Below are 72,089 nucleotides of genomic sequence, written 5' to 3' on the forward strand. Positions count from 1 at the left end.
TGAAAGACTCTGGGTTCCATCATCATCCATCTTCCACACTATTCACTAACTCACTCCTAAAACTAGCCTTGTGTGTGCGTGCTGTGTCCGGGGCATCCTACAAAAAATACAGACCTGGCTAAATAACAATAATTTGAAAATATTTTACATCTGAGCCCTATTTAGACATGATTAATCTATCCTTAGTAATGGATATGCACCACAGGCTTTTAAAGTAGCTGTTATTAAACCTTTAGTAGAACCTCTCTTGATCAAGATGAGTTAGTAAATTACAGACTTATATCTATCTTCTTTTCTTATCTAAATTCTTGAGAAAGTAGTTGCTAATCACTATGTGAACATTTACAAAGTAATGACCTACTGAGTTTCAGTCAGGCTTCAGAGCTCATCATAGCACTGAAACGGCTCTGGTGAAGGTCACTAATGATCTTCCCATGGCCTCAGATAATGGACTTGTGTCTGTACTTTTCCTGTTAGATCTCAGTGCTGCATTTGATACAGTTGATCAATATTCTCCTACCCTTAACCATACTGTAGGGATTGAAGGGCAAAGCATTTAGGCTGTTTATAAGCTTACTCGGTCCGGGACAGATTCCAGTTTGTTCATGTTAATAATAAATCTTCCTCAAACTCCTAGGGTCACTTGTGGCGTCCACAGGTTCAGTCCTTGGACCAATTCTCTTTATTATATATATTGCTTCCGATTGGCAAAATTATCACACAGCATGGGATCAATTTCCCACTGTTATGCTGATGACACTCAGCAATATTTATCCATAAATCCTGATGAATCCAATCAGTTACTTCAACTGCAGGCATGTCTTGATGACATCAAAAGCTGGATGACTTTAAGTTCCTCCATTTAAATTCGACAAGACAGAAGTTGTAATCTTTGGACCAGAGTCCTTGAAAAAATAAACTTCTTTATCAATCACTTAATCTGGATGGCATTAACTTGGCCTCTGGTAATAAAGTAAAAATCTGGTGTATTTTTTGACCAAGACATGTCATTTAAATCCCCATATTAAACAGGTTTCCAGAGTTTCCTTTTTTCACCTCCGGAATATCGCCAAAATTAGAAACATTCTGTCCAGGGGTGATGCTGAAAAACTAGTCCATGCATTTGTTACTTCCCATGCATTTCATTAACTAGTAGTTAAATCTGTAAACTGATCTGTTCTACACAAAATAAACTCTTACAATGTCTTATCATATGAGGATTTAGGTTAGATATTGGAGCACCTAACTCCTCTTTGGCCTGGAAGTTAATTTTGAAAACGCATAACTGTGGACAGAACAAAGAAAACAAATTTCACATTACTATATTTGGTTGAAGTCTTTTTAGTTGCTTTCCTGCAGGAAAATGTTATCTGCCTTGGGTTTCTTCTCCTGTGGCTCCTCAACATTTTCTGCTTATGTTGCACATCTGACCTTGTTGTGCAACACCTTTTGTTGCTTCCCATTTTTTTAGGGCTAAAACGCTGCTCTGGCTTGCAGTAGGGTAGTAAGCTTTAACTCCATGATCTAATGCAACAGTTCGATTTAACAGACGTTTTAAGGCTTCAATGGAGGAGATTACATCAGCTGCAATAGCTGAAGCTGAACTTGCGTCTTTTGTCAGCTGCTAATATGGGTCTAGAATAGTGAGCATGTTTTCAATTAAAGTCTATTGATATAGGGTGTGATGAGCTTGCTTTTTGCATGTTAAAATCTGGATCCAACCACTGAGCCATTAAGCCTAACATGCTGACGGGACTAACATCTGACGTCAATATGTTTATATCGTGCGTCAGTTCAGGCTGCAATCAAAATATTTACTTATGTGCATAATGTGTTTCCATGTTTCCTGCAGATGTTCAGCAGAAGCTGATTGTTAAAGAAGAAGCTTCTTTAGACCAAAGACCTCGTGCCGACCTGCATGACCCAAAGCCCCCCCACATCAAGGAGGAACAGGAGGGAGTCTACGTCAATCTGCCAGGAGAGCAGCTCAATGGGAAGGAGGTGATTAATGCCATCAGGTTTCCAGTCTCTGCTCCTCCCATAAAGAGTCTGGATGATGAACAGTCTCTGCTGCTCTCACAGCTTTATCCAGACCAAATTAAAGGCAGAGAGCTTCCAGAAAAAAATGATGGAGAAGAATCCACCAGGATACAAGATCATGGAGATGCTTCAATTTCTTTAGAAACTGAAGACACTGAAAAGGATGAAGAGGACAGTAATGTAGAACACCCTCTCTCTGAGCTGAAACACTTGTCAGACTCTGGATATAAGAAATGTTCTACAAAGAAGAAAAATGGGGACTCAGGAAGGAAAGTCCAGACTGGAGGGAAGTTTAGCTGTGAAGCCTGTGGCAAAATATTTATTGGAAAATTTGCTTTAAAACACACACATGAGAATCCACACAGGAGAGAAGCCTTTTTGTTGTGATCTATGTGGAAAAAGATTTGCCCAAAAAGAACATTTAAACAAACACATGAGAATCCACACAGGAGAGAAGCCTTTCTGTTGTGATCTCTGTGGAAAAAGATTTAGCCAAAAAGGAAATTTAAACAATCACATGAGAATCCATACAGGACAGACGCCTTTCTGTTGTGATCTATGTGGAAAAAGATTTTGTGAAAAAGGACAATTAAACAAACACATAAGAATCCATGCAGGAGAGAAGCTTTTCCGTTGTAATCTATGTGGAAAAAGATTTAGTGAAAGAGGAACATTAAACAAACACATAAGAATCCATACAGGACAGAAGCCTTTCTGTTGTGATTTATGTGGAAAAAGATTTAGTGGAAAAGGACAATTAAACAGACACATGAGAATCCATACAGGAGAGAAGCCTTTCTGTTGTGATCTATGTGGAAAAAGATTTAGTGGAAAAGGACAATTAAACAGACACATAAGAATCCATACAGGACAGAAGCCCTTCTGTTGTGCACTATGTGGAAAACGATTTAGCCAAAAAGGAAATTTAAACAATCACATGAGAATCCATACAGGACAGACGCCTTTCTGTTGTGATCAATGTGGAAAAAGATTTTGTGTAAAAAGTACTTTAAACGACCACATGAAAATTCATACAGGACAGAAGCCATTTGTTTGTGATCTATGTGAAAAAAGATTTAGGTTTAAAAGCACTTTAAAGACACACATGAGAATCCATACAGGAGAGAAACCTTTCTGTTGTGATCTCTGTGGAAAAAGCTTTACTCATAAGATAAGTTTAAACATACACATGAGAAACCATACAAAGCAAGACAAGGCAAGTTTTTTTGTATAGCACATTTCAGTACAAAGACAACGCAAGGGTCCTTCCATGATTAAAACAAAGTAAAATAAAAACAGCAACACATTGCGAATAAATGTAGGAAAGTGAAAGAAGATAAAACAGGAAAATGGAAATTAAGAGCAAATATTGGTTTTATAAACAATTGCTCTAAAATTTTTAACTAATGATATTTCAGTTAACTGTTTAAAACAGTCAAAAGCAATCCTAAACAAATGTGTTCAGGAAGTCTTTTTGCAGATAGGTAGAATATAGGAAGTCAACTTGCAAGTCTTGAAGCGCTTTGGGGTCGTCGGACTAGTTAAACTGCTATACAAGTACAAGCCACTTACCAGATTCGGTTTTAATCAGTGGTCTGGAGGGTTGATACGTGCTAAGCCATTCAGGGTTTTATAGACTAACAGAAGGATTTTAAAGTCTATTCTCTGAGATCCAGGGAGCCATGTTCTCTACGTTCTTAGTCTTAGTGGAAGGACTTCAGAACCGGGTCCATGTTCTCTACGTTCTTAGTCTTAGTGGAAGGATTTCAGAACCGGGTCCATGTTCTCTACGTTCTTAGTCTTAGTGGAAGGTCTTCAGAACCGGGTCCATGTTCTCTACGTTCTTAGTCTTAGTGGAAGGACTTCAGAACCGGGTCCATGTTCTCTACGTTGTTAGTCTTAGTTAGGACTTTAGAATCGGGTCCATGTTCTCTACGTTCTTAGTCTTAGTGAGGACTTCAGAACCGGGTCCATGTTCTCTACGTTCTTAGTCTTAGTGAGGACTTCAGAACCGGGTCCATGTTCTCTACGTTCTTAGTCTTAGTGAGGACTTCAGAACCGGGTCCATGTTCTCTACGTTCTTAGTCTTAGTGAGGACTTCAGAACCGGGTCCATGTTCTCTACGTTCTTAGTCTTAGTGAGGACGCAGGCAGCAGAGTTCTGGATCAGCTGCAGCTGTCTGATCCACTTTTTAGGCAGACCTGTGAAAACACCGTTTCAGGTTTTGATTTGACTAAAATTAAATGCATGGATTAGTTTTTCCAGATCCTGCTGAGACATCAGTCCTTTAATCCTGAAATTGTTCTATAGGTGATGGAAGGCAGACTTTGTAATTTGATTCAGACGTCTTTGGAAAGTTTTCTATACAGCTGGACGAATCTATAGACATTTGCAATGCTGCTCAACTGATAGCTCTGGTGCTCTATCCCTGGGAGGGAAACATTTTGGAGGATTTTTGTTTCTATAACCTGCTGAGACATCAGTCCTTTAATCCTGAAAATGTTCTTCAGGTGATGGAAGGCAGAAGAACTGCTGAGGAAATATTTAAGCTAGTTGATGCTTTTCTGACTGAAGTGAGACTGAGCTGGGAAAAATGTCTCTGTTTGTACGGATGGCTCAGCAGTGATGATCGGCCCAAAGAGTGGAGTTGAAGTGAGAATAAAATCCATCAATCCATGCGTTATTGCTACCCACTGTGTCCAGCATCAGCAGGCACTAGCTTCCAGAGACATGGACCCAGATCTTCTGTTCTGAACACAGCTATCACTGCAGTTAACTTTGTGAACTCTAGATCTTTGCAATCACGGCTGTTTGGTCAACTTTGCCCAAATCTGGATGCTGAACATGACACACTGCTTTATCACTGAAGTGTGATGATTGTCTTGTGGGAAAATGTTGCAGAGAGTTGTTGAGCTACACAGAGAAATGGCTGAATTCAAATACATACACTGCAGTATAAATACATTGGTTTGTTTATTTTTATTGTAACATTATTGAAAGATTTAGTTCCAACTGTAGCGCACACATTTGGTTACCTTTTGTACATTTAATTTTGTCACATACTTAACATCGGTCTGTGCTTCCTGTTCTGGTGTTGTGGGGAGTAGCTTGAACTGGGCTGAAGCAGAGGACTCTGGCTGGTACACTCCAGTCCCAGATTGACTGACTGGGTGGTACCATCTGGAGTTCCTCTAGGGGGGAAGACCATGGAGTCCTTATTCTAACTCTTTTGTTAATTTTGTTTAGTTATTAGTCATTTAAGTTTAATCCTTAAGATAACTGTTTAGTTATTTTTGTTAAAGGAGAAGTTTGGTCAGCAAGGAAGAATCAATGGATCATTATCTATACCTAAAACTAATATGTTCGTGGTGATTTAATGAATTTAGCGTTAATCAGTAAAAATATAAAAATGTAAATTGTCATTGAGATCACAGAGTCTGGGAGTGGCCATTATTGCCCTAATATGGTAACACCTCAATGCTGACATCACATCCAGTGACGTCACGTTGCGGTAAGCCGAGGGCTATTCTCTGCGCTCTACCAGCTAATTCAATAGGAACTGTTCTACACAGCTGAGATCAACAACAATTATTTCAGATTTCCAGAGGACTTCACCATTGAAATTCGTGAGAGCTATTGTTGAAGTGACAATGCCAACATGCATGGCAGTTGGATGTTGCAATACATCAGGTAAAAGTGAAAAAAAGTTATTTTCTCCTTTCCGGTTCATGATCCACCACGGGTTGGGTTCTGCAATGTTATCAGGGAGTAAAAACTCATCTTTAGAACCAATCTCTGCTCCAAATGGTGATCTGCACCATGTGATCTACTTTCAGCAGTTATCATCAGTTATTGCAGCCGTAAACTGCAGAAAATACGGGCAGAGCTGCTCCTTCTGCCTTGACTCACTCTGCTCCTGTCAGGATGAGCTCCAGCGTGTTATGAGGCGGAGGGATATTTCAGGTTCACGTAGTTTAGAGCCCAAACAAGCGACTTCACTTTCAAAAACAAGCCCAAAAAACTACAACCCGCAACTCATGAAATTTACAAGCGACTTTAGAAAACGGATGACCAAAGTGGCATAAAATAAGTGGGCTTCACAACAGTGAGCACGGGTCTGTTATGCTAGTCTCTAGCATCTTTGAAACGGAAGGCGCCAAGGGTAAAAAAACACAGTCTGGAGGATGTTGTGGGGGAAAAAAGCATCAATGTGGTTAAAAAAAGACGCTGTTATGGTTTAACAAAGTTAACGCGTTAAAACTGACAGCCCTAATTTTAATTGATGTTTACATTGATTGAGATATTTCATCTGCAAGAAGAACCAACTGAGAAGAATAACAGAAAAATAAGGAGGCGTCTGTGGGGCCTAAACACCAAAGCCGCAGCAGACAGATTTAACTCACATCGTCCCTTTTTGGTCTCCTCGGCTCAAACTGGTACGGCTGGATTTCGTCAAAAGTCAGGTTGCTATCAAGAAAGTCTTCTATATATTCCAAATCGCTATCAGATGATGACGATAAATCCACGGCACTCCCATCGCTGTGGCTAATTAATCCATCACTGTCTTCGCATTGAGCACTGGTCGTCGCCATCTTGGATAATAGCGCAGTGACAAACAACAAATGGAGCGTTGGGACTTGATCAACAGCCGATTTCTGCAACATGACGTCACAAAGTGGGAGGTGGCAGTACTGATCTTGACCAACATGGATGCCTCCAGTAAAGCACATTCAATTGAAAATTACTCTTAATTAAAAAAAAACATATCATTTATTGAACAGTATGTAATGATTTTATATTTAAAGTACTTTCAGAAGTTTGAATTCTGAATATGACCGTGACTTCTCCTTTAAATGTGTGTAGATGTTCCCTTTCCCTCTTCCTCAGTGGGTCAGTCTGGTCTGATCAGCCAGTGTTTAAGACCCCTTTGTTTGTTGTGTGTCAGCTCAGTTTGTTACTTTGAGGTTTTGTTTAACTTTGATATTTTTTGCCTTGAGTTAATTTCTTCATTTGACCTCTTTTAAGGGCCCTGTAATTATTGTGTGGACTTATGTTACTTTGGGGAAATAAAACCCATTTTTCTTGAAAATCACCACTGTGTCCTCATGCTTGTCCGGCTCGGTCCCTCACAACATGTTAGTCTTGGATATTAAACAGATTAATTGTCATTGTTGTACACATTGTTTATTATGCACATGTGTTTACACCATCTTCTGTTAAAAACAAAACCTATTCATATAATTAAAACTAATAAAATGAAACAAAATCATCATCTGTATGTCAACTCTGTTTAAGAAGACTGGTTACTGTTAGAACACTGCAAAAAACTTGTCATCTAAAAACAGGTAAAAAATCTAGATATTAGTCTGAATCTCCTCAATTTAAGTGAAATAATCTGCTAGTTCAGTAAAACAATTGTACTAGAAAAGATTCTTGGAAAAAGGAAAAATATCCAGGCTTTAGACAAGTGAGAAATATCTTAAAAGTTGTGAAATATTTATTCCAAGTACATTAAGTCAATTAAACTCACGACTAGCCTGTTAATGCTTCTTTCAGTTTTCATTCTCAATCACTTTTATGGAGAAGATCTTAAAACTAGGGTAACTAAATAAGATGAATCTGCTGCATTCAAGAATCATTATTAGGTTATTTATATTAAAACAGTACAAAGTATTTACACACAAGAACATCAGACACAGTATACTGAGTACATTCACACATGGACTCATTTGTTGGACTAATTTGTGGACTAATCAGTTACAGGAATCGTTTGATTGCAGTGATGAACAAAATATTAAAGGTACCATCATTTTTATCCAGGCATGTTTCATGAGTTTATTTTTTAAATCATTCTTTTGATGCTAAAGCAATGACTGATTTTCATTTATTGTCATAGAATGTTTATTTATTATTACTTTTGTCAGATTCAAGTTATTTCTGTGACCATTGTGACCAATTTTGTCCACGTGTGTGTAGAACTTTATTTAAATAGTTTCTCCTAAACAAAACATGTTTTTCAATCACTATACACATGAATGACAAGACAATTTGTCTTTGTAACTTATTTAGTGTTTCTGTCAGAACTGGTAAAGCAACACCTAAAGCAACAAATCCTCATGTTAAGCAGAACATTTGAGGCACATAATGTGTTGATGAAAGAAAAAACTGATGTGTATATCAGAAAGTAAAGGATTTAAATGTAAATGTCAGCTTTCCAGCCCTCAGGTCTAAACCTTTCAACACAAAGCTGAATGTCAATAACACTTAGCAGGAACAACTCTACTTCTCAATAAAACTGTTCCAACCTGCCATGACGTTTTTGTATGAGCCTGTGCTGTCTTTCTCCTGGATATTGTCCTTTAACACTTCAGTCTGAATGACAGACAAAAGGCTTGGGACACACTTTGTAGAGGTGAAATGTAGGCTGTAGTAGTATGTCATCAGATACAGCAAAGCTTCACCAAGGTTGTCTTTGGCAAATGTTGGAATGGGAGAGATTCCAGCTGCCAGGAGACAGCGAGGCTCATCCAAGAGCAAGACAGGGCAGAGATCTCCTCTGAAGGTACACAGCTGGATCTTCTGTTGGCTAAAAGGACAAAAGAGTGAGTCTTTACGGGGGCTGAACATTAAATCACCACTATATCACTCTCACAATATCACACTCTCTCCACAGTCCTTTGTGTCCAATATTCACTTCATTAAAGGACCGTTTGGAGAGAGTTTATTTCTATTTCACCAGTTGAGGAGACTACAGTAAAGTCTACAGGGGTCCCTCAGTTTTAGTCGTCTGGTTTAGTTTTTGTTTTGCTCTTATTGTTCATTTTTTGTTGCATTTATGTGTTATTAATGAGGAACAAAACAACTAAGCATCCTGTTTCTGTAAAATGTAAGAGTTAACAGGTAAAATCATTTGGATTTTAACTAGAAATGGTTGAAGAAATAATCTAGGTAAAAACAAAGTGAGAAAGGATTATAAAGAGTGTGGAGAGGGTTTATAAAGCTTTAAAATATATACAAATAAACACATACACATCTATCTATCAGCCTGACTTCCAGCCAGCAGGATCATGACCCAAACACAGCTAGAAGCAGCCAAGAACGGCTAAGAGTGAAATATTGGACTATTGTGAAGTGGCCTTCTATGAGTCCTGATCTAAATCCTGTTGAACATGGATGGAAGGAGCTGAAACGGCCGTCTGGAGAAGGCAGCCTTCAGTCCTGAGACAACTGGAGCACTTTCCTCACCAGGAGAATAATTATCAGTTTCAGGTTATTTCAGTACCTATTGTTACTATTGTCTTTCTTTCATTAACAGCGGGGTACCAACAAACAGACATTTGTAATAAAAAACAACCTATCCTCTGTTTTTACAACCACAATTATCCAATGTCCTGCTACATCTGCTCTGTGTGTTAAAATCTCCCCATGAAACTTGTTAAAGCAGATGGCTACACCAGCTGACTTATTTGAACCCTGAGTGAATAACATCCTGTCGCTCCATTGATTAACCCAGAACGTTTCATCCACTTTCGCTGAATGAGTTTCTTGTAATAGAAAACAGTGACAGTTTTGCCCATTACAAAACAAAAAGAGTCCTTTTCTTTTCACAATGTCTTTGATGCCCCGAACATTTAAGGAACCGGATGAAAAAGTTGTATTCATAACGAGAACTTAAAACGCTTAGAAACAAAACAATTATAAGTTAAACTGCTCACCCTACTAACAGCAGATGGCTTCCTTCCCTAACAAACCAGTGCGTCCCGTCTTTATGTCATCCTGAAAACTTCTCCGTCTGCCTCTCTTAGCCGTTTCCAATCCTGCGTCCCTCAATGAAGCCGTGAGGACCTGGGAAAAAGGCTTGTTTCCCTGCTCGCCTGGCCTGCTCGATTTGTGGCCACAGCCTTCTCCTCTCCTCCAGGTCTTCTTTTGGCATCATTTTAGCAAACTGGATCCCTGCTTCCTTACAAACTGCCGAGCCTTTGCTTCTCTTCCAGATGTCTTCTTTCACTCGTCTGTGGGTGAAGAGAATAATCACGTGTCTTTTTCTGTTGTCGGTCTTCCTTCCAAGCCTGTGTACCATGTCCACCGCATCATCAGTTTTTCCTTTTAGGTCAGGGACAACTTTCTGGAGAATGTGGACCACTCTTGTGCGGATGTCCTCTCCCTCTCTTTCCTCCAAACCTTTGATGCGGAGACACCATCTCATTCTATATCTTTCTTGCTCTCTGACTCGCTCTGTCAACTCAGAAACTTCTTTCTTCAAGGAAATATTTTGCTCCTCCAATTGTTTCACGTTTTTTTTTACACTCCTGCACTTCTTCGGCATTAAACTGGACCGCTTTTGTTAAGTTAGCAAGCATTGTCCCACTCTGCCTAATTTGCTCCTTCTGGTCCACAAGCTGATTCTCCACTCTCTTTTCAAGATTTAGAATGGCTTGAAAAATGGCTTCATTTGAGACGGGAGATTCCCTTGTTTCATCTGGCTTTGTTTTCTTTCCTGTCTGAGTCTTACTCGGAGTCGGAGGAGCAGAGTTGCCTTCACGCTCCCTCTTGTTTAATAGAGCTTGGGATCCGCGTTGCATTGTGGGACGTGGCGGCCATGTTGATGGCTACGCGAACGTTAACATAACGCTGACATAACGTTGTTGAACGAAGAGACGTAGAAGTAGAATAGATAGAAAAAAGATGTTAAAATCCTGAAAAGGATCTGGAATTTACCGGGACACATTAAATAGAGAAGCCAGGGACCGGTATGTTGACAAAATCAGAATTATTAATAATTTGTATCCATATGAAGTTCCAAACAATGAGTGGAGCACCGACGACCAGTTGTTGCCACCATTGCATATCGGACGTCTTCGGCTACCTTGTTTGTGGTGTGAGCGCCGATACTTTAGAACAGTTCCAAAGCTACAAGTCCTTGGAGTCTCATGTGCAGTTTACGAATGGATGGGTTCAGGAGCTGCAGATCATAAAGCCAGCAAACAGTGGGAATGCAGTAATTCGTACAAAGGTAAGCTGTGCTCAGACGGGCTCTGGCACCTGCTAACCGTTAGCGCTAGCAACCACTCACGCATGTAATGTACTTTTAACTAGCTGCTATGTGTTTCAAAGGTTTAGTTAGTAACGATGAAATGCTATATCAGTCGTCTCTGTGCGCGCATTCATGCATGTATGTGGTGTCGTGGTTGAAGGAAAGAAACAACGTAGGCTATAAAATAAAACCGTGCATCTTTAACTTACCAGAATGAAAATGCAGGGAACACACTCTCATTGACATCGGGATACTGTGGAAAGTTATGTTCGGTCGTCTTACAGCCGCGATCCAAGCGAGCCGACGACTCTTCGTTATCCCTGACACTTGTTCTCTGTGGTTGCGCCTCCAGGCAGGAAAGCGGTGGAAAGTTAACCCATTTTCTATGTTTTTCCCATGGCGATCATGTGTTGCGCTGTTACAGCCCACAACACAGCAACGGTTTACCATGGTTGAAATCATGTTAAGGTGAAATTAATCAAATTAAAACACGGCTGAGAGGGAGTACAGTACGCGGTAGTCATAGGCAGTAGTCTGAGTAGCGGTAAAGGAGGCAGTCAACATGGCGGCCACACAAAGTAATACGTCGTGACGCCCAAGCCCTATTGGGACACCTCAATCGCATAGTCGTATTCCACATTCTTACCGACTTGGTCGAGTTTTGGCTCTCTTTCAAGTTCTCTAAGATCCAGTTTGAGCTTGGCAGGTTTTATGACTTTCTGAGGCTCCATGATAAATTTTTAGGCTGGAAAATTACAGAATTTTGGACAAAATTTTGGGACCTTCTGGAAAGAGCGTCTGCTCAGTTCGCCATCTTCACCGCCCCTCGCGTGCGCAAATGAGCTGATGGTACGGATCATGCTACTGGCACGGATCAGGTAGTGACAATGCGTTCTTGAGCGTTCTCGTGTGCTCGTGACACGTCATCAGCCTCAGCCCGAGCACTGTTCCAATAGACCCCTTGCAACCACGTGACTCCGTTACCCAGAACCCCTTGCGTGGCGGCCATATTGGTTGGCACGCCATTTGACGAAATGACTAGTTCTCCAGGTATTTTTCTTCTTTAGATAACGTATCACAAGATCGTTTTAAGAGTAAGTTGATGGTTGATGGTATCAGATTACCAGATCCACACAGCAAAAGCCTGAAGGGACGGAGCGAGTCTGTGAAATGCTGGCCAGGGGTTTCGTACCGCGACACAGCTGCTTTATAAACGCGCAGGCCAGTACAGACGAAAGAGCATCAAAGCCCCTGAAACCACTGGACGGCTGCAATTATTTTATATCAGGAAAAAGGCTCCAGCAACGCCCGCGACGCCATGAGGGATTAAGCGGTCAGAAAATGGATGGATGGATGTTCAGACATGTTTGTGCAACAGCAGAAAGCAGAGAGGAAGACCCGCCCGGTAGGTTAAAAAACAAAATCACTCACTACGGATTATTTTGGTGTTTTTGTCTTGTTAAAATGGGTGGGGTGTCGGCGACATTGCAGCGTAAACACAGAAGTACTAGCGCCACGGGCGATCGTTACACTGGCCGGAGAGCCGCCGCGGCTGCTGCCTCCGCCGCCGCTGTCTCCGCCGCCGGAGAGCCGCCGCTGTCTGCTGCTCCAGACAGCGGCGGCTCTCCGGCCAGTGTAACGCTACACGGGCCGGAGAGCCGCCGCTGTCTGGAGCAGCAGGAAGCGGGTGCTGCTCCAGACGGCGGCGGAGACATCAGACAGCGGCGGCTCTCCGGCCCGTGTAGCGATCGTCGCTACACGGGCCGGAGAGCCGCCGCGGCTGCTGCCTCCGCCGCCGCCGGAGAGCCGCCGCTGTCTGAAGCAGCAACAGCTACACGGGCCGGAGAAGCCGCTGTTGCTGCTTCAGACAGCGGCGGAGGGGAGGTAGCGATAGCCACCTCCCCTCCGCCGCTATTTAAGTAGAACAATGACTAGAGCCGAATTAAGTTGTAATTTACCGGAGATGAAGTGTAGACTGCAAATTCTCTCGTAGAATGATCGCTCCCCCAGTCCATTGGGAGGGTCTGCCTGCGCTCTTTTCATTGAAAATATCCAATTCTTTCTTCTTTCCTCATCCTTCGGTAAACGACAGAAACGTACATCCGACGATTTGGAATGCCTCTCTGTGCAACCGGGAGCACAACAAGTCGTAGGCATTGTTTAGATTCCAAAAATAAACTAACTAAAAGTACGCTCTAAATCACCCGTTTTGTCATGTAGTAGACGGGCTGTCAGGCTAGCCTGCCCACCAAGATGGAGGCGCGCACCCCCGTTCACGTGACTGTGACGTCAGATGCAAGGGGTCTATTGCCGAGAACGCCAAACCGAGAACGCACCACATCCCCGGATGTTGTTCTCGCCCCGCCCTCTTTATCGAGCATGCATCAGAGCAGACTTGTGCGTTCTTCAGACTGACTGCTTGCCCAGAATGCACCGCGGCCGCAGCTTGATTCGAGACGGCGCAAACAGTAAGTTAAAAATTCCCTTTTCTGCTGCTGTTGTTGTTGTTCAAAAGTACGTTTTCAGATCGTTTGAGGCGAGAACATTATACATTTAAGCTTCCCTATGTGGGCTGTTTACAGAGTTAGTGCATAATTTCAAATGGACAATTATGCATACAGCCAAACTGCTGACAAAGTGGTTTATGGATAACAAGGTCAGTGTTTTGTGTTGAGATAGTTTTTAATATAATGGAATTAAAAAAAGAGTGGGTAGACAGAAGGAGAGGTCAAATGGCAAATAATTATATAAGAACTAAATATTATAGCTATTTAGATATATATACAGATTGATCAAAAGATGTTAAAGGAAAAGTAGGTATAGGAATATACATTCCAATGATGAAGGTAAGCATTGGGAGGAGATTACCTGATCAGATGTCAGTATATACAGCAGAAATTATGGCAATAATTATAGGATTACAATGGATAGAGGAAGTAAAACAGGGATAGAGTAGTTTGTTGTGTTGATTCTTTGGCAGCCCTTCACAGTATCCAACATATATATTATTATTATTACATGAACTCAGAAAGAGAAGATTTATTATTAGAAATACATCAAAGTTTGTTTAGAATACAAAAACTTTAGATAAATGTAAAGTTTTGTTGGGTTCGAGCCCATGTAGGAATAAATGGAAATGAAAGAGCAGACCAAATAGCTAAAAAAAATCAATTAGAACAAATAATATTATAAACATACCATATGGGAAAGGAGAAGCTAAGACAATAATTAAAAAAAGAAATTAAGGAAAAATGGCAGAATAGATGGAACATATATAAAAGTGGAAGAAATTATTATAGTGTACAGAAATTTATTAATGCCAAAGGTGTGATTAGAAAGAATAGAAGAGAGGAGACTATTTTAAGAAGGCTAAGATTTGATCATACTGGGTTAAATAAAACATTATTTTTATTAAAGAAAATAGAAACAGATGAATGTATAGAATGTAAAGTAACAGAAAATGTAGAACATATTTTATTATATTGTAGGAAATATGATGAAAAAAGGATAAGAGTAAAACAAAAGACAAATAGGAAGGGAATGGAATTTGAAAGGATTAATAGGAACAACAGGAGAGGGGATAAAGCAAATGCAGAAAACTGTTATTAAATATCTTAAGAATACAGGATTATACTATAAGATTTAAAGGTATAGGTATATATGGATGTACGCATATTTGTGTATGTATATATGTGTGTGTGTGTGTGTGTGTGTGTGTGTTTGTGTATAGATAGATAGATAGATAGATAGATAGTTAGAAAGTAATCATCACATTGATATGGCCCATGCTACATACTCCGGTACAGTAGGTGGCGGTATGCACCATAAAGTTAAGGTTGCAATCTGCCATTAAACAAAAAGTAGAAGAAGAACAGCCGCGTTGATCACTTCCATAGATTTTTTTTTTTTTTTTTTTTTTTTTTTTTTTTTTTTTTTTTTTTTTTTTTTATTGCAAAAAAGAACATACAAGAACAATATAGAACAATAGTAATTACAAACAGATACAATATCAAAGGGCTTTACAGAACAGAGCAATTATTTTACAATGTCAAAATCAAGTCTGTGCTCGAGGGTTGCAATTCTTTAAGGGCAGTTATGATTTGAATGGCTTTAGCATTTGAACTGAATTTTAAGGATTCTATATAGATATTAATAGAAGATAATAAAATCTGGAAATTAGGTTTTTGTTGTAAATATTTGGAGGTGTGTATATGATATTTACCATAAATAATAAAAAAATTAACAACATATAAGAATTCTGTTTTGACAAGTTGACATTTCTCCATCCCAAATAAAACATCCTTATCTGTTAAAGTAATATTGAGATTTCTTTGATGAAAAAAGAGTGACATATCTCTCCAAAATATTTTTGTATAATTACAATCCCAAAAAAGATGAATAAGCTTTTCTTCATTATTTTTACAAAAAGTACACTTTGGGTCCAAATCCCATTTATATCTTTTTATCAAAAATGCATTAACAGGATAAACATTATGAATAATTTTATAAGAAATTTCTCTTACTTTGTTGTTTATTAAGTATTTTTTAAGGAGCAACCAAGTCCACTTCCAATTTATATTTTCAAAAGTGTTGGACCAATAAAAAACACAAGCTGGTGAAAAAACAACATCTCGTAATAGAATATTTCTTAATCTTTTGTTGGTTGTTTTCTTACTTATAAAAGGACAATCGTAATCAATATAAATGGAGTTTGGATCAAAATTTGGCATTGAGTGAATTTGATGTGTGGGGAAAGATGATAAAAGCTTTAATGATCCACTGGGGATTGCGTCAAACACAACAGCATATTCTTTAGGGGTAACAGGAAATTGGAAAAGTAACATAAAGTCAGAATAAGACAATAAATGACCATTTGGATTTAGTAATTGGTTTACAAGTAATATTCCCCTATCATACCATTTTCTGTAAAAGATTGTCTTATTTTTGTATTTAATGTCTTCATTATTCCAGATATAATATTTATGAGGAGAAAAATTGTGTTTGTACAATAGTGACCAGCTTAACAGCATTTGTTTATGAAATGTAGATAATTTTAAGGGTATTTTGGGTATACTGTAATTGCATCTGAGAAGAAAGGGTAATCCTCCAATTTTGTCAAAGTTGTAAGTGGGAATAGCATTCCATATAGAGGTTGGGTTTTTTAGAAGATTTTTTAAATATTTAATTTTGAATGAATTGTTTAAAGATGTGAAATCAAGGGCTTCAATTCCTCCTTTTTCAACTTTGTTCATTAGAATATTTTTCTTGATGAGATGGCATTTCTTTTTCCATATAAAGTTAAAGTTTATTTTATTAATGTTGGTACTGATCTGTTTGGGAACATCAAGAGCAAGGGCCGGATAGATAAGTCTAGATAAACCATCAGCTTTGACTAATAATGAGCGACCTAAAAGAGAAAGATCTCTCTGGAGCCATAGATTAAATCTTTGTTCAACTATTTTAATTATGGGGTTAAAATTTTCAATTGATCTTATATTTTGATCTTTAATTATTGTGATTCCAAGATATTTAACTTTGTCTTTTATAGGAATGTTGAGGAATGTACCTTTTAGATCAGATTTAATGGAAAGTATTTCACATTTGCTTAGATTTAGAGTCAAACCAGAAGCTTTGGAGAAGGAGTTGATGATTTCAATAGAGTTTTTTATTTCACATTTATTCTTTAAAAAAAGTGCAGTGTCATCCGCAAGCTGAGAAATTACGATATTTCTGTTTGCAACATTCATCCCTGTAATTTTTTCCTTGATTTTAAACGAAAGGATTTGCATGGCCAGAATAAATAGATATGGGGAGACTGGACACCCTTGTCTAAGACCTCTTTTCAAATAAAATCTTTTAGAGCAGCCATGTGACAATTTTACAGATGCATTACAATTCCTGTATAACATTTGACAACTTTTAATTAAGACTTGTCCGTATCCGAATACTTCTAATGCTTTAAACAAAAATGTATGTTCAACTGTGTCAAAGGCTTTAAAGAAATCTAGAAATAATATGAGACCATCCCCCTCTATTAAATCTGAATAATCTAGCAGATCCAATATAAGTCTGATATTATTAGTTATATGTCTGCCTGGTATGAATCCAGACTGAGTTTCATCAACCACTTCTTCAAGAGTATTCTTAATTTTTGTCGCAATACAGCCTGCAATAATTTTATAGTCATTTTGTAGTAATGTAATTGGTCGCCAGTTATCCAGAAGAAGCTTGTCTTTTTGTGGTTTAGGGATCAGTGTAATCAGACCTTGGGTCATTGTTGGTGGGAGTGATCCAGAATTCAAACTTTCAAGATAAACTTGATGTAAAAATGGCGATAGATGTTCTGAAAACTTTCTATAAAATTCTGTATTAAGGCCACCAGTCCCCGGTGATTTATTTAATTTTAATGTATTGATGGATTTTTGGATGTCTTCAAGCGTGATCAAGGAATCACATTGTTCTTTATTATTTTTGCTAATTTTTTGCATTTTATTCAGAGAGTTAATATATTGTGTGATAGTTTCATCAGAACATTTTGATTGATAAAGTTCTTGGAAAAAAGTCTCGCAATAAGAAGAGATTTGAACAGGGTCTTCACAGATGTTATTATTGATTTGAAGTTTCATAATACTGTTAGATATTTGGTGTTTTTTTTCTAATCTAAAAAAATAAGAAGAGTTTTTTTCTCCTTCTTCTAACCATTTCTGTCTTGATCTGATGTACGCCCCTTTAGCTTTGGAAATGTAAATATTGTCCAGGTTCAGCTGTAAATGGTTTAATCTAATCTTTTGAGTTTCCAGTAAGCTGCTCTTCTTTCTAGGAATCTGGCCGGATTTATTAGTTCTCCTAAATGCTGACAACCCAGGGTCCAGACCAGGAAGCAGAGCCGTAGTTTAACACACCTCTCTGCAGCTTCTGTACTGTTACCCATCCATTATCCTATTGAGACGGTGTCTTTCCCACGGCCAAAACTTAACAGATCAAAACCTTATCTAAAAGGAACAAATCATAAAAACCTAATAAAAATCAATATGGTTCACCTTGAAACTAAAAATAAAATAATAAAATGTGGTCTATTAAATATAAGGTCTCTCCCTCCAAAGACTTTGTTAGTTAATGAATTAATTTCTGATAATCAGATTGATTTGTTTTGTCTCACAGAAACCTGGCTACAAGAGGACTACGTTAGTATAAATGAGTCAACCCCCTCCAGTTATTCAAATTTCCACATTCCCAGATCTGTGGGAAGAGGAGGAGGAGTGGCAACTATCTTTCAGTCTGATTTATTAATTAGTCCCAGGCCAACTAATAATTACAGTTCTTTTGAACATTTAACCCTCAGTTTCCCTCATCCAAACTGCAAAGCAATAAAACCTCTTCTGTTTGTTGTTTTGTATCGTCCACCAGGCCCTTACTCTCAGTTTTTGGATGAGTTGTCAGATTTCTTATCTGATTTGGTGTTAAATACTGATAAGGTTATTATAGTGGGTGATTTTAACATCCATGTTGACACTGAATGTGATAACCTTAGTGTAGCCTTTAAAACTATCCTAGATTCAATTGGTTTTGCTCAAAATGTGCATGAACCGACGCACTCTCGGCTCCATACTTTAGACCTTGTGCTGACATATGGCATTGATTGTGAAGAATTAACAGTATTTCCTCACAACCCTGTCCTGTCTGATCATTTTTTAATAACATTTGAGTTTAATCTAACTGAATTCTCCACCCCCAAAAGAGGGTTCCATTATAGTAGATTTTTATCGGATAATGCTGTATCAAAACTTAAAGAGTCTGTCCCCTTCTTAATATCCTCAGTATTGCAGAAATGCCCTGTAGATGGCAGCATTGCTGTTTCTTCCCATTCACAAATCGATACCTTTGCTAACAATGTGACTTCCTCATTGCGTTCTGCATTAGACAATGTAGCTCCCTTGAAAAAGAAGGTGATTATTCACAGGAAGCTGGCTCCTTGGTTTAATTCAGAGCTGCGTTCCTTGAAGCGCAATGTTAGGAAATTGGAGAGAAAATGGCGCTCTACACACCAAGAGGAATCCTACTTAATCTGGAGGGACAGACTATTGTTGTATAACAAGACCCTCCGCAGAGTTAGAGCAGCATATTTTTCATCATTAATTGAAGAGAATAAAAATAATCCTAGATTTCTCTTTAGTACAGTTGCCAAACTTACCCAGAGCCACAGCTCTGTTGATCCATCCATTCCCTTAGCTCTCAGTAGTAATGATTTTATGGGATTCTTCATAAATAAAATTGATGCCATTAAAAATAAAATAATTGGCATCCTCCCAAACATGATTACCTCGTCCTCAGTAAGTGAGGCAGCATTGGAGGAATCTTTAGAATCTGCGCAGTGTTTGAACTGTTTAGAAGCAGTAGAGCTTTCTGAGCTATCTAAAATTTTAGCTTCATCTAAACCTTCTACCTGTATGTTAGACCCAATCCCAACCAAGTTGTTTAAGGACATATTCCCTTTGATCAGTGGCACTATTTTAGACATGATTAATCTATCCTTAGTAAATGGATATGTACCACAGGTTTTGAAAGTAGCTGTTATTAAACCTTTACTTAAGAAACCTTCTCTTGATCAAGATGAGTTAGTAAATTACAGACCTATATCTAATCTTCTTTTCTTATCTAAAATTCTTGAGAAAGTAGTTGCTAATCAACTTTGTGAACATTTACAAAGTAATGACCTACTTGAGGAGTTTCAGTCAGGCTTCAGAGCTCATCATAGCACTGAAACAGCTCTGGTGAAGGTCACTAATGATATTCTCATGGCCTCAGATAATGGACTTGTGTCTATACTTGTCCTGTTAGATCTCAGTGCTGTGTTTGATACAGTTGATCACAATATTCTCCTACAAAGACTTGAGGATACTGTAGGGATTAAGGGGAAAGCATTAGGCTGGTTTAAATCTTATCTGTCAGACAGATTCCAATTTGTTCATGTTAATAATAAATCTTCCTCAAACTCTAGGGTCACCTGTGGAGTACCACAGGGTTCAGTCCTTGGACCAATTCTCTTTACTATATATATGCTTCCGATAGGCAAAATTATCAGACAGCATGGGATTAATTTCCACTGTTATGCTGATGATACTCAGCTATATTTATCCATAAATCCTGATGAATCCAATCAATTACTTCGACTGCAGTCATGTCTTGATGACATCAAAAGCTGGATGACTTTAAATTTCCTGCATCTAAATTCTGACAAGACCGAAGTTTTAATCTTTGGGCCAGAGTCCTCAAAAAATAAACTTCTTAACCAATCACTTAATCTGGGTGGCATTAACCTGGCCTCTGGTAATAAAGTAAAAAATCTTGGTGTTATTTTTGACCAAGACATGTCATTTAAATCCCATATTAAACAGGTTTCCAGAGTTTCCTTTTTTCACCTCCGGAATATCGCCAAAATTAGAAACATTCTGTCCAGGAGTGATGCTGAAAAACTGGTCCATGCATTTGTTACTTCAAGGCTGGACTATTGTAATTCTTTACTATCAGGAATTCCACAAAATGCAGTTCAAAGCCTTCAGCTGATCCAAAATGCTGCAGCAAGAGTTCTGATGAAAATCAACAAGAGGGATCATATTTCTCCAATTTTAGCTTCCCTTCATTGGCTTCCTGTTAAATCAAGAATAGAATTTAAAATTCTCCTTCTAACGTATAAAGCCCTTAATAATCAAGCTCCATCATATATCAGAGCTCTGATTACCCCGTATGTTCCTAACAGAGCACTTCGCTCTCAGACTGCAGGTCTGCTGGTGGTTCCTAGAGTCTCTAAAAGTAGAATGGGAGGCAGATCCTTTAGCTATCAGGCTCCTCTCCTGTGGAACCAACTCCCAGTTTTGGTCCGTGAGGCAGACACCCTGTCTACTTTTAAGACTAGGCTTAAAACTTTTCTTTTTGACAAAAATTATAACTAGTGACTCATGTTACTCTCAGCTACCTTTATAGTTTTACTGCTATAGGCTTAGGTTACTGGAGTATATCAGGATCTAATTTTCTCACTATATTGAGTTCTACTGTTCTTCAATTATGCATTATGTGTTGTCATTTCTGCTTTAACTTTCTGTTCTCTCTCTTTTCTCTTCATAGTAGGTACACCTGGTCTGGCGTTCTGTTAACTGTGACATCATCCAGAGAAGACGGATCACCCGCTACTACCATCTAATGTAGAACAGATTACTGGATCAATGTGTGCTTCTGTGCTTTTTGTTTCTCTTGTTGTGTCGCTGTTCTGTCTTCTGTAACCCCAGTCGGTCGAGGCAGATGACCGTTCATACTGAGCCCGGTTCTGCCGGAGGTTTTTTTTTCCCGTTAATGGGTGGTTTTTCTTCCCACTGTCGCTTCATGCTTGCTCAGTATGAGGGATTGCAGCAAAGCCATGTACAATGCAGATGACTCTTCCTGTGGCTCTACGCTTCTCCAGGAGTGAATGCTGCTTGTCGGGACTTTGATGCAATTAACTGGTTTCCTTATATAGGACATTTTTGACCAATCTGTATAATCTGACCCAATCTGTATAATATGATTGAACTTGACTTTGTAAAGTGCCTTGAGATGACATGTTTCATGATTTGGCGCTATATAAATAAAATTGAATTGAATTGAATTGAATTGAATTGAATTGAATTGAATTTTGTTCTTCAGATAAATTTTCTGGCAGAACATTGTTCAGTAAGATAATTTCTTTTACTACTTCTGATTCTACTTTTCTTTTTCTTTTAGCAATCTCAGCTCCAGTTTTCATTAACATTTTTCGAAGTTCATATTTTAGGAGTTCCCAATTTTTACTAAATTCCTTCTGACTTTGAGCTGTATTCCAATATTTTATAATTGTTTGTTTAATGTTTTCTGCTACTGTTTTATTTTCTAACAGTAAAGAGTTGAGTTTCCAGTAAGCTGTAATTTTATTTTTTCCAAACTGGTTTAATTTAGTTTTTTCAATTAAAATAAGCTTATGGTCTGATAAAGGGGCTGGAAGAATCTCTGACTTAATTTCATCAGCTATTAAATCAGATACAAGCCAGAAATCAATTCTTGATTTAAAGGAGCCTGTTTTGTTTTGCCACGTAAATTCAACTTTGGAATTATTTTTTTGTCTCCATACATCAGTCAGGCCAAAGGTTGACATAAAGTTTTCTAGAACTGTGTTTGGATTTGTATTAGCTTTTGGAGGAAATCTATCTAAAGTATCATTAAGTGTTAAATTGAAGTCCCCACCAATAATAATATTCATATTATGATATTTTCCCAATAAATGATTTACCCCGTTACTTAATCTATCATAAAGTTGCATATTTTCTGCTTTGGTATTGTACCCATATATCGAACTCAACAAAAACATTTCTTCATTTATTGATATAACTAATAAAACAAAATGCCCACATGTATCTAAGAGTGAACATAATACATCTCCCCTGAAGTTGTTTCGTAATATTGCCACTCCTGCTGATTGAGTAGTGCCATGTGCCAGCCATATTTCGTCCCCCCACTGACTTTTCCAGAATTTGGTATCATTTGCAGTTGAATGTGTTTCTTGGATAAAACAGAAATCCGCTTTAAAATTTTTAATGTATAAAAAAGTTGCCTTTCTTTTAGTGTTGTTCCTTAACCCTCGAGCATTGAGTGAAATAACTTTAAAAAAAGAAATGCTACTAAGAATTGTAGCTTCTAACCCTGAAAATTGAGTTTACAGGAATATCTAACAAACTCTCCCAACAGAGAAATTAAAATAAACGGAGCTTTAACGATATTTAAATGTCATTACTTAACTCTTAGTTCTGATTTTCAAGATGTATTTTAATCATCAGCAGGTTCGAGTTCTTTCCTCTTTCCTCCTTTGTCAATAACAAAGGCTCTGGGACCGACGTAGAAGGCTGTTTTCCCTTCTTCGCGTGCTTTTTTCACCAGCGGCCACAGCATGTTTCTTCTCTGACGGTCCTCTGGGGAAAAGTCCTCCTTGAAGCGCAGGTTGTCTGATTTCAGGAAAGATGACTGCTTGGCCGCCTTCCATACCGCATCCCTGTAGTGTCTCATAGAGAACTGGATAATAACTTCTCGAGGACGTCCCGTGTTTGTAACGCGACCCAGCCGGTGTACGCTGTCAATGACGTCTGGTAGTTTTTCTTTGCATTCTGGTGCTGTCTTCTGGCAAATGGAAATAACTTTGCTGCGAACATCTTCTCCTTCTTCTTCATTTATTCCCGAAAGTCTCAAGTCCCACCTTCTTTTATAACGTGAAAGTTCGAGCAGCTTATTTTCCATTAGCAGCACCTTTTTTTCTGATTTTTCAACTCTCCTGACGGTTTCGGTCATCTTTTTTTGCATTTCTTTCATTTCCTCGTGGATATAATCCACCGAATCTTTGAGGTCATTTATGCTTGCTTGAAGACCGTCCGCCCTCTCGTTTATCGTCAACTTTAAAGTTGCTATGATGTTTTCAGCGAAGTCATGGTCTTCCATTGATTTCTGACTTTTAGCCGACATCTTTGTTGGTGTATTTTCTGTGCTGACGGATTTGCGCTTACCACTTGCAGCCATTCTTTGAAGTTTTCAGGACTTCTTTTTTAAGCAACTTTAAGCACACTGTTTAATGAAGGTCTCAGAATAAATGCTTCCCTGCGTTAAAGCAGTAATAACAGCTCCTTATCCAAACAATCTCGGGAGAGCTTGAAAAAACCAACCACTCACGCCGCCATCTTGCTCGGCTCCATCACTTCCATAGATATCCATAATAGACCCTTTTCACATGACATCACTCAACTTCCGTTTTGAAGCGGAGCAGGGTATCTTTACTTCCGGCTACATGCTTTTACATTGAAAATTCGGGAGGTGAAGACGTGTTTCACTGATAATCAGCGCGATTTCATAAGGTAAGACTGAGACCACAATGTGTGGCATTGACTATCTTTATTTTCCTTAGTATTGGTAGCAATCATTGCTGTTATATAGATGCTTTGATCGGGACAGTAACATGTAGATCAAAGCTAACATGCAGCAGCTTGTTAGCTTACCTTACCAAACTTTTACCTATCAGTAATCAGCGTGATTTCATTAGGTAACACTGAGAGCACAATATTAAACGTGTCTTATTGACTATCTTTATTTTCCTTAGTATTTGTAGCGATCATTGCTGTTATAAAGATGCTTTGATCGGGACAGTAACATGAAGATCAAAGCTAACATGCAGCAGCTTGTTAGCTCACTTTACCTGTCATTAATCTGATGTAGATGTTATAAAATTATTACTGTAGCTTTGCTATTATAGAAATAAATCTTGTTCAGAGTGAAAAAAAGAGACATTTATCTGCTACATTGTTCCCCTTACTTGATTATGGTGACGTGTTATATATATATTTGCAGTCACTGAATTAAAAAGATCTTATTCCATTTGAATCTTTTTGTTCATTCCCAAAAAAAATTACCGTGGGTCTATTGGACAGTACTTGTGTTTGTGTATTATAATGAATTTTCTTCATAATATTATTTGCACTTATATTAATGCACTTTTTTTTTAGTTTTTGTGCAAAATACTGTATATTTTAAGTAGAAGCCTGAAATTGTTTTATTATACTATATTAGTAATGACACGTGCTGCTGACCTTAGTCAGATCAACCTTTAAAAAAAGAGATCTTAATCTCAATGGGAGTTTATCTTGTTAAATAAAGGTTTTAAAAAGTATTATAATTAATCTATTTTTTCTCCCCTTGTGTCCATCTCTCAGCAGCATCATATCCACCAAGCATGGCACAATCACAGAGAAACCGCTACTGCAGTGTCCCACAGTGTTCGAACAACAAAAAAAACCTTTCCATATCTCAGTTTTCACCACTTCCCGGCTGATGCTGAGACTCGAGTCCGTTGGGTGACGGCAATAAGAAGAGACGGGGGGCCAAATTTTAAAATCCTTCGCAGCAGCACTTACGCCTGCAGTCAGCACTTCTCTTCCGAGGACACCTATGTTTCTGCAAGTGGTCTTTAACAAATCAAACTCCATCTTTCTTTCTTAAAGATAATTGAGTTATAAGTTAATTTAGCTATTCCCAAGATAATTTCAGTGGCTCACCACGTAAATTTTTATTAGAGCTGTCAAAAACAATTTGTTAATGAAAGGAAATTAATCTGAAAAATTAATTAATTTCTGCACATACAAATGGTTTTTAAAAATACTCACCTGTACACTGTGATCGCACACTGTCTCTTTCTCCTGCATTGTTTACATTTCAATTGTTTACTGTTAAATCACTGCTGTAATTTACTGTAATTCTCAAGCTGTATGCAAACGGAATTTTGTTCTGTACGCACTCTGTGCATACAAAATGACAAATAAAGTTGTCTAAGTCTAATTGTCACGATTTGTCTATGGATGAACCCAGAACCACACACACGGGACTTAAAATGAAAGTCTTTATTGAAGGTTTGATGGGATGGAGGGTGATGTAACCAGCGAGGTAGAACTGCATGGGAACAGGGTGATGGTGTTGGCAGGAGCTGACGACCCGGAGAGAGACTTCTTGGAACCAGGAACAGGCAGCAGGGTCCACAGCTCAGAAAAGAATTGACAGTTCAGGGGAGAACCCACCAGAGCTCGGCAGCAGGCTCTTCTGTAAGGCAGAGGGGAACCGGAGCAAGGCAGCAGGATAAACAGGACAGGTAAAAGGTAAAATGGACAGAGCTGCTATGAAGTATCTATGTAATAAATAACTAAAATATATGAAGTGTGATGTCTGAAGTTTTTTAAAATCCATGTTTTTTTGGTCAGTTCCTGAAAAATAACAGTATAGGACACAAGGGGTTTGCCCCGACAGCAGCATAATTCATAAATACTATAATGAACTGATTATTAGTGTGCATGCAGTGTGCATGCAACATTATTGACAGCGTCTTTCTCAGTCTATGATGTCCTAAACTATCACAGTTTTAACAGGAATGGGCAGAATTATTTTATTAATTGAGGCTCCAAATCTACTGACGAGACTGAGAAACACACTGAACCCACAGAGGAATTTTGTGGGACACTGCAAAGTCTGCAACCTCAGTAAAATACTACACAAAAAAAAAAAAAAAAAAACGGGAGGGAATGAGGCTCCTCATTTTTATTCATAGAGCTGTGACCAAGTGGCCAACAGCATTGACACTGTTCTAAAACAAAGTATGAAAAGGCTCAACATTATACATCAACTATATCCCTGGTGTGACTCATTGACTAAAAGCTGTGAAACAGAATAGCTGATATAGCAATAAAGCTAGCGTAGCAATATAATGGAGAAATAGAAAACTAATAAATGACAAAAGTCCTGTTGGTAGCATAGCTACCATTATCCTAGCATCTATGCTAACAACAGAGCTAAGAAGACAAAGCTCTTACCTTCATAATCGAAAATGTATTGTTCCACAAAGAACTTGTCATCTTTGTCGAGTTTGGAGGCTGGTGTGGCTAAAAGCTTTTGTGCCAGTCTGTGCACGTCTCCCAAACGAAATTTGGGTAGATTGGTGAGGGACTGTGTGAAATCCCTATGTAAAAACACTGCTCGCGGAGAAAGCGGAAGTAAAGATACCCTGCTTCACCGCAGAACGGAAGTTGCATGACGTCACTGTGAAAAGGGTCTATTACCTGTGAAACGTTTTCACTCAGCCAGAAAACTGCTTGTTGTTTCAACCAAATCCTATGGGCACTCCAGTGTATTATATAGCTCAGTGGTCATAGGGCGCAGGTTCGCACGTCAACGTCACCGCCATATTGTATGTGGCAGAAAAAAGTCGAGTTCTGTTATTGTGAACGTGAATCAGAAAAGATGCCTCATTCCTGTGCTGCAATAAATACACACACACACACGCATATATATATATATATATATATATATATATATATATATATATATATATATATATATATATATATATATATATATGTATATGTATATGTGTGTGTGTTTATGTGTTATGAATATAAGGATAAATTTGTTAAATCTAAACATTGTGGTCTTCATTATTTCATAAACCCGTGTCACAGGAGAACCTTTAGGAACAGACTTTTTGGGTGAGTATTAAAGAGGTAAAATTAATAATATGAGGAAAAAAAAGTCCTAAAGTAAAAATAAACTAACAAACACAAAAGTGATAATGTTATGATAAAAACATCATATTATGAGAATTAAGGGGAAACATTTCCAGAATAATCACAGTTTGCAGTTTTCACTCCTGGAGTAATAGGGCCAGGTTAGATTATTTTAATTATTTTTATTCTTTAGGAGAATAAATTCAGGAGAATGAAGCTAAAGGGATACGGAAATAAACTTGTAATATTACGAAAACAAAAATACTACGAATACAAAGTATATTCGGAGATTAAAGTCCCTTTGATACTGTTTAAGTGACTGAGTAACTGCCGACTTGCCACATTTAAGATGGCGGACGCTCTGACGCATCGCAGCATAGGCAGAACCCGCCCAATGACGCGTCTACTCTTATATTATGTCTATGGTTCGCGCTACGGGTGAGGAGGATCTGGTAGTGACAGACAGATATCCATGGATATCTATGGTGACAGAGGCCAGAGTGTTAGTGAATCTGAAAGAGAGCAGCAGCTGCTGCAGGTGATGAAGTCTGGAAAGAAGTCCAGCAGCTGGAGGCACAGCGGAGAAACTGGAGGGAAGCAGGAGCTCAAAGAGCGGCAGGACGCAGCAGAGGAGACACCAATGATGGTGGGATGTTTTCCAGCCCAGAGTTCTGCTGCACCGATTAGGTTTGGAGATTTCCTTCTTCATGCTAACTGTGTGGATGGAGCTAAAGTTTAGGAGCCGTTTTCAGCAGCTGATGGATTCCTCCTCTTCATCAGAACTCGTTGCAGGGTTTCCCCCAGAAAACTGGCTAAGCCTGCAGCTCATGATAAGCTAGCATGTAGCATAGAGGGCGCTAATGCTAGCTTAGCATGTAGCACATGGGATGCTAATGCTACTTTAGCATGTAGCAACATTCAGCATCAATTTCTTCTTGTCCGTCTGTCTGGGAAAGTTCCCCCCAACATTACTTTCTGTAACTGAGTCATGCTGCTCATAAGATAACAGAGTTTCTGTCTCTGGGGTTCTAACAAGTCACTTGTTACCTGCCAGTTCAATTTTGGTTTCCACACCTGCATCTTTGAGGATCATTCTAGCCTGACAGTTTTGTTCATGGGATTCATTCCTTATACCACACAGGTAATTGGTAAAATCTCTGATAAATGGATTACTTGGACATACCCAGTGAATGTCCTTAGTTTTGGTACACAAGTCTAAGTTAGGGACCAAATAAAGTTTGGGGTCAGCATCGTGATAGGCTAACATTGAGGGGGTTTGTGGGTGTACGTGAGGCTGACGTTGCCAAAAACTTTACTTTGTTTCTGTGTCCCGTGTTGCAGCTAAAGTCCAAAAGTCTCTGGATTGAGTGGCATCCAATCAGACAAAACTATGAAGATTAACCTGTGTTACTGTCATTAAAATGTTATTGAAATGCAAAACACAATAAGAATAATTTATAGTCGGAAAATTTAGGAAAATTTATACATTGTCCGAATCCATACTACATACATCTAATCCTACCAGAAAGATGGTATTTAGAGACACACGCATTGACGAGTTGAATAAGTGATTCAAGGTGTGTAGTAATCAGGTAATTATTTTAGTGCAACAGTGTCAGAAAAATATGAGAATGTTAAAAACTATATTTACACTATATTTATAACCCCTTTGTAATCCAGGGAGGAAACACCAGCAGCTTTGCACATGTTATACATCTGCAGTGTGAAAACGGAGCAGGTCTCCTCTCTGCTCTCTTTGCTCTGACTACATGCAGGGCTTTCAAGGCAAGGCAAATTTTTTTGTATAGCACATTTCAGTAAAGAGACGATGCAAAGTGCTTTACATGATTAAAATATAGGGGAAAAAACAGAATACAAGCAAGTAGGAATAAAATGTAGAAACAAAATGGAATAGAAACTAAAAACAAACATTAAAAACAGTTCATGTGTGTATGTCAGATGTCATCACATATGTACAGAAATACAATTGCAATCATGTTATGAGTAACAAAAGCTTTTAATGACAGAATGAGTTAATGCAGCAAGTCAATATTTGCAGTGTTGACCCCTCTTCTTCAGGAACTCTGCAATTCTCCCTGGCATGTTCTCAATCAACTTCTGGACCAAATCCTGACTGATAGCAGTCCATTTTTGCACAATCAATGCTTGCATTTTGTCAGAATTCCTAGGTTTTCCTAGGCAAATATCAAGTGAGAATGCTATACAGCATTCTTCAAACGATTTAAACAATTTTCGTATCAAAACGTTCAGCTCGTTCACGACATTACTGCTATGTCTTTTGGTGATTATAACGTTTATATTTAAAATATTTAACTTTTTGTGAGTTTTTTGCTCTCATTGAAATTGAATGGAGAGTCCTTTAAGTTCTTCAAATTTTTCAACTTTTTGACAGCTTACTGCTTCAGCCTACTTTCAGCTAGAAACGCCATTCAACTTTTAAAATGTTCAAATAACCTTCAGTTATCTTCAGCTACTTCAGCTTTTTCATATCTTCTACCATTTTCATATAGTACCTCCTTAAAATAATTTTGCATTTTCATAAAATTCAGAAAAATGAATCATCATATTCACAATGTGAATATGACGATTCACATTGTGCCTTTTATAATCAACTACAATATTTTCTTATTGTAAACGGACTGAATTTATATGGAGCTTTTCCAGTCATGCTGACCACTCAAAGCGCTGTACTACATTCACCACATAGCCACATTCACCCAGTAGCTCTCACTAACGCGCACACATTCATACACCGAGACACAGCTCGGTAGGCAATTTGGGGTTAAGTGCCTTGCCCAGGGTGGCAAGGGGAAGCTGGAATCGAACCCACAACCTTCTGATTGCCAGATGACTACTCAACCCATCAAGCCACAGCCGAAGATTAACATAACATAAAACACAACATTGAGAGGTCTGGTCAGGATTAATATTTTGGCCGGTAAAAAATATGCCTGGCTGGTTGATTTTTACATCTACTGGCCAACTTGGCCGTCGAATCAGGAAGTTAACCTCGGACACTGCCAACAAGACTGTCTGACTGAAATGTCTAAACTAGAAGTGCATTCATGTAAGGCGGTCCACGCCCGGAGTAAGTTAATTCAATATAAAAGTTACGTTTATTTTGGCCTTTTGTTAGAAACTGGGCAGTGTAGTACAACTACGCTGTCCTCTCAACAGAGACGGATAGAGAACTGTGGACATGAAAAGACAGAGTGATATTACACACTTGGGAAGAATATTTAATGCGCCTTATAATTTGGTGCGCCGTATATGTGAACGTAGACACATTAAACACATTGGACAAAGCCTAACATTTTGTTTGAAAAGCATGGCTGAAAAGGTCAATGTTGTGTCATCAGCACTTTAAGGTAAAAAACGTAGCTGTACAAAGAGGTTATAACAGTCATGTCATTTTATTCTGTGTTTTACTGTTCTGCATGTTCTGTCAAAGAATTTAATATAACAAAATTTCCTAAATATATCTTTATTAAAATGTGCCTCAATTCAGGCTGAGATCTAATCCGCATAATGTGTTTCAATGTTTCCTGTAGATGTTAAGCAGAAGCTGATTGTTAAAGAAGAAGCTTCTTTAGACCACAGACCTCCTGCTGACCTGCATGACCCAAAGCCCCCCCACATCAAGGAGGAACAGGAGGGAGTCTACATCAGTCTGCCCGGAGAGCAGCTCAATGGGAAGGAGGTGATTAATACCATCAGGTTTCCAGTTGATGAACAGTCTCTGCTGCTCTCACAGCTTTATCCAGACCAGATTAAAGGCAGAGAGCTTCCAGAAGAGAATGATGGAGAAGAATCCGTCACGATACAAGATCATGGAGATGCTTCCATTTCTTCAGAGGCTGAAGACACTGAGGAGGATGAAGAAGACAGTAATGTAGAGCACCCTCTCTCTGAGCTGAAACACTTGTCAGACTCTGGATATAAGAAATCTTCTACAGAGAAGAAAAAATGCAGGAAAGGCCACACAGGAGTTAAGCTTAGCTGCAAAGACTGTGGTAAAACATTTATGAGAAATTCAGCTTTAAACACACACATGAGAATCCACACAGGAGAGAAGCCTTTCTGTTGTGATCTATGTGGAAAAAGATTTAACCAGAAATCTAATTTAAACACACACATGAGAATCCATACAGGACCGAAGTCTTTTTGTTGTGATCTATGTGGACAAAGATTTAGCGAGAAAGGAAATTTAATCACACACATGAAAATCCATACAGGACAGAAGCCTTTTTGTTGTGATCTATGTGGTAAAAGATTTAGCGAGAAAGGAAATTTAAACAGACACATGAGAATCCATACAGGACAGAAGCCTTTTTGTTGTGATCTATGTGGAAAAAGATTTGGCGACAAATCTGGTTTAAACAGACACACTAGAGTCCATACAATGCAAGACAAGGCAAGTTTTTTTGTATAGCACATTTCAATACAAGGACAATGCAAAGGGCTTTACATGATTAAAATGTAGGAAAATAAAGACAGAAACAAATTTCACTACAAATTTAAATGATGTTTCAGTTAACAGTTTAACTAGAACAGTTAAGGGCAATCCTAAACAAATGTGTTTATAATCGTGATTTAAAATAACTCACTTTTTACACTTTACAGTCATCTGGATGTTTGTTTCAGTTGGTAGAATGTAGGAAGTCAACTTTGTACAGGTTGTAAATCGCTTTGGGGTCGTCGGACTATTTAATGTGCTATACAAGTACAAGCCATTTACCAAATTAGGCTTGAATCAGAAGACCTTAGTGGTCTGGAGGGTTGATACGCTGATACCAAGTCGGACATGTATTTAGGTGCAAAGCCATTCAGGGATTTTATAGACTAACACATTTATTTTAAACTGTATTTTCTGCGATACAGGGAGTTAGTGTAAGGTCTTAAGGACCAGGTCGATGTTCTCTGCTTTCTTAGTCTTGTTGAGGATGTGAGCAGCAGCGTTCTGGATCAGCTGCAGCTGTCTGATTTTTTTTGGTGGACCTGTGAAAACACCATTTCAGTTTTTGATTTCAGTAAAATTAAATGCATGGATTAGTTTTTCCGTAACCTGCTGTGACATCAGTCCTTGAATCTTGGAAATGTTCTTCAGGTGATAGAAGGCAGACTTTGTAATTGCGTTTAGATGCCTTTAGAGGTCCATGCCTGAGTGCATTAGTGCAACAGCCCTCAAACTGGGGTCACCAGACCATGGGTTGGGGGTCTGTGAAACTATGTAGTTGGGCCTGAGGGAGGCATTGTTGAGGATGTCGTGTTTGAGCTAAGTATCACAATGGACAAATATTTAACTCTGTCCAAATTATCATGTAGGGTAAACGCCAAATCAGCTAAAATTAGGAAGTATGGCAACAGTTACATTGAGTTTGGATTTATGGAGAATGAGGATTGGAGACCAAAATGTGTTTCTCTTCAAGTGCAAGAAAACAAGCTTTGTATCTGGTGGCGTAGAGCAATGCAAACAGTAAGAAGCTTCACTCAATAGGAATGGACCTTGTGCTTCCTGCTACGGTGGACATGTGTGAGGTTCTACTTGGTACAGATGCAGCTAACAAGTTGAAAACTGTCCCGCTTTCAGACGACACGATGAGAAGAAGAATTAAAGAACTGTCAGCTGACATTCAGGAACAGTTATTGGATAGACTGTGATCATGTGATCAGTTTTCTATACAGCTGAATGAACCTACAGACATTTCCATTGCTGCTCAACTGATAGCTCTGGTGCTCTGTCCCTGGGAGGGAAACATTTTTGAGGATTTTGGTTTCTGCAAGGAGGTCTTGGGCAGGACAACTGATGAGGAAATATTTAAGCTAGTTGATGCTTTTCTGACTGAAGCGAGACTGAGCTGGAAAAATGTCTCTCTGTTTGTACGGATGGCTCAGCAGTGATGACCAGCCCAAAGAGTGGAGTTGAAGCGTGGATAAAATCCATCAATCCATGCGTTATAGCTACCCACTGTGTCCTGCATCAACAGGCACTAGCTTCCAGAGACATGGACCCAGATCTTCTGTTCTGAACACAGCTATCACTGCAGTTAACTTTGTGCAATCCAGAGCTTTGAAATCACAGATGTTTGGTCAACTTTGCCCAAATCTGGATGCTGAACATGACGCACTGATTTATCACTGAGGTGTGATGGTTGTCTCGTGGAAAAGTGTTGCAGAGAATTTTTGAGCTACACAGAGAAATGGCTGAATTTATGAGAGGAAAAAATGGACATTTACATTTCTTTCATGATCCAGACTGCATTGCCAAGTTAACCTATCTTGCAGACATATTCAACATATTGAACAGCCTCAACCTCTACATCCAAGGAAGCTACACATCTATCCTTGAAGTTAGAGACAAAATCACCACCTTTATGAAGAAGAAGAATACAAGATGGAATAACAGACATGTTCCCCCAACTGACTGACTTTTTAAACAATGAGAAGCTGTCTGTTGCTATTGTGAGGGATGTTGTGACTTCACACCTAACATCACTGTGTGAGAACTTCAGCTCATATTTCTCTGATGTGAACACTGATGCCTGGGACTGGGTGCTGATCCATTTTCACCTGATGCAACAAGAAATGGCTTAAGAGGTAAAACAGAAGAACAGCTCTTGGAGTTATCTTGTGACAGAACATTGAAGGCCAGATTCCAACAGGAAAATCAAGCAAACTTTTGGGCCTCCCTCTCACATGAGTATCCTGAACTGGCTGCTAAAGACATGAAAATATTTCTGCTGTTTTGTTAGAATTATTTTTATTATTCTCTACATGTTTATTTTTATTTACCATGTTTATGGCATTTATCACATATTTACTCATTACTACTAAAAAGGTTTTAAGGTTTGAGTTTATTCAGACAGTGTTTTTCAGATGACTAATATCTCTCTTATGTATTATTGTTTGTGTTTATTATTATTGTCATTTATTTACTGGAACATATACCATGCTTCATGTTACCTCATACTATGCTTTTCAACAGTTTCTCTTATCATTGCAGAGGCCTGCAGAGATATAACTCTTTTTTCCAAGACCTGAACTGAACTGTGTGAATGGCGTTGTTTTATCTTGAATGTCACATCATAAATGGTTTCTAATTAGGGACCTCCCTGAACACAATAAAGAGAGAGGAAGCACAGGGTGTGTTTTCAGAGCAGTAAGGAGTTGTAACTGAGCACATCTCTGCTGTTCTCCTCTCAAATAAAACCAAACTAACGCTTGTTGTCTTTCTTCCCTTGTGTTGTTTAATGAATGTTTAGGGTATTTGAACCTGACATGTTTCCAACCACTTACCTCTGTGAATCAACATTTTCAACTCTGACTGTAATGAAGAACAAATGCAGAGCTTGTTTACAAGTGGAAGATGATCTTAGAGTTTGTTTGTCATCCATGCCTCCAAGAATAAACTGTGTGGGGAGAGACAGGCTCATCCTTCTCACTAATTGTCAAGAGGTTATTGATGTCATTGATAAATGGCTGGACTGTGTAACAAAGCCTGAAGCAGATATTGATAACTGGGAGTTGGTTCCACAGGAGAGGAGCCTGATAGCTAAAGGATCTGCCTCCCATTATGGTTTTAGAGACTCTAGGAACCACCAGCAGACCTGCAGTCTGAGAGCGAAGTGCTCTGTTAGGAACATACGGGGTAATCAAAGCTCTGATACATGATGGAGCTTGATTATTATAGAATCAGCTTCACCTGTTAAAAAATCTAAACTCTCCTGAGTTTCCTAATGTGTTTTTCATCTGCTTTGACTCTAGATTGAGAGAAGTAGCTATTTTCATCCACAAAAACGTTAATTTTACAATATTAAACAAAATGTAGATTCATTATAATAAAAACATCTGTTCACAAACAATAGTTATATATTGTCAGTTTATATGGTCCAAATGCTGATGATCCCTCATTCTTTTATAAACTTTTATGCACTTTCAAAGCAATTGGATTGTTCTCCTTTTATTGGGGGTGATCTCAGCTTTGGTCTAATTGAGGAAAAAGGTTGATTACAACAGGGTCTCAGCTTGGTTGGCTATCAATAAATGTAGTCAAACAATACATGAGTGATTTTGGTCTTTGTGATACATGGTGATCTCTTCATCCTAACAGTAAGGAATATACTTTCTTTTTAGATGTCCATTCCTACTCTCGTTAGGACTACTTCTTAATCAAAAACTCGCTGCTGTCTGACATTTCAGATGCTGTAATACATCTTATTGCTGTCAGTGATCATGCTCCAGTTTCTTTAACCCTAAAAAAAATTAAAAAGTAACCCCACAAAACAAAAACTGGAGATTTAATACATCACTGCTTAAATATGAAGAATTTATCAAATATTTTAAAGCAGAGTGGGCTTCATATTTGGAATACAATGATCAACCAGGGACCTCAGCATCTATCCTCTGGGAGGCAGGGAAATCATTGATGAGGTAAAAATAATTCCATTCTAATCTCATAAAAAGAACATAGAAAACAAAAAGATTCAGGAATTAGAAGAACATTTTAGTTCCAAGAAGCCTCCCAGGAAGAGGGTAAGCTGGGGAAAGTCTGTAAAGTAAAATTAGAATTAAACCAAAATATTAAACCAATAGGTAAAGAATAAACCAAGTTGAAAACTAGCTTTATTTTGTTGTTTTACAGATTTGACAGTCTGATAAAACCAGTGAATGCAGTTATTTCCTGTTTAACTTTGAAGCAGAGCTGGTGGAAGTATCAGTGCTCCCTCTAGTGGACGGGGTAGTTATTGCAGACAGTAACTGAGTTGGGACCCTGCACAGACTTTAAACACCTTCTTTATTTTCCTCCACAAGCTGCAGAGTCTCTTTAGATTAACATGTATTATTCATTCATGTTTCTCCTGATAAAATGTGTAAAATAATGTGCACTAAATGTGAGACCTCCTGCAACTTTACACTTTACTGTAACGCTGTGAAGTGACTTAGTGAAAACAAAGACTGGTCATAGAGGGAAAGTGTTTCTGCTGTGTGATCAAACAGCTCAGTCTGTAGAAAGTATTCTGTGTGGTCTGTAGGGTCATTTCTCTGAAGGCTCCTGAAGACTAACAAGCTAACAAGGAAAAGCAACGATAAAAAGCTTGAAACAAGTGTTGACCTGTTGGATGGTCACTACAACATGAAACCAAAGTTAAGCTGAAATGGTTCTGCTAAGTTCTGGTTGCTGATAAACTGTTGGACATGATGGTTTCAAAGTGTAAAGTTCTCAGACAACCAAATGAAGAACAAAAGCCAACATTTCTTGATCTCCATTCAGAGTAAAACCATCAGAGACAGGTTTCTCCTGAGAGCCTGGTCTAAAGAGCAGCTGCTCCACTGTGAAGGTTCTGATGACAAAGCTGTGATTCTGGTGTCCCCTGATGTCAGCTTCAGTTTCTTCATGGATCAGATGGACAGACAGACTGTAGAGACGTGTTCTGGCCTCAGTTACCCAGAAATCCAGCCCTGCTACTAGAGCCTGCTTTGCCCCGCCCTATAAAAGGAAGTGGAAGCCTTTACTTCCTGTTTGACAGTCTGACCTTTGACCTGACCCGGTCTGGATGGAGGAAGCACATGGAGCAACCTTTGATTTGATCCAATAGTCAGAATTAAAACTTCCTCTTCAGGGATTTAAGTGGACCAGCAGGTGAATGTCCAAACACTAAGTCAGCAGGACTAAAACCTGGGGACTCTTTAGTTGCTTCACTGGGAAACGAGGACACCAGCAGAGAATCAGTGAGATGTCTGCATGTTTTGGTGACTGGGACCGAGTAACCACACAGGCTGGGTACAGTGTGGGGGGGCTGGTTCCTCTCAGGACCCCGAGACTCAGATAGTTTTTACCTTGGGTTGTTTCTGAAGAGCCCTGCAGACGTTCTCCTGTGTTCCTCTTTGTCTGGGTTCCCAAAGCCAGCAGAACAAGCTGTGCAGCGTTCCAGTCCTCGGGTCAGAACCAGCCTCTCCATGGGTTGGTGGTGATAAAGCACAGCGCTGCAGCAGGAGGCGACGGATGATGAGAGCGGCTCTGTTGCTGCAGCTTTCTGAATGGACCGTGTTTGTTCTGCTTCTTCTTCTTCATGTGTATTTATGGAGCCACGCCTCAGTGAGATATATTTATGTACACTGGAGAAAAATCTAATAAAACAATGGAAACTAACTGCATGACTTTTAATTTCATTATTATTACTACTACTACTACTTCTATTATTATTATTATTATTATTATTATTATTATTTTAACTTGAGATAAACGCTTTTAAAAGTTTTCTGGCTTCCAGGACTTTATTTTATATTTGCATTATGTTGATGCAAATGTATCAGAAACTGGACCTGTTGTATATTTCAATGCAGGTTTTCCAAAGTGGGGGATATGAGATGATTTTCTGCTGATGTGCTAAAAAGATTAAATATTTCCCTATTTGTGAAACCGACTTATAAATTTTATTTAAATTTTATGACTTTAATCTCTTACTATTATAACGTGATTCTCCTATCTATCTATCTATCTATCTATCTATCTATCTATCTATCTATCTATCTATCTGTTGTTATCTGAAAAGTTTCAGAACCCTTGTTTTAGTGGTAATTCAAAGTTTACCTTTTTTAAATGCATAACTATTGCAACTTGATTTAAATTGGACTTTTATTCCTCTTCAACACGTCTGTTTCCTCACCAGGTAAGTAGCTCTTCAATATTTAGCAAATATCCACCTATTTTATCTGTATTTCATGAACTGGACCAGAATCAGAGCTCCAGGCGGTGTTGGACCTTCTCAGGCTTCAAACTCAAAGTACTGGATGGAAAGATTTTAAGAGTTAAACTGATCATTTTAAAACATGGACCAGTTCCAGCATGTGAGGACAGACTGGGAGAAATGAAAAAAAAAAACAGTTTTTCATGTTCTGAGGAGAAACTTGCTTCTGAAGTGAATTCAGAGCAGAAGCTCTGGAGCAGAACCCAGCTGCTCAGAGTTCTGGTTGGACCTGCTGGACTGTTTTCCAGGAGGAGACGAAGGTTTAGGATGTCGACGCCTCTTTTTGGGATGTCGACGCCTCTTTTTGCAGAAACACCCCGAAATTTAAGTCAAATACGAGAAACGTGGATGTTTTGGTAGATGAGCGAGTAGCTCAGGCAGTAAGAAGACATGCTGGTTGGCTGACTGTTATGTAAAGGTTGCAAGTTCAACTCCAGAGGACATCTTGCTGCTTTTTGCTTTCAATAGAGGGAAAATGGAGGTAAAAGTGGTCTAGTCCAGGAGGTGAACCTGCAACCTGTGACTCTGTAGCTCACTTCATACTCCTCTGAGCCACCGCTCATCACACCAGAAAGGGTTCTCGGGCACCATTTGTCTCATAAAAATGACAGATTTTGGTAAAAAAAAAAAAGAAATCCAGGAATGAGCCAGAAGCTCAAGCTCCAGCTGAGGCAGAGGGCTGATCAGGAGGTGGTTTGTTGGTCTGAAGGCTCTTGGTTCTGCTCCACAGATCATCACCTGCAGAGTCTCCTCACACGGCTCTGCTTCATGAACCCACTGAAGCTCTTCAAACCACCAGGAGCCCGGTTCTTACAGAAAAAGCCTTTATTTTTCCTCAGTATATTACTTCATGTTTACATAAATAGAAATAGGTTTTATTTTTGGACTAGTCCAGAACCTCAGAGTTAAACATTTAAACGCCAGCACGGCATGCAGAGTCACATTTCATCATAGAAAATAAAACAGGTAAAAACTGAGTTTTGTTAGTCTTCAGCAGAGTGAAGGAGGTTAGTTGGCCCAACTAGAGGAACCTGAACATGATGAGGGAACACAGAGCTTACGGGCAGAACCACCAGCAGGGAAGTGGGCTTGGAGCCTTAAAGACGGATGCAGGAACAGCAGCAGAGGGAGACGTCTTCAGCTTTCATCCTGAAAGTCTGAACTCATCTGTGGACGACAAAAACCCCTTAGTTTGACTTTTCTTCACAGAGGAGATAACCGCTGTTAAATGTGCTTTGGCTGAATCTCACCCTTGTGCACCTTGGAGAAATAATTGGGCATAACAATGAAACCAGAGCAAAAGCACCACTTCTGAATATTAAATAAACCAGCAGCCCATTTATAGACTGTTTCAGCACAAGCTGCATTTATGTAAATACTACATGCTGCATTTGTCCTTCTGCATATTTTAGAACATTTATTCTGTAAGTTTTTCAAATTTTTCTTTGAAGAGTCCAAAAAGTTTTAGACATATAATTCTTTTTATTTTTCTGATAGTTTTAACATTTTTGAGAGTGACCTTTAGGGATGCTTATGTCTCATTTTTCTGTAAGTGTTTTTAATTTGGGTCCGCCTCTTATCATTCTGAGTGTCTCACCAAAATTTCACTATGGTTATATAATAAAAATAAAAAAGACTCTTGATTCTTGAAAATTTAGTTTAAGGCCTTCCTAACTCAAACTTAAACCTTAATCAACAAATTATGACCATCACAATTAAATTGAAAAGGCTGGTTTATGATCCATAATCTGATCAGCAGCTTCAGTAGGGAGGCCCAGACGTCCCTCTCCCCAGCTACTTGGGCCAGCCCTTCCGGGGGAATCCCAAGGCGTTCCCAGCAGAGAGGCATAGTCCCTCCAGCGTGTCTTGGGTCTCCCTCTGGGTCTCCTCCTGGTTGAACGGGCCCGGAACACCTCACTAGGGAGGCGACCTCTCCCTGGGCTGCCACCTTATCCTGGTGGAGGGCTTTGACTGTTCCGGGCACATCCCACTGGGAGGAGGCCCAGGGGAAGACCAAGCACACGCTGGAGGGACTATATCTCTAGGCTGGCCTGGGAACACCTTGGGATTAGTGTTGGAATATTCTTCTCCTTTTTCAATATAAGCAGTTTTAACTGCAACATGTTGGGGGGTCATTCAATAGCAGCATCAGAACCGTTGAGTTGCAATTACTTTTTAGGCAGAGTAATAACATCACAATTCTGTCCGTTCATCCGTTTTCTTCTGCTTATCTGGGGTCGGGTCGCGGGGGTAGCAGCTTCAGTAGGGAGGCCCAGACGTCCCTCTCCTCAGCTACTTGGGCCAGCTCCTCCGGGGGAATCCCAAGGCGTTCCCAGGCCAGCTGAGAAACATAGTCCCTCCAGCGTGTTTTAGGTCCCTCTGGGTCTCCTCCCCGGTTGGAACACCTCACCAGGGAGGCAACCTCTCCCTGGGCTGCCACCTTATCGTGGTGGAGGGGTTTGAGTGTCCCAATCACCTTAGGAGCTATGCTGTTAGGAGCTTTGTGCCCCTAGTAGGGTCACCCAAGGCAGACAGGTCCTAGGTGAGGGACCAGACAAAGATCAACCCAATGCCTCCTTATGATGATTACAATAAATGGACGTAGTGTTCCCTCGCCCGGACGCAGGTCACCGGGCCCCCCCTAAGGAGCCACCAAAACTAGTCTTTATTTACCTCTAAAACAAAACATATGCACTACATTTGATTTGATTATAGTAATAGTATTTAAACTGTTTTCAGTTCAGCAAATTTTTTTAAAAATATTCTTTGTCACAAACGTTTGTCTTGGGGTTAAGTCACATTAAGTGTATTTGTACACACTTATTTTATTTTAAAAAGCAACTATATTTTACAAACGTTTTTTACACAAGGAGTTCAGGAAAATTAAAATATTTAATGATATAAAAGTAGACTCAATAGATGATTGCAAGAATCACAAAAGGAGCAATATAGGCAAAAATGTAAATAAGAGTGGTTAGATATATTAGAAGAAATTAATCTTCGTTACTTTACTTTAACCTGCCTGGGAATGTGTAACTTGCTTTATTTACATAGTTCTTGAAATGCAGCAAAATGCATGTGGCTCCTGTAACTTCTATGTTTCAAAGTATGCATTTAAACAGTTTTTAAATATAAATCTTAATGGATTCTACTGTAATGTGGGGAGGGTGGGCCCCAGGGGCGGTTCTAGACAGGGGCCAACAGGGCCTGTGCCCCTGTAGAACTGTTCCTGGTCCCTCTTATGGCCCCTGTACTAAAAGCATATTAAACTTCTTAGGGTGATAAATGCTGACAAAGATACCGTGACTGACTGGTCATTTGGATCAGATGTATTTTTTTCTTTTGTTTTTACCCAATAATAAAATAAAAATATTAAAAAATACATATTAAAAGATAACAATAATTAAAAATTAAGCTGTTTCACATTAAGCTCCCGCTGTATTGAGAAAAGATCAGGGGACTGCAACCTGCAGTTCCAGAGCCACAATTGGCTCTTTGGCTTACTTAATATATTAAACGATTAAATGTTGACCTGTTAAGTTCCCCCCCCCAATCTTTTGTTCTGTGCCCCTGTGAAAAAACACTGGCCTGACCCTGCCCCCCCTGCTAAATTTCAATTCAATTCAATTCAATTTTATTTATATAGCGCCAAATCATGAAACATGTCATCTCAAGGCACTTTACAAAATCAAGTTCAATCATATTATACAGATTGGGTCAGATTATACAGATTGGTCAAAAATGTCCTATATAAGGAAACCAGTTGATTGCATCAAAGTCCCAACAAGCAGCATTCACTCCTGGGGAACCGTAGAGCCACAGGGAGAGTCGTCTGCATTGTACATGGCTTTGCTGCAATCCCTCATACTGAGCAAGCATGAAGCGACAGTGGGAAGAAAAACCACCCATTAACGGGAAGGAAAAACCTCCGGCAGAACCGGGCTCAGTATGAACGGTCATCTGCCTCGACCGACTGGGGTTACAGAAGACAGAACAGAGACACAACAAGAGAGACAAAAAAGCACAGAAGCACACATTGATCTAGTAATCTGTTCTACATTAGATGGTAGTAGCGGGGGAGCCGTCTTCTCTGGATGATGTCACAGTTAACAGAACCCCAGACCAGGTGTACCTACTATGAAGAAAAAGAGAGAGAGCAAAAAGTTAAAGGCTGAAATGACAACAGTCATTTCAATGTAATACAATTCAAAACTGGAGAACAGTAGACTGAAGAACAGTAGAAATCAGTAGAGTGAGAAAATTAGACCCTGATGTCCTCCAGCAGCCTAGGCCTATCACAGCACAACTATAGAGATAGCTCAGGGTATGAGCCACTCTAACTATAAGCTTTGTCAAAAAGGAAAGTTTTAACATTAGTCTTAAAAATAGATAGGGTGTCTGCCTCACGGACCAAAACTGGGAGTTGGTTCCACAGGAGAGGAGCCTGATAGCTAAAGGATCTGCCTCCCATTCTACTTTTAGAGACTCTAGGAACCACCAGCAGACCTGCAGTCTGAGAGCGAAGTGCTCTGTTAGGAACATACGGGGCAATCAGAGCTCTGATATATGATGGAGCTTGATTATTAAGGGCTTTATACGTTAGAAGGAGAATTTTAAATTCTATTCTTGATTTAACAGGAAGCCAATGAAGGGAAGCTAAAATTGGAGAAATATGATCCCTCTTGTTGATTTTCATCAGAACTCTTGCTGCAGCATTTTGGATCAGCTGAAGGCTTTGAACTGCATTTTGTGGAATTCCTGATAGTAAAGAATTACAATAGTCCAGCCTTGAAGTAACAAATGCATGGACCAGTTTTTCAGCATCACTCCTGGACAGAATGTTTCTAATTTTGGCGATATTCCGGAGGTGAAAAAAGGAAACTCTGGAAACCTGTTTAATATGGGATTTAAATGACATGTCTTGGTCAAAAATAACACCAAGATTTTTTACTTTATTACCAGAGGCCAGGTTAATGCCACCCAGATTAAGTGATTGGTTAAGAAGTTTATTTTTTGAGGACTCTGGCCCAAAGATTACAACTTCTGTCTTGTCAGAATTTAAATGCAGGAAATTTAAAGTCATCCAGCTTTTGATGTCATCAAGACATGACTGCAGTCGAAGTAACTGATTGGATTCATCAGGATTTATGGATAAATATAGCTGAGTGTCATCAGCATAACAGTGGAAATTAATCCCATGCTGTCTGATAATTTTGCCAATCGGAAGCATATATATAGTAAATAGAATTGGTCCAAGGACTGAACCCTGTGGTACTCCACAGGTGACCCTAGAGTTTGAGGAAGATTTATTATTAACATGAACAAATTGGAATCTGTCCGACAGATAAGATTTAAACCAACCTAATGCTTTTCCCTTAATCCCTACAGTATGCTCAAGTCTTTGTAGGAGAATATTGTGATCAACTGTATCAAATGCTGCACTGAGATCTAACAGGACAAGTATAGACACAAGTCCATTATCTGAGGCCATGAGAATATCATTGGTGACCTTCACCAGAGCTGTTTCAGTGCTATGATGAGCTCTGAAGCCTGACTGAAACTCCTCAAGTAGGTCATTACTTTGTAAATGTTCACAAAGTTGATTAGCAACTACTTTCTCAAGAATTTTAGATAAGAAAAGAAGATTAGATATAGGTCTGTAATTTACTAACTCATCTTGATCAAGAGATGGTTTCTTAAGTAAAGGTTTAATAACAGCTACTTTAAAAGCCTGTGGTACATATCCATTTACTAAGGATAGATTAATCATGTCTAAAATAGTGCCACTGATCAAAGGGAATACCTCCTTAAACAACTTGGTTGGGATTGGGTCTAACATACAGGTAGAAGGTTTAGATGAAGCTAAAATTTTAGATAGCTCAGAAAGCTCTACTGCTTTTAAACAGTTCAGACACTGCGCGGGTTCTAAGGATTCCTCCAATGCTGCCTCACTTACTGAGGACGAGGTAATCATGTTTGGGAGGATGCCAATTATTTTATTTTTAATGGAATCAATTTTATTTATGAAGAATCCCATAAAATCATTACTGCTAAGAGCTAAGGGAATGGATGGATCAACAGAGCTGTGGCTCTGGGTAAGTTTGGCAACTGTACTGAAGAGAAATCTAGGATTATTCTTATTCTCCTCAATTAATGATGAAAAATATGCTGCTCTAACTCTGCGAAGGGTCTTGTTATACAACAATAGACTGTTCTTCCAGATTAAGTAGGATTCCTCTTGGTGTGTAGAGCGCCATTTTCTCTCCAATTTCCTAACATTGTGCTTCAAGGAACGCAGCTCTGAATTAAACCAAGGAGCCAGCTTCCTGTGAATAATCACCTTCTTTTTCAAGGGAGCTACATTGTCTAATGCAGAACGCAATGACGAAGTCATACCGTTTACAAAGACATCTATTTGTGAATTGGAAGAAACAACATTGCTGCCATCTACAGGGCATTTCTGCAATACGGAGGATATTAAAAAGGGGACAGACTCTTTAAGTTTTGATACAGAATTATCCGATAAAGATCTACTATAATGGAACCCTCTTTTGGGGGTGGAGAACTCAGTTAGATTAAACTCAAATGTTATTAAAAAATGATCAGATAGGACAGGGTTGTGAGGAAATACTGTTAATTCTTCACAATCAATGCCATATGTCAGCACAAGGTCTAAAGTATGGAGCCAAGAGTGCGTCGGGTTATGCACATTTTGAGCAAAACCAATTGAATCTAGGATAGTTTTAAAGGCTACACTAAGGTTATCACATTCTGTGTCAACATGGATGTTAAAATAACCCACTATAATAGCCTTATCAGTATTTAACACCAAATCAGATAAGAAATCTGACAACTCATCCAAAAACTGAGTGTAAGGGCCTGGTGGACGATACAAAACAACAAACAGAAGAGGTTTTATTGCTTTGCAGTTTGGATGAGGGAAACTGAGGGTTAAATGTTCAAAAGAACTGTAGTTATTAATTGGCCTCGGACTAATTAATAAATCAGACTGAAAGATGGTTGCCACTCCTCCTCCTCTTCCCACAGATCTGGGAATGTGGAAATTTGAATAATTGGAGGGAGTTGACTCATTTATACTAACGTAGTCCTCTTGTAGCCAGGTTTCTGTGAGACAAAACAAATCAATCTGTTTATCAGAAATCAATTCGTTAACTAACAAAGTCTTTGGAGGGATTTTTTGGTCTAGAACCCCTACTGGTGAGCCCATCAGCAAACCCCTTTTAGAAAAACTGTCTTCCTACATTAGTGAGAACTTCTGTCATAACATCCAGAAATAATTTTCTTACAGTCTGGAGAAAAATTACTTAATTTGTTATGAACAGCATCTCTGTTATGGTCTTATAAGAAATAAATTATGTCAACTCAGGTAATTGCTGCAGTTAGCTGTGGAAGGACCTCAAAATTCACAAAGAAGTAATGTCTTGACATATTTTGGCAGGAAGATGGTCAATAAAACATATATATATTTTTTTAAAGTTTGCTAAACGGACAAGCAAAGTAATGAAAACATGCAGCAGGCTACACATTACAAGGCTTCATGCCTTTTCTTTGACCTGATTTATTGTGTGATTAGCGGTACATGGACCTCATGTGGGTTTTACTCTGGTCTCATCTGCAGTAGGAGAGAACTTCAGCAGAGAATGGAGCTGATCACGGGGAATGAGGAGATAGTAGAAGCCCCGCAACAAGTAGGTAGACTTCTGCAAGAGGAACAGGATGTGTCAGAAAAGCGGGCTGAGCAGGCAGCTCTGCACAGGTAACTGGAAGTGCTGTGTGCCGCATGAAAAGCCCAGGAGGAAACTGACAATATGTTCTACCTTCAAGAGAACAAAGGAGTGTTTTGGAGGAGCGGAGAACGGCTGCGTCACAAAGGCTCCAAAGTCTTGTTGCTCAAATCCAGGAGGCCAAGGAGCTGAAGTCTGCTGAGGGTGGAGGTATGGGAAGCTTTTAGGCTGTTTGTATCCTGCCACAGTTAGACCTGATTGAAATAGAAAGATTGTCTTTCTTTGTTTACAGCACAACCTTCAAAGCGTGCCCCTAAAAGAAGACCAAGGAAAAAAGAACTTCATGTTTCCAGGGTGCCTTATTTTAACTATTGTCATTTATTTTCTACATAAAAATCTTTTGTCAAACCAATAAAATCTATTTTAAAGCTACTTGGCCCAGATTCCACCTTTCCTCTCATTACAGAAAAATGTTTGCATTTTGCTTTTCATGGACCACCAGTTAATAAATAGATTTAAGTTGTGTGTGGATTAATTTTCTGCATAAAGAGCAGCAGCAGAGAAAATATAGACAACCCTTTCCATTTTCCACATTTTGGTGCTAACAGGTTTATTCTAAAACTGACTGGATTATAATTTTCCCTACACAAAAAGCACACAAAAATAAAGGAAAATGAGCTTTAACTGTTTTGTGACTGAAATGAAAACATAATGGCTGAATATTCACTCCCACATCTTTGACACTGAATTAAATGTGAGTTAATCTGATTCCCACTAATTATTCATATGTTTCAGCAACTTGATTAGTGGATTAAACCTAATTTAGGACCAAATAAAGTTCTGGAAGACGTCACGGTTGACGGAGCATATCACATCAGAAACAAAAGTCAAAGCAGTTGTTTGCTGACCAAAAGTGACTAATTTTGTGTATGGCAACAATATGAGAAAGACTAAAATAAATGTAACTGATGATACTGCAGCAATCAGGACACCTCACCAACCTGTGGAGAAAGAGCCGGACAAACAACGTCTGACACAAAACAAACCTCACCCACTGTCAGAATGTCTTGGGTCCAGAGAAAGAAATCTTGATCAGAGGTTAGCATTCTTACAGGAGCATTCAATCTGGTATCCATGTTGTGTTGGCAGTAATTATAGAGCCAAAGACTGCAAGACCGTGCATTGATGGCTTCCAGTGAGGTGGGGGAGGAGGATTTGCCAGTAAGTGTCTCAAAACCAGTCAGAATGTGCTCTCAGAAATCAGCGGCTAAAGAAGAGCATGGTTTGAGCTCCACTCTCTTTATACTGCGTGGGAGGAGCTAAGACTGCTGGAGCCTGTGCACAGAACAGAAAGGCAGGTGCAAAGCCTACTGGGACATGGAGTCACAAATGTTTCCTTGTGTATAGATCCGACACAGGGAAGGAGGATCGAGCAGACCATGATGACCTTACTGCCAGCAATGGAAGGGAAGGGATCCAGCATGCTTTAGTTCAGATCTTATTCACTGGACAAAGCCATACCAACCACATCCTCAGTGTATAGAAACACAAAGTATCACAAAAGGACTGACATTCCAGCAGAAATGCTTTCACCCCATGGCTACATTACAGTCCAATAGTGAGAGTCTACTGTTGTCTTTTATGTGATCGGGCTAAATTAATTGTTTCTAAACTAGGTAATCTAAAAGAGATTATTGCTGTATTTTGATTCTTTTAGTAAACCATGTAACTTGTTATAATCTCAGGTGTTGGACAGCCGTAATGTAGCCTCAGTGTGCACATGTGATGTTGCTCACAGAGGTCAGGTGAATACTCAGGGAGTTAGTGTGTTTACTCAGAGACAAGAAGAATTAGGAGGAACATTGGTGCTGAAAATAATCCCCCCCAAATAAAAAAAACAACCGGAATTTTTTTCCAAAGTTTGAAGACGTTTCACTTCACATCCAGAAAGCTTTCTCAAATCAAATGTCTGGAGTAGTGTTGAGTTCCAGGCTTTACATCATTGCCCAATAATTATTTTCTTGCTTAAGTGGAAGCTTTCACAAGACACATCAACTCTGTGGACTCAGTGGACAACAACATCAAGGTTACCAGAGAGGATGCCAACGACAACAAGCTACCTTTTCTGTACTGTTTGGTGAACATGGAAGGAGATGGAAACCTCAACATTGAAGTGTATAGGAAACCCACTCACACAGACCAATATCTTCTTTTTGACTCACACCACCCACTGGAGCACAAACTTTCTGTCATCAGAACCTTACAACGCCGGGCCGAGCATGTCCCAACTAAAACAGAAGGGAAGCACAAGGAACAGAAACACATCAGATGCCCTCCAATCCTGTGATCATCCTAACTGGGCTTTTGTCAAATCAGCAAGAAAATCCAAAAGACCCGCTGCAGAACATAATGGTGAGAAGAATAAACTCAAAACCATCGTCATCCCAGATGTTGCTGGAGTCTCTAAAAAACTCAAGATTTTCTCCAAACACAAAATCCCAGAACATTTCAAAGCAAACAGGACCCTCAGACAGAGGCTGGTGCATCCCAAGGACAAAACCCCCAAACCTAAGATGAGCGGAGTGGTGTCTGCAGTTCAGTCAGTGAGGAATGTTCTGATCTTTATATTGGAGAAACCAAACAACCTCTCCACAGACGCATGGCTCAACACAGGAGAGCCACCTCCTCAGGACAAGACTCTGCTGTCCACCTACACCTAAAGGACAAAGGACACTCTTTTGAGGACCAACATGTTCACATTTTGGACAAAGAAGACAGATGGTTTAAAAGGGGTGTGAAGGAAGCCATCTACGTTAAGAGAGAAAAAACAACCTTAAACAGAGGAGGAGGCCTTAGGTTCCAACTCTCTAAAATTTATAACACAGCAACAGGGTTGATTCCTACCAAACTTCACCTCAATGCTCACCTCCATACAATGAGCACAACATCACTCCTGTAAGCCCAATAATGACCCTAACGACTCCCCATTACTAAGGGGGACCAGTTTCTGTTCATTTAGCATGTTATCTAAGCCATAAAAAGGCCTTTGTTGGTCAATAATATAAAGCTTGGACCTCCACACTACTCCAGACATTTGAATTGAGAAAGCTTTCTGGATGGGAAGCAAAACGTCTTCAAACTTTGGAAAAAAAAGTCCAGTTTTGTTTTCTTAAGTTTTTTGGAATGAGCATGACCTGGATGACTAAGAATCTTCACTAGCGTCTGAATATAAGTTTCGCTTTATTTATAGAACAGGTTTACACTGACATGAAGACATACATGTTCAGGTGATTAAAATAATGTTTGATCACAAAATGATTTATGATACACAATGAAATAAGTGTAAACAAGTAAAAATGATTAGTTTTCATAAATGTCTTGTAATTAATTTTTATAATTTCAGCTATCTTACTGAACAATTACAGTTATAAACAAGGATAAAAACGCAGATGTTAAAACAAAAGAAACATGTTGGTAATATAAGCTATACGTTTTATTAAAAATGTAAAAAAAAATGAAATTGGGAACTTAAAATCGAATAAGAAACTGTCAGCAAATGTTCCAATGAACACAAACACAGCCACACACACAGAGCCTTGTTTAAGAGCTTTTATAGAAAACTGATGAGTAGTGGAGGATGTGACCGACAGTCTTTACCAGGCTGGGAAGGGATGATGGAGATGGCAGGAGCAGGAGGACCGGAGGTAACTGGAGGACTGCGGGTGCTGCGCTGGAAGCCTGGAAGCCTCCTGAGAAAGCGGGAGAGCGCTGGGGTCGGGGAAGAGCCAGCAGCACAGCAGGGAGAGTCACAAGCAGGCAGGAGGGTGAGTGAGGCCGAGGTGAGGCGAAGAAGACTGCGAGGAGGGCGATGAGGGACGAAGGCTGGTGTGTGCAGGGGAGCAGCAGGAAGGAGGGATACGAGAGGTGCTCCAGAGCGGTTGTTAGCAGATGATCCGGCGGGTAATGGCAGACTGAGGTAAGCTTATGTAGGGAGGTTGGCAGGTGGAAAGAGCCCGGCTTAATTAGTAGCAGCAGGTGGCAGGAATCAGTGGTGGAGTGAGGAACTGGACTGTATGGGAGGAGGAAGGTGCTGGAAAAATGTCCAGGGTACAGTAGGCATCACTGCACCCTGACAGGGGCTTGACTGCATCGTTACATCTCTACACATCACTCACCTGTCAAGGCTAAACATTCATATTTCTACAACTTAAATTCTGAAGTTTGCTGTAGCTCAGTCTGAAAAAATAAACAAATAAAAAAACTTGTAATGTTTTTAAGTCAACTAAAAATGAGCTACTAGAGAAATGCTGAAATATTTACTTGATAGCAAGTAAAGGCACTGCGACAGACTGGCGACCTGTCCAGGGTGTACACCGCCTCTCGCCCATTGAAATGCTGGAGATAGGCACCAGCACCCCTCGAAACCCCATGAGGGATAAAGCGAATAAGAAAATGGATGGATGGATAGCAAGTAAAGATTGTTGCCTTTAATGACAACAAACATATCTCAGTAAACAACAACTGTGCAGTTTGAGTAAATATTTATAGCAGAGTAATTTTTCCTCCTGTGTGCTTTATCATGTGTTTGTTTAACTAAGGTTTGTTGCTAAATCTTTTCCCACACAGATCGCAACAGAAAGGCTTCTGTCCTGTGTGGATTGTCATGTGTCTGTTTAAAGCTGATTTTTGGCTAAATCTTTGTCCACACAGATCACATCAGAAAGGCTTTTGTCCTGTGTGGATTCTCATGTGTTTGCTTAAAGATGATTTATGGATAAATCTTTGTCCACATAGATCACAGCAGAAATGCTTCTGTCCTTTGTGGGTTATCATGTGTCTGTTTAAACCTGATTTTTGGCTAAATCTTTTTCCACATAGTTTACAACAGAAAGGCTTCTGTCCTGTGTGGATTCTCATGTGTGTGTTTAAAGATGATTTTTGGCTAAATCTTTTTCCACATAGATTACAACATAAAGGCTTCTGTCCTGTGTGGATTGTCATGTGTCTGTTTAAATGTGATTTTTGGCTAAATCTTTGTCCACATAGATTACAACAGAAAGGCTTCTGTCCTGTGTGGATTCTCATGTGTGTGTCTAAATGTGATTTTCGGATAAATCTTTGTCCACATAGTTTACAACAGAAAGGCTTCTGTCCTGTGTGGATTCTCATGTGTGTGTTTAAAGTTCCTTTTCGGCTAAATCTTTGTCCACATAGATCACAACAGAAAGGCTTCTGTCCTGTGTGGATTCTCATGTGTGTGTTTAAATGTGATTTTTGGCTAAATCTTTGTCCACATAGATCACAACAGAAAGGCTTCTGTCCTGTGTGGATTCTCATGTGTGTGTTTAAAGCTGATTTTTGGCTAAATCTTTGTCCACATAGATCACAACAGAAAGGCTTCTGTCCTGTGTGGATTCTCATGTGTGTGTTTAAAGTTGATTTGTGGCTAAATCTTTGTCCACATAGATCACAACAGAAAGGCTTCTGTCCTGTGTGGATTCTCATGTGTCTGTTTAAGTTTTGTCTGTGGCTAAATCTTTGTTCACATAGATTACAACAGAAAGGCTTCTGTCCAGTATGGATTCTCATGTGAGTGTTTAAACCTGATTTGTTGCTAAAGCTTCTTCCACAAAGATCACAACAGAAAGGCTTCTTTCCTGTGTGGATTCTCATGTGTGTGTTTAAAGCTGATTTGTGGCTAAATCTTTGTCCACATAGATCACAACAGAAAGGCTTCTGTCCTGTATGGATTCTCATGTGTGTGTTTAAAGCTGATTTTTGGCTTAATCTTTGTCCACATAGATCACAGCAGAAAGGCTTCTGTCCTGTGTGGATTCTCATGTGTCTGTTTAAAGCTGTTTTTTTAATAAATGTTTTGCCACAGTCTTCGCAGCTAAGCTTCCCTCCTGTCTGGACTTTCCTTCGTGAGTTCACATTTTTCTTCTCTGTAGAACATTTCTTATGTCCAGAGTCTGACAAGTGTTTCAGCTCAGGCAGAGGGTGATCTACATCACTGCCCTCTTCATCCTCCTCAGTGTCTTCAGCCTCTGAAGAAGTGGAAGCATCTCCATCATCTTGTATCCTGATGGATTCCTCTCCATAATTCTCTTCTGGAAGCTCTCTGCCTTTAATCTGGTCTGGATAAAGCTGTGAGAGCAGCAGAGACTGTTCATCATCCAGACTCTTTATGGGAGGAGCAGCAACTGAAAACCTGATGGCATTAATCACCTCCTTCCCATTGAGCTGCTCTCCTGGCAGACTGACGTAGACCCCCTCCTGTTCCTCCTTTATGTGGGGGGGCTTTGGGTCATGCAGGTCATCAGGAGGTCTGTGGTCTAAAGAAGGTTCTTCTTTAACAATCAGCTTCTGCTGAACATCTGCAGCAAACATTGAAACACATTATGCACATTAGAAATTATTTTGATCTCAACCTGAACTGAGGCACATTTTAATAAAGACATTTTTAGGTAATTTAATTAGACTTAATTTTTTTGGCATTTCTCATGTTCTTTTGCTTCACAACCTGCCACATAATATGGATTGTTTAGATGATTTATTTTACACCATTTCATTTACAGAACATGCAGAAGAGTAAAACACAGAATAAAACAAAAGAAAACTTCTGCGCAGGGCGATATGTCCTACAATCAATATAGCGATATAACAAAGGAGAGTCACAGTGGTCAATAAAACACAAAACACCACCCAGACAAAAATCACAAGCTACTTCAAAGCCAGGGATATTAATTGTATAAAAGGCTCGGATATTCTTTGTTTGTGGTGTTGGTTCGGCTGCTATCAGGAATTGACGTAGGTGTAAGTTCAGGGCGTTATCTGCTACTTCCGGTTCACTTCATGATCACGGTAACTTTGGTGTCATTCTGTTGTGAAAATTTATTGTAATCATTCTGTTAAAATCATTTAATGAGTATATTGGGTAGAATATAACAGTTAAACATTGATATATAAACATAGATTTGATATTTAAATATATTTGATATAGAAATACATTGCATTACATTTGTTATATGAATATATATCAATTTGTAGGTGATTAATTGAACAGTTATTGAATAAATATATTTTTATTGTTTAGTTGCAGGGCTGCACAGTGGCGCAGTGGGTAGCGCTGTTGCCTTGCAGCAAGAAGGTCCTGGGTTCGAGTACACCCCTGGGTCTTTCTGCATGGAGTTTGCATGTTCTCCCTGTGCATGCGTGGGTTCTCTCCGGGTACTCCGGCTTCCTCCCACAGTCCAAAAACATGACTGTTAGGTTAATTGGCTTCTCCAAATTGTCCTTAGGTTTGAGTGTGTGTGAGAATGGTTGTTTGTCCTGTTTGTCTCTCTGTGTTGCCCTGCGACAGACTGGCGACCTGTCCAGGGTGTACCCTGCCTCTCGCCCAGTGAACGCTGGAAATAGGCACCAGCAACCCCCGCGACCCCATGAGGGAATAAGCGGTTTGGAAAATGGATGGATGGATGTTTAGTTGCATTTAATGACAGTTTTACATTATTAGCTACTTTTTGGCCCAGTATTTATTTAAGTGAGTAATTGATTTTTTTTTTGGTATGTATTCTAAATGTTGGCAGGATTGGTCCTCCATAGTAAACAGCCAGAAGAAAACATGCAACCTTCTTTCTAAACAAGATAAACCAAAAAGCATTTTTCAGGGGTATTTTTCTGAGCACAAAGAAAACTTGACGCTGAATGTTGCTACATGCTAAGCTAGCATTAGCTTTCCTAAGCTACATGCTAAGCTAGCATTAGCTTTCCTAAGCCATAGCTCTCAACTCTCACGCATTGACCGTGTGACACATGCATTTCACTGACTTCACACGCTCACACGCAACACATGCCATTTCACACGCAAACATGGCATTTCTCACGCATAAAAATCACGAAGCCCATCTGGGCTGCGGACGACAAAACTCCGCCTTCTGCTGAGCTGTTTCGGCTTCTTTCACAACTTGTGGCCATCAGTAATTCCTGCTGCAGTTTGTGTTAACAGAGCAGCAGGAAGAGTGATCAGAGTTATGAATAATTTTAGTCTTAACCAGTGGTGAAAGTGAGTGTTATGCTCAAAAGTGCATGCCTGCCGAGATATGCATCCCCTGTCGCGGGAGCGCGCCTTGCTCTGTACAAATGAATATCGACGGAAAACGAATTAAAATACGACCAACGGAGCGACTTGTTCATATCCTCCTGAGAACCAAAGAAAAAAAAGTGTCTTACAATTTCTTTTTTTTTGTGTGATTTCCCATGTACTTGGACCTAAAAAAACACATTACAATTTTAATTTTTTTAAATATATTTTTAATTTTAATTTTATACCATGTCCACTGTGGAGGACAACAGGGCGATCTGCATGGAAAAATAGAACAGACTTTAGAAAATAAAAAAATGAAAAAAGATTGTCTTGAAAGTGATATTTACCTAAAAACTTTGACATTTGATAAAAACAAATAAAATTATGTAACATTCTCTGTTGTTTGTTGCTTGCAACAGCAAAAATGCATGTATTTAGTTCAACAATAAACTACAAGAGATAGAACTAAGCAGTTTTGCATTTCATCTTCCTCTGGATATTTTAGCTGTGATAATCCTGGAAGCATCTTTTCTGTTTGGTTATGCAGAAGAACATCTTGCATTTGGTGCACCTCATGTTTGTCTTGCCATTGCAGCCCTTGTTCCTGCATCTTTCTGCTTGTTTTATGTCCATCATCTCTGGCATGTGGGTGGCTCCTAGTCTGCGTACAGATGGCACTGGTTGTAGGATCCTTGACGAGACCACTTGGTGAGGCAAGCACAAAGACCTTCAGGCCAGTAGGGTTTGGCTTTCCTGGCACATACTGCCTGACTGGGAAACGGCCTGTGAATGGGATGATTTGCTCATCAACGCACACTTTGTCACACCTAGGAAGGCTGAGACTACCTTGCCTGACACGGTCAAGCAATGGTCTGACTCTCCAAAGAATGTCTGACTTCTTTGTCTCTTCAGTCACATCCAGGTCATTGACAATCTTAAGTGAGCTTCTTAGCTTGTAGAACCTGTCCCTGGTCATGTTCTTGTTAATGACTTGTACTTTGTTTTTTTTTAGCCCAAAACATTTCACTTTGGGATAGCCAAGGCAGGCCGTGTGGACTGATATGCCAAATCAATTTTTGATTTCTTGGGCAGTAGTATTCAGAGACACTCCTGTAGTTTGTAGCTGTTTTTGATTTGTGAAAGCTGCCATATCTTCCAAGATTTTGTCATCAATGTACTGTGAAAAGTACTGGGTTGGACTCCAGTATTCACAGATTTTAGGGTCATCGTGATAGGCAGGAAGCCCAGGTAGCACAGGTGTGAATCTATTATAATGGGATGGGATGAGGGAAAAAATAAAGTTAACAAGTTAATAAAAAACCTACATTTTTTACACATCAATTTTGATTAATGCCATAATTTCAGTGTCATGGGTATAATGACAAGCATTTTTTTAGGCAAAGTGCATACATTTAACATCTGTTATACAGACTACAAATTCTACAATAATCTACAGTAACATGATAATACAATTTAAAACATTAGCTTGAAACTAAATAAAACATACAAGTTTGTCCTGGCCCACAGAGGACGACAACTTTCCTGCTCCCTCTCTGGCTCTGACTCTGTCTCATCAGATTTTCCTGCATTTTCTTCCTCTCCTTCTTCGTCACTATCTTCCCCTATCACAGGCTGATACTCATTCTCATCCTTTTCCTCATCTGACAGCTCCAAATCTGAATCTACCTCTATTATCCGGTATAGAATCCTCTCTACTTCGCTTCTGTGTCCTACAACAACGTGCAATCATTAAATACATTAAAATGGTCCCAGTGTCCACTACAGTTGACATTCATTAAATGACTTATTTCAAAACATAAATAATTAAACTGTTTTCAGATGTAATAATATTGTTGATGACACATTAATAAACGAGAATATATATAATTATCATGGTAAAAATAACAATAAATAAAGAATATTTGACTTACCTCACCTCTTTCCATTAAATGTGGTTATTGGTATGGCGACCATCTTGTGAGCGAAAAAAAATAAAGTTCCCAGCTTGGAAACCTATCACATGACACATCATTGGAAAGCCCAGGATGTCCTCTACAGAACACTATAGGGTAGTTCACGCGTGACGTCAGCGCTACATCCGGGCACTGTGGTTGGCAAAAAACAGAGCTGCTCTCGTCTACTACATGACAAAACGGGTGATTTAGAGCGTACTTTTAGTTCGTTTATTTTTGGAATCTAAGCAATGCCTACGACTTGTTGTGCTCCCGTTTGCACAGAGAGGCATTCCAAATCGTTGGATGTACGTTTCTGTCGTTTACTGAAGGAGGAAGGACGAAGAAAGAAATGGATAATTTCAATGAAAAGAGCGCAGGCAGACACTCCCAATGGACTGGGGGAGCCAGCTGCTGCTGTAGCTGCCGCTGTCTGAAGAAGCAGCAGCAGCGGCTGCTGCCGCTTCTCCGGCCCGTGTAGCGATCGCCACCTCCCCTCCGCCCGTTGGTGGCGATCGCTACACGGGCCGGAGAAGCGGCAGCAGCTAGCAGCAGCAGCAGCTACAGCAGCAGCTGCTGCTATTACGCCCCCGTTCATGGGCGCTAGTATTTATGTGTTTACGCTGCAATGTCGCCAACACCCCCACCCATTTTAACAAGACAAAAACACCTAAATAATCCGTAGTGAAAAATGTTTTTTTTTAACCTACCGGGCCTCTGCTGAGACGCGGTCTATGTCCGACGCCGCTTTCTGCTGTTACACAAACATGTCTGAACATCCATCCATCCATCCATTTTCTGACCCGCTTAATCCCTCATGGCGTCGCGGGGGTTGCTGGAGCCTTTTTCCCCGATATAAAATAATTGTAGCCGTCCAGTGGTTTCATGCTTTCGTGCTCTCTCGTCTGTAGCCGTCCTGCGTGTTTATAAAGGCAGCTGTATGTCGCGGTACGGAACACTTGGCCAGCATTTCACAGACTCGCTCCGTCCCTTCAGGCTTTTGCTGTGTGGATCTGGCAATCTGATACCATCAACCATAAACTTACTCTTAAAACAATCTTGTGATACGTTATCTAAAGAAGAAAAATACGTGGAGAACTCGTCAGTTTCTCTGTTTGCGTCCGCCATTGTGTTCACCTTTTGCCAACCAGTCCGGCGCGCATGCGCGAAAAACCCGGATCAAAACAATAACAATGAATTGGTCTATAGGGCTTGATAGGGTAACTCCAGATACTTAAGGGAGATACAGGTGGACAAAATGTCCACTACAATGGACATAAATGAATGGGCCGGGTCTCAGGAGGTTATATTAATTATATAAAAACGTTTAAATGTACTTCTCGTGTGAAAAAACTGTGTGTATTTGGCAGATTCGTTTACAAAAGTACGGGTGTTAAGAACAACATTAAATCCAAAGTTTTTATCCGAGGTACGGCTGATTTATTTTTTGTGGTCTCTTGTCATTCACACACAACAATAAACCGTCAGAGCCGACGTGAGTTTTGAAACTGCAAAGCTTTTTCTTAAGCGGAAGATCAAACGTGCAGAAACAGCACAGCGTTCATAGACCAGTGGGATGCATTCGTGAGCGTCAGAAAGCTATGGTGCATTCAGGAGCATGGGACATTTCAAACTTACAAGGAAAGAGGAACTTAACTCATACAATAATGTATTTATCCAGAAACAGTGTGGTCTTTCTTACAATACTGAATGCTCTATAATTGTATTTCTGTTATGTTTTGATTCTGCACATCTGCTAGCTTTTTATTCTGAAAAATCTATAATATTACAGCAGCAAATTATCTAAGTTTTTCAAAGCCTGTTTAAAAGCTCCAAATGGGGCTTCAGATCATAGAGCGACAATTGCCCTGTCATTGTTTTACAGGGCAGAATTTGCATTTGCTGACCCTTGTCCTTTAATTACAGATGGATATGCAGGAATAAAGTCATACAAGTGTCAACTCCTCTGAGATAGCAGGGGATGCGTTTTTTGGCAACGGGGCTGCCAAAAAACGCATCCCCTATGTTTTTATTTTAAAAATTGTCCCACACACCTGAAATTCACACTAATAGTTCAGAACACATGTGTAAACACGTAGACAATGTTAAATCAACTACAAGTGTATATTTCTATGAAACAGCAGGGGATGCATTTTTTGGCAACAGGCTGGTTATAAACTGTAACAGTCTAGAAGTGCATTGAGCTGAAAAGAGGGAGACATCAGCAGCTGGATCGTGCATAAAGACGCAGCGGGAACCTCTGTGTGCTTTAGTGTTGCTGCTGAGGGGAAAATGTTGACCATAAAGGCTTAATGAAGCTCAGCCTAATTCACCAATCAGGTTATAGATCTACAATAATAAACAAACCCATAGATTAAGTTAATGTGTAACAGTGTAATAATTTGGTGAATAACTTAAAACTACTTAATTTTATTAAGTATTATTTGAACAATTGTGTGTTTTTTATGTTTTAATCCATTAACTGAACAATAAGGTATTAATACGTCTCTTTCTCTTTTTAACAAAAGTAATACATGTCTACTTCAATGTCTGGTGGGATAAAAATGAGATTGAGTTGAGACCACTGAGCTATATAATACACTGGAGTGCTAATCACCGTCTGTTTGAACGAGTCGCTTTGAAGCCACCAGCCGCCATATTGGTACTCCCTATTTCCCCCCAGTAACTAGGGAATATGTGCGCTACAGCATCGAATAACGAGGATTTTCTCATGTTCAGGGGGAGCTTAAGACTTTTAAAATGTCAAATGCCATATACTTTTATGTTATGTTGTACTGAGAAAGTCATGTGCTGAAATATTTTGCATTTTATTCATTTAAATATATATGTTTTACCTGTTAGCTCTTACATTACATTTTACAGAAACAGGATGCTTAGTTGTTCTGTTCCTCATTAATAACACATAAATGCAACAAAAAATGAACAATAAGAGCAAAACAAGAACTAAACCAGACGACTAAATCTGAGGGACCCCTGTAGACTTTACTGTAGTCTCCTCAACTGGTGAAATAGAAATAAACTCCCTCCAAACGGTCCTTTAATGAAGTGAATATTGGACACAAAGGACTGTGGAGAGAGTGTGATATTGTGAGAGTGATATAGTGGTGATTTAATGTTCAGCCCCCATAAAGACTCACTCTTTTGTCCTTTAGGCCAACAGAAGATCCAGCTGTGTACCTTCAGAGGAGATCTCTGCCCTGTCTTGCTCTTGGATGAGCCTCGCTGTCTCCTGGCAGGTGGAATTTCTCCCATTCCAACATTTGCCAAAGACAACCTTGGTGAAGCTTTGCTGTATCTGATGACATACTACTACAGCCTACATTTCACCTCTACAAAGTGTGTCCCAACTCTTTTGTCTGTCTTTCAGACTGAAGTGTTAAAGGACAATATCCAGGAGAAAGACAGCACAGGCTCATACAAAAACATCATGGCAGATTGGAACAGTTTTATTGACAAGTAGAGTTGTTCCTGCTAAGTGTTATTGACATTCAGCTTTGTGTTGAAAGGTTTAGACCTGAGGGCTGGAAAGCTGACATTTACATTTAAATCCTTTACTTTCTGATATACACATCAGTTTTTTCTTTCATCAACACATTATGTGCCTCAAATGTTCTGCTTAACATGAGGATGTGTTGCTTTAGGTGTTGGTTTACCAGTTCTGACAGAAACACTAAATAAGTTAATATGTTTAATATTTATAAATATATAAATAACAATGTACAAAAACATATATTTACATATGTGTATACATATATATACATATATACATATACACATACTTATATATACACATACATATATATATATATATATTTAATATGAATAACATGTAAAATATTTCAGAACCTAATTTCCTAGTAGTTAATAGTGTTAGTACATCCACTGACTGTAGAATTACCTGTGAAATATTTTTACACAGCCAGAAAACTGCTTGTTGTTGCAACCAAATCCTATGGGATTCTGTGAGAGTAGGGAGTAGCAAGATGGCGGCCAGTGACTTCAGTTTTTCGGCAAAATCAGCACTCCAGTGTATAATATAGCTCAATGGTTGAGACTCCACCGGCTCTTCCAGGGTCCAGTTAGCTCCACCCGCAAACAAGCCCCGCCCCACAATTAGCATAATCTCACTCTTAACTTTTGATAAAAGTTGAGAGGTCTGCCAAAACTATAAGCTAAAATAGCATTAGCACCTCATGTGCCACATGCTAAGCTGGCATTAGCACCTCATGTGCTACATGCTAAGCTAGCATTAGCACCTCCTATGCTACATGCTAAGCTACCATTAGCACCTTCTATGCTACATGCTAAGCTAGCATTAGCACCTCCTAAGCAGAGCTGCAGGTTTAGCCAGTTTTCTGGGGGAAACCCTGCAACGAGTTCTGATGAAGAGGATGAATCCATCAGCTGCTGAAAACGGCTCCCAAACTTTAGCTCCATCCACACAGTTAGCATGAAGAAGGAAATCTCCAAACCTGATGGGTGCAGCAGAACTCTGGGCTGGAAAACATCCCCCATCATTGGTGTCTCCTCTGCTGCGTCCTGCCGCTCTTTGAGCTCCTGCTTCCCTCCAGTTTCTCCGCTGTGCCTCCAGCTGCTGGACTTCTTTCCAGACTTCATCACTGCTGCAGCTGCTGCTCTCTTCCAGCCTCACCAACACTCCCGATTCTGGCCTCACAGCAGAACAAGGACAAAGAACCAGGAGTATAAACGTGGCTGCGCTGCCTGGAAGAGGAAAATGACCGAAAGAAGCGGAAATTTCTTCTTCTAATTTAATGGTGGTTAGCAAACAACTTAATGTCACATTGCCGCCACCTACTGGTGTGGAGTTTGATTTGAATGTCGCTCAAAAACAAACCTGATCCTATTAAACAAATGTCTAGAAAAGAAACTGGCCTGGTAGCTTTTGCTTCTTTACTCTTGAGTTTTTTTTTTAAATAAATCAATAAGATTTAGTTTGATTTTCATTGAATTAGTTGATTTATCCTAACCTGATAATTCTGACAATGCAAAAAACAAAAAAACAAAACAAAATAAACAACTGTTCTATTGTCTCATCTTCCCCAAACTCACTTTAACCTGTCTGCTGTTTCCCTGCTATGAATAAAGTCCTGTTTAGTCCAGGATGTCCAGGTCTGAGTGGTGAAATAATTCTCTCCTCCCTCCTGTTCCTTCCTGTTCTTCTCTTCTGTCTTATTTTTTTTTTGGATATTTTAAAACCATCATCCCTTCATTCCTTTCTCACATAATTTTTTGTCTTGTCTCTTTCATTTACTTTCTTATTATGTCCTTTACTTCTGTTCTTCTAAACATAAAATCAGAATCAACTAATAAACATTTGGGGTATTCCTTTGCTCTAATATCTGCCATTTCATTGCCCTTAACCCCACAGTGGGCTGGTACCCATAGAAAGTTAACTGTGAGCCCCATCATGTTGATTCTATAAAGTGTTTGTTGTCTCTAAATTAATACGTCTTGTCTACTATCTGACTAGCTGTGCTGTAAACTGGCCAAAGATGAATTCGAGTCTGAATAAATGAGTGATCTTAATGGTCTCACCTCTTCAACCACTGAACAGCTAACAGTATCGACAGCATTTCTCCTGTAGAAACTGAAACTCCATCCTGAACCCTTTTCCCTACTTTGATGGAAAATAGTGGGACGATGAACGCTGTCTCAACCTGATTAACTGCATTTTCTGAAGCATCTGTGTATATATGTACATCATGATAATCCTGGATGATATATTCCTGCACTGCTTATGCATTCAACATAAAGATCTATCCTTGTTCTTTTCTAATCATGTAAAACCAACTGCAGCCTCAGGAAGCCTCCATGGTGGTATTGTACACACGTGGACAAAGATGTAGGTACCCCTCTGTTAATGAAAGAAAGACAATAGTAACAATAGGTACTGAAATAACTTGAAACTGATAATAATTATTCTCCTGGTGAGCAAAGTGCTCCAGTTGTCTCAGGACTGAAGGCTGCCTTCTCCAGACGGCCGTTTCAGCTCCTTCCATCCATGTTCAACAGGATTTAGATCAGGACTCATAGAAGGCCACTTCACAATAGTCCAGTATTTCACTCTTAGCCGTTCTTGGCTGCTTCTAGCTGTGTTTTGGGTCATGATCCTGCTGGCTGGAAGTCAGGCTGATAGATGGATGTGTCTGTGTTTATTTGGATATATTTTAAAGCTTTTTAAACCCTCTCCACACTCTTTATAATCCTTTCTCACTTTGTTTTTACCTAGATTCTTTCTTCAACCATTTCTAGTTAAAATCCAAATGATTTTACCTGATAGCTCTTACATTTTACAGAAACAGGATGCTTAGTTGTTTTGTTCCTCATTAATAACACATAAATGCAACAAACAATGAACAATAAGAGCAAAACAAGAACTAAAGCAGACGACTAAAACTGAGGGACCCCTGTAGACTTTACTGTAGTCTCAACTGGTGAAATAGAAATAAACTCCCTCCAAACGCTCCTTTAATGAAGTGAATATTGGACACAAAGGACTGTGGAGAGAGTGTGATATTGTGAGAGTGATATAGTGGTGATTTAATGTTCAGTCCCCGTAAAGACTCACTCTTTTGTCCTTTTAGCCAACAGAAGATCCAGCTGTGTACCTTCAGAGGAGATCTCTGCCCTGTCTTGCTCTTGGATGAGCCTCGCTGTCTCCTGGCAGGTGGAATCTCTCCCATTCCAACATTTGCCAAAGACAAACTTGGTGAAGCTTTGCTGTATCTGATTACATACTACTACAGCCTACATTTCACCTCTACAAAGTGTGTCCCAAGCCTTTAGTCTGTCATTCAGACTGAAGTGTTAAAGGACAATATCCAGGAGAAAGACAGCACAGGCTCATCCAAAAACGTCATGGCAGGTTGGAACAGTTTTATTGAGAAGTAGAGTTGTTCCTGCTAAGTGTTATTGACATTCAGCTTTGTGTTGAAAGGTTTAGACCTGAGGGCTGGAAAGCTGACATTTACATTTAAATCCTTTACTTTCTGATATACACATCAGTTTTTTCTTTCATCAACACATTATGTGCCTCAAATGTTCTGCTTAATATGAGGATTTGTTGCTTTAGGTGTTGGTTTACCAGTTCTGACAGAAACACTAAATAAGTTACAAAGACAAATTGTCTTGTCATTCATGTGTATAGTGATTTAATAACATGTTTTGTTTAGGAGAAACAATTTAAATAAAGTTCTACACACATGTGGACAAAATTGGTCACAATGGTCACAGAAATAACTTGAATCTGACAAAAGTAATAATAAATAAACATTCTATGACAATAAATAAATGAAAATCAGTCATTGCTTTTGCATCAAAATAATGATTTAAAAAATAAACTCGTGAAACATGCCTGGATAAAAATGATGGTACCTTTAATATTTTGTTCATCACTGCAATCAAACGATTCCTGTAACTGATTAGTCCACAAATTAGCCCAACAAATGAGTCCATGTGTGAATATACTCAGTATACTGTGTCTGATGTTCTTGTGTGTAAATACCTTGTCCTGTTTTAAGATAAATAACCTAATAATGATTCTTGAATGCAGCAGATTCATCTTATTTAGTTACCCTAGTTTTAAGATCTTCTCTATAAAAGTGATTGAGAATGAAAACTGAAAGAAGCATTAACAGGCTAGTCGTGAGTTTAATTGACTTAATGTACTTGGAATAAATATTTCACAACTTTTAAGATATTTCTCACTTGTCTAAAGCCTGGATATTTTTCCTTTTTCCAAGAATCTTTTCTAGTACAATTGTTTTACTGAACTGTCAGATTATTTCACTTAATTTGAGGAGATTCAGACTAATATCTAGATTTTTTACCTGTTTTTAGATGACAAGTTTTTGCAGTGTTCTAACAGTAACCAGTCTTCTTAAACAGAGTTGACATACAGATGATGATTTTGTTTCATTTTATTAGTTTTAATTATATGAATAGGTTTTGTTTTTAACAGAAGATGGTGTAAACACATGTGCAAAATGAACAATGTGTACAACAATGACAATTAATCTGTTTAATATCCAAGACTAACATGTTGTGAGGGACCGAGCCGGACAAGCATGAGGACACAGTGGTGATTTTCAAGAAAAATGGGTTTTATTTCCCCAAAGTAACTAAAGTCCACACAATAATTACAGGGCCCTTAAAAGAGGTCAAATGAAGAAACTAACTCAAGGCAAAAAATATCAAAGTTAAACAAAACCTCAAAGTAACAAACTGAGCTGACACACAACAAACAAAGGGGTCTTAAACACTGGCTGATCAGACCAGACTGACCCACTGAGGAAGAGGGAAAGGGAACATCTACACACATTTAAAGGAGAAGTCACGGTCATATTCAAAATTCAAACTTCTGAAAGTATTTTAAATGTAAAATTATTTATTTTATATTTGTTTATTATTTATTTTATCTTTGTTCCAAAGATGCTAGAGACTAGCATAACAGACCCGGGCTCACTGTTGTGAAGCCCACTTATTTTATGCCACTTTGGTCATCCGTTTTCTAAAGTCGCTTGTAAATTTCATTAGTTGCGGGTTGTAGTTTTTTGGGCTTGTTTCTGAAAGTGAAGTCGCTTGTTTGGGCTCTAAATTACGTGAACCTGAAATATCCCTCCGCCTCTTAACGCGCTGGAGCTCATCCTGACAGGAGCAGAGTGAGTAAAGGCAGAAGGAGCAGCTCTGCCCGTATTTTCTGCAGTTTACGGCTGCAATAACTGATGATAACTGCTGAAAGTAGATGACATGGTGCAGATCACCATTTGGAGCAGAGATTGGTTCTAAAAATGAGTTTTTACTCCCTGATAACGTTGCAGAACCCAACCCGTGGTGGATCATTAATCTGAAAGGAGAAAATAACTTTTTTTCACTTTTAGCTGATGTATTGCAACATCCAACTGCCATGAACGTGGGCATTGTCACTTCAACAATAGCTCTCATGAATTTCAATGGTGAAGTCCTCTAGAAATCTGAAATAATTGTTGTTGTTCTCAGCTGTGTAGAACAGTTCCTATTGAATTAGCTTGTAAAGCGCAGAGAATGGCCCTCGGCTTACCGCAACGTGACGTCACTGGATGTGATGTCAGCATTGAGGTGTTACCATATTAGGGCAATAATGGCCGCTCCCAGACTCAGTGATCTCAACGACAATTTAAAGTTTTATTTTTTTACTGATTAATGCTTAATTCATTAAATCACCTCGAACGTATTAGTTTTAGGTATAAATAATGATCCATTGATTCTTCCTTGTTGACCAAACTTCTCCTTTAGCAAAAATAACTAAACAGTTATCTCAAAGTACTTCTTAAATCTGAGATCGACCAACTTGGAAATACATGCATTAGTGACCATATTTTCAAAAAATGTGGCATTAAGATCGTGATTGCGCCGTTAAAGGTTTTTTTAAGGACTTAAAATTGTCCCTCGTTGACCGCTATGCTGGGGGGCATGGGGGTTCCGGACCGAAAGAGCTGTGGGTCTATCCCCACCACAGCTCAGGGTTCTGCGGGGTAGCAGCGCCGTGCCGAGTGGTAGAGGGGAGAACAGGTCGCTTAACAGCAGGCTGCTGTGATGACAGCCAGATTTGTCCACTCCCATGCACGATGAGTGAGGAGGAGAGAAGGAGACATCCAGAGATCTCGGTGGGCTCTGATTGAGCACACAGAGCTTCTCTGGGCTCAGGGTGCTCAAATGGAGCAGCTCCACCTGACGTAACACCACCAGAGACTTCAGCGTGGGTAAAACGTCTGGCTGCTGCTGCGCGGAGTTTCCTCTGCTCCCACGGTGTGAGGAGTGAGGGAGAGGAGCTGCAGCGTCAGTGAGCTTTTCCGGTGTTGTCAGTGATATCCGTGTCAGCCATAGGTGACGGCGTTGTTCAGAGAGCTGTTTTGTTTTTTCACACTGATTCACTATTACGGCTGGTAGGCGATAGAAAGAGCGTTGATCTCCACCTCCACGGGCCGTGCAACCAACCATTAAACACGTTTTCCCCATTGTTTACTTCCAATACTGCCTAAGGCGTCATACAATGCAGGTCAACGGTGCGAAACGACTGACACCCAATATGGCAGACGCGCTGAGTAGTCACGTGAGCGTGACGTCACATGAAAACCCCCAATTCAGTTTGTGTTTCGTGTCATTTTAAACGCCAAACAGAGTATTCCAACATGTAGTGTGTATTTATGATTTTCCATTGCTGAAATAAGAGGATGGAAACTGGCTGATAGCAGGGCACAAAAATTAAGACTTCCTGAAAAGACGAGAGTGTAGACTTCCTGGTAAATCCCGTTGTAATGTAAACAACAGCTGCCGATTAAACTGAATGTTACAATCTTGACGTGCTTATATGAGTTGTTTTTACCGAGAAACTGATCAGAAGCGCCGTGAAACCCCGCCTCTCTGGCTGCAGTGCGCGCTCCCGACGCAGAGGGGAACAGGTTTTCACAGGGGAACTGAATTTCGCACAACACCGGGACTTTTTGGGTTCGGAAATGTGTGTAAGGAGACATTATCCTTGTTGGTATTTGACCAACCATAAGCCACACACTTTTTAGCCATGTTTGATCCGTCTATTTGTGTTTGAGAAAAGCAAGTTTGCAAGCAGGAAGTATCTTGTTACCATGTCAACAGATCAACGCTTGCCTACGAATTATGTCATCGGTCACGCAACATTTTTTTATGAGCCTTGAGCTAAAAAAAGCCTTAATAATCCACTTTTTCATCAATTTTTTTTATTTTTTTCCCCTTGGGTCATAATAATATGTGAACTTTCTAACATATAGCAAGTTGTATGATCTCAGAATTAAGAAGTACTTTAAGGATTAAACTTAAATGACTAATAACTAAAAAAAATTAACAAAAGAGTTAGAATAAGGACTCCATGGTCTTCCCCCCTAGAGGAACTCCAGATGGTACCACCCAGTCAGTCAGTCAATCTGGGACTGGAGTGTACCAGCCAGAGTCCTCTGCTTCAGCCCAGTTCAAGCTACTCCCCACAACACCAGAACAGGAAGCACAGACCGATGTTAAGTATGTGACAAAATTAAATCTACAAAAGTTACCTAAATGTGTGCGCTACAGTTGGAACTAAATCTTTTAATAATGTTACAATAAAAATAAAGAAACAAATGTATTTATATTGCAGTGTATGTATGTGAATTCAGCCATTTCTCTGTGTAGCTCAACGACTCTCTGCAACATTTTCTATAGCTATAACGCGTGGACTCATGGATTTTATCCTCGCTTCAACTCCACTCTTTGGGCCGGTCATCACTGCTGAGCCATCCGTACAAACAGAGACATTTTTCCCAGCTCACTTCAGTCAGAAAAGCATCAACTAGCTTAAATATTTCCTCACCAGTTGTCCTGCCCAAGACCTTCTTGCAGAAACAAAAATCCTCCAAAATGTTTCCCTCCCAGGGATAGAGCACCAGAGCTATCAGTTGAGCAGCAGTGGAAATGTCTGTAGATTCATCCAGCTGTATAGAAAACTTTCCAAAGACGTCTGAATCAAATTACAAAGTCTGCCTTCCATCACCTATAGAACAATTTCAGGATTAAAGGACTAATGTCTCAGCAGGATCTGGAAAAACTAGTCCATGCGTTTATATTTAGTAGAACTGACTACTGCAACGGTGTTTTCACAGGTCTGCCTAAAAAGTGGATCAGACAACTGCAGCTGATCCAGAACTCTGCTGCCCGCGATTTGTTTAGGATTGCTTTTGACTGTTTTAAACACAACTGAAATATCATTAGTTCAAAATTTTAGACCAATTGTTTATAAAGTTATTAATATTTGCTCTTAATTTCCATTTTCCTGTTTTATTTTGTTTTGCTTTTCCTACATTTATTCCAACTGTGTTTCTGTTTTTATTTTACTTCGTTTTAATCATGGAAAGACCCTTGCGTTGTCCTTATACTGAAATCTGCTATACAAAAAAAACTTGCCTTGTCTTGCTTTGTATGGATTCTCATGTGTCTGTTTAAATGCATTTTTTGAGTAAAGCTTTTTCCACACTGATCACAACAGAAAGGCTTCTCTCCTGTATGGATTCTCATGTGTGTCTTTAAAGTTGTTTTAAACCTAAATCTTTTTTCACATAGATCACAAAAGAATGGCATCTGTCCTGTATGGATTCTCATGTGGTTGTTTAAAGTACTTTTTACACTAAATCTTTTTCCACACTGATCACAACAGAAAGGCTTCTGTCCTGTATGGATTCTGATGTGTTTTTCTAATTCTCCTTTTCGGCTAACTCGTTTTCCACATAGAGGACAACAGAAAGGCCTCTCTCCTGTATGGATTCTCATGTGATTTTCTAATTCTCTTTTTTGGGTAACTCGTTTTCCACATAGATCACAACAAAAGGGCTTCTGTCCTGTATGGATTCTTATGTGAGTGCTTAAATTTCCTTTTTGGGTAAATCGTTTTCCACATAGATCACAACAGAAAGGCTTCTGTCCTGTATGGATTCTCGTGTGTGTGTTTAATAGTGAGTTAGAGCTAAATCTTTTTCCACATGCTGCACAACGGAAAGGCTTCTCTCCTGTATGGAAACTCATGTGATTGTTTAAATTTCTTTTTTGGCTAAATCTTTGTCCACATAGATCACAACAGAAAGGCTTCTGTCCTGTGTGGATTCTCATGTGTGTGATTAAATTTCCTTTTTGAATAAATCTTTTTCCACATAGATCACAACAGAAAGGCTTCTCTCCTGTGTGGATTCTCATGTGTGTGTTTAATAGTGAGTTAGAGATAAATCTTTGTCCACATGCAGCACAACAGAAACGATTCTGTCCTGTATGGATTCCCATGTGATTGTTTAAATTTCCTTTCTGACTAAATCTTTTTCCACATAGATCACAACAGAACGGCTTCTCTCCTATGTGGACTCTCATGTGTCTTTTTAAGTTATATTTTCCAATAAATGTTTTGCCACAGTCTTCACAGCTTAGCTTCCCTCCAGTCTGGACTTTCCTCCGTGACTCCACATTTTTCTTCTTTGTAGAACATTTCTTATATCTAGATTCTGACAAGTGTTTCAGCTCAGAGAGAGGGTGTTCTACATCACTGTCCTCTTCGTCCTTCTCAATGTCTTCAGTCTCTAAAGAAGTGGAAGCATGTCCATGATCTTGTATCCTGATGGACTCTTTCCCATCATTCTCTTCTGGAAGCTCTCTACCTTTAATTTGGTCTGGATAAAGCTGTGAGAGCAGCAAAGGTTGTTCATCATCCAGACTCTTAATGGGAGGAGCAGAGACTGGAAACCTGATGGCATTAATCACCTCCTTCCCATTGAGATGCTCTCCTGGCAGACTGATGTAGACTGCCTTCTCTTCCTCCTGTATGTGGGGGGTCTTTGGGTCATGCAGGTCAGCACGAGGTTTGTGGTCTAAAGAAGCTTCTTCTTTAACAATCAGCTTCTGCTGAACATCTGCAGGAAACATTGAAACACATTATGCACATAAGAAAATATATTGATTGCAGCCTGAACTGACACAGGATGTAAAGATATATTTGGCGAAGAACATGGAAAGAATACAAGGCAGCTGCAGCAGCAGCCGGCGGTGCTAAGGCTAAAACAGCAAAATCACAGAGGGTTAGATGTCTGCATTCAGTACGCATTTGAAAGCTGTAAAATCTTTTCAAGAGAAAACGAAAAAACTAAAGCTTTTAACGACAATGTGATGGAATTTATTGCGCTCGACAACCAGTTTTTTTTCTGTCATTGAGAACCCAGGTTTTCGTAACGTAATAGCACTTTTGGAGCCATGTTACACCATCCCTAGCCTAAAATGTTGAGGAGCCACAGGAGAAGAAACCCAAGGCAGATGATAACATTTTCCTGCTGACGATGTATGATGAAATTCTGCAAGAAAGCAACTAAAAAGACTTGAACCAAATATAGTAATGTTAAATTTGTTTTCTTTGTTTTGTTCTATTCCTTTATATCCAAGTCTGTCAGAGCTCACAATTCCACGGTCCGAGAGCCCCATGATGTACTGGAGAAACAAAACCCGGTTCCCAGAGCTTGGCTCACTTATATGCCCATCCTCTCCTTGCACCAGCAGAGACAGTGATCGTTGTTTTCTGCTGCTGCAAATGTTATTGACGGAAAAGAAAACCGACTTGGATGTGAGAAAGCAGAGATGCTTCTTTTTGTTAAGAATAATCTACCATTGATGCCCTCACCTAAAATATAGAAAAGACAATGGGGACAAAGACAGAGGGGGTTGTAAATGAGTAGAAAGTGGTGATTTAAGTTTTTTAATTTTTATTTTATTTTCTCTTATATGATTTTCAAAAAAACATCTCTACAATGCCTCATGCCAACAGGCAACCTTTTGTTGATTATTCACCTCATTTCTGAGGATGCAATTTTATTTACTTTATTGAATTTTTGGAACTGAGTCTGACCTGCATATGTTAGTACATATAATTTCATGTTTGAAAATTATTTGACTTGACTCCACAAATACCTTTACAAGTAGTCTTCTGAACATTTAAGAGGTAGCACGTTTGTCTTTGACCTTTGCTGTGGTTATTTTTGAGGGTGCACTTTATTTGATCATATTTTTGTAAATGAGGTTGACTATGTGAATGCATATAATTTTAAACTTAAAAAATATTTGACTAAACTTCAAAGATTCCTTTTGCAGTTAAAACCATTGATCTGTTAAATATTTTTCAAGTTTTGTTATATGAATGCAATTGTCTTTTGTTGCTGTTAATTGCAGTAAAGGACACAGTTTTTGTGATAGTTCTTTTTGTTGTGAAAAAGTCCCCACTGATGCACTCACCTAAAAATTTGAAAACAATGTAGAAATTAGAGTGACAAGCCAAAATAGTTTTGAGGGTTAAAATTTAAGGTAGAAAGTGACAATTCTTAAATATTTTTCATTTTATTTTGAGCTATAAGATTTAAAAAAAAAACTCTCTACAATGCCTCATGCAGTCAGGCAACCTTTAGTTGATTTTTCGCCTCATTTTTGAAGATGCACTTTTATTTACGTCATTGATTATTTTTAACTGATCAGACATGCATACGTGCGTCTGAACATTTTTTAAGTTGCACTTTTTTCTTTGACCTTGGCTGTGGCTATTTTTGTGGGTTGTCAGGTTCAAACACCTAAAACATTCATTAACAACACAAGAAGGAGAGACAACAATGAGGTTAGTTTTCAAAAATCTTGCAAGGAGATCGAACGGAGATGCTTAATACAGATCTCCAAATTCGATCTGAAGCAAATCCGTCGCCTCCTCTCTATTTATTAGGAAAAGGAATCCCTGGTTCCATTGTCAAGCGAAGGGGTAGGGAGAAGCAAAACAACTTCGAGATAAAACCAAGCAGTTCACACAGTACCGTTATGCATAACAGCATGCAGCGTTCTGGATCAGCTGCAGCTGATCCAGAACGCTGCTGCCCGCGTCCTCACTAAGACTAAGAAAGTAGAGCACATCACCCCAGTTCTAAAGTCCTTACACTGGCTCCCTGTATCTCAGAGAATAGACTTTAAAATACTTCTGTTAGTCTATAAATCCCTGAATGGCTTAGCTCCTAAATACATCACAGACTTGTTATCAGTGTATCAACCATCCAGACCACTAAGGTCTTCTGGCTCCAGTCTACTCCACATACCCAGAACCAGAACCAAACATGGAGAAGCAGCCTTTAGTTCCTATGCTCCACTTATCTGGAACAAACTTCCAGAAAACTGTAAAGATGTGGAAAGCCTTAGTTCCTTTAAATCAAGATTAAAAACACATTTGTTTAAAATTGCCTTTAACTGTCCTAGTTAACTGAATCACCACTTTTTTTTTGTTCTATTTTCTATCTATATTTTATTCCTACTTGCTTTTATTCTGTTTTATTTTGCTATATTTTAATCATGTAAAGCACTGTTAGGATATCAACAAGGTCAAGTGGAACGAGCTGTTTATCCCAGAACTGCATGGCTCACTTGGACAGCACGGACCCAAAAGATTGGCACATATCTATCAGATACCACCCCGGAGGTGACACAGCTTCCCTGCTGATGTCACAGTTTGGATGTGTACCGCCCTTGTATGGGTGTGTCCCGAGATCCCTACATAATGTTTGTGTGATGAGCACTCGAGGCCTCCTGCCGATCAGGGGCCCATCAGCGCTGGTGTGACTGTAACTATTTCTCTGTCTTTACCTAGATAAAATATAACTAAAAGCATACTTGTCTGTTTTATGCGTCCTACATTCAAGGTAATAAGTAAGTGGGGGTCGCCTGACTGGGTAAAACGAACTGGGTCCACCGAGGGTGCTTCACCGTTGACGGAGCACGGTGGAAAACAGTAACA

General features: G+C 39.3%; 2 protein-coding genes and 2 long non-coding RNA genes across 5 annotated transcripts; 2 read left to right on the forward strand and 2 right to left on the reverse strand.

Moving 5' to 3' along the window:
- The first annotated feature begins 2,543 nt into the window (after positions 1-2,543).
- LOC118559589 (gastrula zinc finger protein XlCGF49.1-like) lies at positions 2,544-3,611 on the forward strand. The gene has a single exon (XM_036130280.1). It carries the CDS (start codon positions 2,558-2,560, stop codon positions 3,272-3,274), a length of 717 nt encoding a protein of 238 aa, XP_035986173.1. The 5' UTR covers positions 2,544-2,557; the 3' UTR covers positions 3,275-3,611.
- A 6,230-nt stretch (positions 3,612-9,841) lies between these two features.
- LOC118559590 lies at positions 9,842-22,838 on the reverse strand. The gene is made up of 3 exons (XM_036130281.1): positions 21,740-22,838; positions 17,550-17,861; positions 9,842-10,221 (listed from the first exon to the last, which is right to left on the reverse strand). The coding sequence occupies exons 1-3, from the start codon at positions 22,446-22,448 to the stop codon at positions 9,842-9,844; spliced, it is 1,401 nt and encodes a 466-aa protein (XP_035986174.1). The 5' UTR covers positions 22,449-22,838.
- Positions 22,839-38,390: 15,552 nt separating this feature from the next.
- Positions 38,391-47,064, reverse strand: LOC118559587. Of its 2 annotated transcripts, XR_004928930.1 has the most exons (4): positions 46,728-47,064; positions 45,770-45,930; positions 45,506-45,652; positions 38,391-39,098 (listed from the first exon to the last, which is right to left on the reverse strand). It is a non-coding gene; the product is annotated as an uncharacterized LOC118559587 (long non-coding RNA). The 2 variants fall into 2 exon arrangements; XR_004928931.1 differs by lacking the exon at positions 45,506-45,652 and having other exon boundaries at positions 38,394-39,098.
- Positions 45,618-46,720, forward strand: LOC118559588. Its single transcript, XR_004928932.1, has 3 exons — positions 45,618-45,708; positions 45,777-45,886; positions 45,969-46,720. It is a non-coding gene; the product is annotated as an uncharacterized LOC118559588 (long non-coding RNA).
- Positions 47,065-72,089: the final 25,025 nt, after the last annotated feature.

Source organism: Fundulus heteroclitus, unplaced genomic scaffold (genome assembly GCF_011125445.2).
Source record: "Fundulus heteroclitus isolate FHET01 unplaced genomic scaffold, MU-UCD_Fhet_4.1 scaffold_322, whole genome shotgun sequence".
In the NCBI taxonomy this organism is placed as follows: domain Eukaryota; kingdom Metazoa; phylum Chordata; class Actinopteri; order Cyprinodontiformes; family Fundulidae; genus Fundulus; species Fundulus heteroclitus.

Coding starts and splice junctions, on each gene's coding strand:
- LOC118559589 (XM_036130280.1), top strand. CDS start 2,558: ATGAGAATCCATACAGGACAGACGCCTTTCTGTTGTGATCTATGTGGA.
- LOC118559590 (XM_036130281.1), bottom strand. CDS start 22,448: ATGTTTTTGTTGAGTTCGATATATGGGTACAATACCAAAGCAGAAAAT. Junction 17,862..21,739: donor AAATTTATCTGAAGAACAAA/ATTCAATTCAAT, acceptor TGGAAACTCAAA/AGATTAGATTAAACCATTTA. Junction 10,222..17,549: donor GAATAAAATGCAAAAAATTA/GCAAAAATAATA, acceptor TCCGCATCAAAG/GTTTGGAGGAAAGAGAGGGA.